This window comes from Lampris incognitus, chromosome 12, assembly GCF_029633865.1.
Source record: "Lampris incognitus isolate fLamInc1 chromosome 12, fLamInc1.hap2, whole genome shotgun sequence".
Classification (NCBI taxonomy): domain Eukaryota; kingdom Metazoa; phylum Chordata; class Actinopteri; order Lampriformes; family Lampridae; genus Lampris; species Lampris incognitus.
In genome coordinates this window covers 46,158,191-46,230,279 of record NC_079222.1, presented here as the reverse complement: position 1 = coordinate 46,230,279, position 72,089 = coordinate 46,158,191, and positions in this window count along the sequence as shown.

The window sequence follows — 72,089 nt, the reverse complement described above, 5'->3', positions numbered from 1 at the left end:
TTATATAGGAGGACGAAGAGCAGTCAAACTGAATTATAATCGGATGAAGAGCAGTCAAACTGATTTATAAACGGACGAAGAGCAGTCAATAATCGGACGAAGAGCAGCCAAACTGTTCTATAGGAGGATGAAGCGCAGTCAAACTGTTTTACACGAGGATGTAGAGCAGTCAGACTGGTTTACAAGAGGATGAAGAGCAGTCAACCTGTTTTACTAGAGGTTGAAGAGCAGTCAAACTGTTTTATAAGAGGATGAAGAGCAGTTAAACTGATTTATAAGAGGATGAAGAGCAGTCAAACTGCTTTATAAAAGGATGAAGAGCAGTCAAACTGTTTTATAAGCAGACGAAGAGCAGTCAAACTGATTTATAATCGGACGAAGAGCAGTCAAACTGATTTATAAAAGGATGAAGAGCAGTCAAACTGTTATATAAGCGGACGAAGAGCAGTCAACCTGATTTATTATCGGACGAAGAGCAGTCAAACTGATTTATAAGAGGATGAAGAGCAGTCAAACTGCTTTATAAGAGTATGAAGAGCAGTCAAACTGTTCTATAGGAGGATGAAGAGCAGTCAAACTGCTTTATAAAACGATGAAGAGCAGTCAAACTGTTTTATAAGAGGACGAAGAGCAGTCAAACTGTTTTATAAGCGGACGAACAGCAGTCAAACTGATTTATAAGAGGACGAAGAGCAGTCAAACTGTTTTATAAGAGGACGAAGAGCAGTCAAACTGTTATATAGGAGGACGAAGAGCAGTCAAACTGAATTATAATCGGATGAAGAGCAGTCAAACTGATTTATAAACGGACGAAGAGCAGTCAATAATCGGACGAAGAGCAGCCAAACTGTTCTATAGGAGGATGAAGCGCAGTCAAACTGTTTTACACGAGGATGTAGAGCAGTCAGACTGGTTTACAAGAGGATGAAGAGCAGTCAACCTGTTTTACTAGAGGTTGAAGAGCAGTCAAACTGTTTTATAAGAGGATGAAGAGCAGTTAAACTGATTTATAAGAGGATGAAGAGCAGTCAAACTGCTTTATAAAAGGATGAAGAGCAGTCAAACTGTTTTATAAGCAGACGAAGAGCAGTCAAACTGATTTATAATCGGACGAAGAGCAGTCAAACTGATTTATAAAAGGATGAAGAGCAGTCAAACTGTTATATAAGCGGACGAAGAGCAGTCAACCTGATTTATTATCGGACGAAGAGCAGTCAAACTGATTTATAAGAGGATGAAGAGCAGTCAAACTGCTTTATAAGAGTATGAAGAGCAGTCAAACTGTTCTATAGGAGGATGAAGAGCAGTCAAACTGCTTTATAAAACGATGAAGAGCAGTCAAACTGTTTTATAAGAGGACGAAGAGCAGTCAAACTGTTTTATAAGCGGACGAACAGCAGTCAAACTGATTTATAAAACGATGAAGAGCAGTCAAACTGTTTTATAAGAGGACGAAGAGCAGTCAAACTGTTTTATAAGAGGATGAAGAGCAGTCAAACTGTTCTATAGGAGGATGAAGCGCAGTCAAACTGTTTTATAAGAGGACGAAGAGCAGTCAAACTGTTTTATAAGAGGACGAAGAGCAGTCAAACTGTTCTATAGGAGGATGAAGCGCAGTCAAACTGTTTTACACGAGGATGTAGAGCAGTCAGACTGGTTTACAAGAGGATGAAGAGCAGTCAACCTGTTTTACTAGAGGTTGAAGAGCAGTCAAACTGCTTTATAAAACGATGAAGAGCAGTCAAACTGTTTTATAAGAGGACGAAGAGCAGTCAAACTGTTTTATAAGCGGACGAACAGCAGTCAAACTGATTTATAATCGGACGAAGAGCAGTCAAACTGATTTATAATCGGACGAAGAGCAGTCAAACGGTTTTATAAGAGGATGAAGAGCAGTCAAATTGATTTATAAGAGGATGAAGAGCACTCAAACGGTTTTATAAGAGGATGAAGAGCAGTCAAATTGATTTATAAGAGAATGAAGAGCAGTCAAACTGATTTATAATCGGACGAAGAGCAGTCAAACTGATTTATAATCGGACGAAGAGCAGTCAAACGGTTTTATAAGAGGATGAAGAGCAGTCAAATTGATTTATAAGAGGATGAAGAGCAGTCAAACTGATTTATAAGACGATGAAGAGCAGTCAAACTGCTTTATAAAAGGATGAAGAGCAGTCAAACTGTTTTATAAGCAGACGAAGAGCAGTCAAACTGATTTATAATCGGACGAAGAGCAGTCAAACTGATTTATAAAAGGATGAAGAGCAGTCAAACTGTTTTATAAGCGGATGAACCGCAGTCAAACTGATTTATAATCGGACGAAGAGCAGTCAAACTGATTTATAAGAGGATGAAGAGCAGTCAAACTGCTTTATAAGAGGATGAAGAGCAGTCAAACTGTTCTATAGGAGGATGAAGCGCAGTCAAACTGGTTTATATGAGGATGAAGAGCAGTCAATCTGCTTTATAAGAGGATGAAGAGCAGTCAAACTGCTTTATAAAACGACGAAGAGCAGTCAAACTGTTTTATAAGAGGACGAAGAGCAGTCAAACTGATTTATAAGAGGATGAAGAGCAGTCAAAGTGATTTAAAAGAGGATGAAGAGCAGTCAAACTGCTTTATAAAAGGATGAAGAGCAGTCAAACTGATTTATAATAGGATGAACAGCAGTCAATAATCGGACGAAGAGCAGTCAAACTGTTATATAGGAGGACGAAGAGCAGTCAAACTGAATTATAAACGGATGAAGAGCAGTCAAACTGATTTATAAACGGACGAAGAGCAGTCAATAATCGGACGAAGAGCAGCCAAACTGTTCTATAGGAGGATGAAGCGCAGTCAAACTGTTTTACACGAGGATGTAGAGCAGTCAGACTGGTTTACAAGAGGATGAAGAGCAGTCAACCTGTTTTACAAGAGGTTGAAGAGCAGTCAAACTGTTTTATAAGAGGATGAAGAGCAGTCAAACTGATTTATAAGAGGATGAAGAGCAGTCAAACTGCTTTATAAAAGGATGAAGAGCAGTCAAACTGTTTTATAAGCAGACGAAGAGCAGTCAAACTGATTTATAATCGGACGAAGAGCAGTCAAACGGATTTATAAAAGGATGAAGAGCAGTCAAACTGTTATATAAGCGGACGAAGAGCAGTCAACCTGATTTATTGTCGGACGAAGAGCAGTCAAACTGATTTATAAGAGGATGAAGAGCAGTCAAACTGTTTTATAAGAGGACGAAGAGCAGTCAAACTGTTTTATAAGAGGATGAAGAGCAGTCAAACTGATTTATAAAAGGATGAAGAGCAGTCAAACTGATTTATAATCGGATGAACAGCAGTCAATAATCGGACGAAGAGCAGTCAAACTGTTATATAGGAGGACGATGGGCAGTCAAACTGAATTATAATCGGATGAAGAGCAGTCAAACTGATTTATAAGAGGATGAAGAGCAGTCAAACTGCTTTATAAAAGGATGAAGAGCAGTCAAACTGTTTAATAAGAGGACGAAGAGCAGTCAAACTGATTTATAATTGGACGAAGAGCAGTCAAACTGATTTATAATCGGACGAAGAGCAGTCAAACGGTTTTATAAGAGGATGAAGAGCAGTCAAATTGATTTATAAGAGGATGAAGAGCAGTCAAACGGTTTTATAAGAGGATGAAGAGCAGTCAAATTGATTTATAAGAGAATGAAGAGCAGTCAAACTGATTTATAATCGGACGAAGAGCAGTCAAACTGATTTATAATCGGACGAAGAGCAGTCAAACGGTTTTATAAGAGGATGAAGAGCAGTCAAATTGATTTATAAGAGGATGAAGAGCAGTCAAACTGATTTATAAGAGGATGAAGAGCAGTCAAACTGCTTTATAAAAGGATGAAGAGCAGTCAAACTGTTTTATAAGCAGACGAAGAGCAGTCAAACTGTTATATAGGAGGATGAAGCGCAGTCAAACTGTTTTATAAAACGATGAAGAGCAGTCAAACTGTTTTATAAGAGGACGAAGAGCAGTCAAACTGATTTGTAAGAGGATGAAGAGCAGTCAAACTGATTTAAAAGAGGATGAAGAGCAGTCAAACTGATTTAAAAGAGGATGAAGAGCAGTCAAACTGCTTTATAAAAGGATGAAGAGCAGTCAAACTGATTTATAATCGGATGAACAGCAGTCAATAATCGGACGAAGAGCAGTCAAACTGTTATATAGGAGGACGAAGAGCAGTCAAACTGAATTATAATCGGATGAAGAGCAGTCAAACTGATTTATAATCGGACGAAGAGCAGTCAAACGGATTTATAAAAGGATGAAGAGCAGTCAAACTGTTATATAAGCGGACGAAGAGCAGTCAACCTGATTTATTGTCGGACGAAGAGCAGTCAAACTGATTTATAAGAGTATGAAGAGCAGTCAAACTGTTTTATAAGAGGACGAAGAGCAGTCAAACTGTTTTATAAGAGGATGAAGAGCAGTCAAACTGATTTATAAAAGGATGAAGAGCAGTCAAACTGATTTATAATCGGATGAACAGCAGTCAATAATCGGACGAAGAGCAGTCAAACTGTTATATAGGAGGACGATGGGCAGTCAAACTGAATTATAATCGGATGAAGAGCAGTCAAACTGATTTATAAGAGGATGAAGAGCAGTCAAACTGCTTTATAAAAGGATGAAGAGCAGTCAAACTGTTTAATAAGAGGACGAAGAGCAGTCAAACTGATTTATAATTGGACGAAGAGCAGTCAAACTGATTTATAATCGGACGAAGAGCAGTCAAACGGTTTTATAAGAGGATGAAGAGCAGTCAAATTGATTTATAAGAGGATGAAGAGCAGTCAAACGGTTTTATAAGAGGATGAAGAGCAGTCAAATTGATTTATAAGAGAATGAAGAGCAGTCAAACTGATTTATAATCGGACGAAGAGCAGTCAAACTGATTTATAATCGGACGAAGAGCAGTCAAACGGTTTTATAAGAGGATGAAGAGCAGTCAAATTGATTTATAAGAGGATGAAGAGCAGTCAAACTGATTTATAAGAGGATGAAGAGCAGTCAAACTGCTTTATAAAAGGATGAAGAGCAGTCAAACTGTTTTATAAGCAGACGAAGAGCAGTCAAACTGTTATATAGGAGGATGAAGCGCAGTCAAACTGTTTTATAAAACGATGAAGAGCAGTCAAACTGTTTTATAAGAGGACGAAGAGCAGTCAAACTGATTTGTAAGAGGATGAAGAGCAGTCAAACTGATTTAAAAGAGGATGAAGAGCAGTCAAACTGATTTAAAAGAGGATGAAGAGCAGTCAAACTGCTTTATAAAAGGATGAAGAGCAGTCAAACTGATTTATAATCGGATGAACAGCAGTCAATAATCGGACGAAGAGCAGTCAAACTGTTATATAGGAGGACGAAGAGCAGTCAAACTGAATTATAATCGGATGAAGAGCAGTCAAACTGATTTATAATCGGACGAAGAGCAGTCAAACTGTTATATAGGAGGATGAAGCGCAGTCAAACTGTTTTATAAAACGATGAAGAGCAGTCAAACTGTTTTATAAGAGGACGAAGAGCAGTCAAACTGATTTGTAAGAGGATGAAGAGCAGTCAAACTGATTTAAAAGAGGATGAAGAGCAGTCAAACTGATTTAAAAGAGGATGAAGAGCAGTCAAACTGCTTTATAAAAGGATGAAGAGCAGTCAAACTGATTTATAATCGGATGAACAGCAGTCAATAATCGGACGAAGAGCAGTCAAACTGTTATATAGGAGGACGAAGAGCAGTCAAACTGAATTATAATCGGATGAAGAGCAGTCAAACTGATTTATAAACGGACGAAGAGCAGTCAATAATCGGACGAAGAGCAGCCAAACTGTTCTATAGGAGGATGAAGCGCAGTCAAACTGTTTTACACGAGGATGTAGAGCAGTCAGACTGGTTTACAAGAGGATGAAGAGCAGTCAACCTGTTTTACAAGAGGTTGAAGAGCAGTCAAACTGTTTTATAAGAGGATGAAGAGCAGTCAAACTGATTTATAAGAGGATGAAGAGCAGTCAAACTGCTTTATAAAAGGATGAAGAGCAGTCAAACTGTTTTATAAGCAGACGAAGAGCAGTCAAACTGATTTATAATCGGACGAAGAGCAGTCAAACTGTTATATAGGAGGATGAAGCGCAGTCAAACTGTTTTATAAAACGATGAAGAGCAGTCAAACTGTTTTATAAGAGGACGAAGAGCAGTCAAACTGATTTATAAGAGGATGAAGAGCAGTCAAACTGATTTAAAAGAGGATGAAGAGCAGTCAAACTGATTTAAAAGAGGATGAAGAGCAGTCAAACTGCTTTATAAAAGGATGAAGAGCAGTCAAACTGATTTATAATCGGATGAACAGCAGTCAATAATCGGACGAAGAGCAGTCAAACTGTTATATAGGAGGACGAAGAGCAGTCAAACTGAATTATAATCGGATGAAGAGCAGTCAAACTGATTTATAAACGGACGAAGAGCAGTCAATAATCGGACGAAGAGCAGCCAAACTGTTCTATAGGAGGATGAAGCGCAGTCAAACTGTTTTACACGAGGATGTAGAGCAGTCAGACTGGTTTACAAGAGGATGAAGAGCAGTCAACCTGTTTTACAAGAGGTTGAAGAGCAGTCAAACTGTTTTATAAGAGGATGAAGAGCAGTCAAACTGATTTATAAGAGGATGAAGAGCAGTCAAACTGCTTTATAAAAGGATGAAGAGCAGTCAAACTGTTTTATAAGCAGACGAAGAGCAGTCAAACTGATTTATAATCGGACGAAGAGCAGTCAAACTGATTTATAAAAGGATGAAGAGCAGTCAAACTGTTATATAAGCGGACGAAGAGCAGTCAACCTGATTTATTATCGGACGAAGAGCAGTCAAACTGATTTATAAGAGGATGAAGAGCAGTCAAACTGCTTTATAAGAGGATGAAGAGCAGTCAAACTGTTCTATAGGAGGATGAAGAGCAGTCAAACTGCTTTATAAAACGATGAAGAGCAGTCAAACTGTTTTATAAGAGGACGAAGAGAAGTCAAACTGTTTTATAAGCGGACGAACAGCAGTCAAACTGATTTATAATCGGACGAAGAGCAGTCAAACTGATTTATAATCGGACGAAGAGCAGTCAAACGGTTTTATAAGAGGATGAAGAGCAGTCAAATTGATTTATAAGAGGATGAAGAGCAGTCAAACGGTTTTATAAGAGGATGAAGAGCAGTCAAATTGATTTATAAGAGAATGAAGAGCAGTCAAACTGATTCATAATCGGACGAAGAGCAGTCAAACTGATTTATAATCGGACGAAGAGCAGTCAAACGGTTTTATAAGAGGATGAAGAGCAGTCAAATTGATTTTTAAGAGGATGAAGAGCAGTCAAACTGATTTATAAGAGGATTAAGAGCAGTCAAACTGCTTTATAAAAGGATGAAGAGCAGTCAAACTGTTTTATAAGATGACGAAGAGCAGTCAAACTGATTTATAATCGGACGAAGAGCAGTCAAACTGATTTATAAAAGGATGAAGAGCAGTCAAACTGTTTTATAAGCGGATGAACCGCAGTCAAACTGATTTATAATCGGACGAAGAGCAGTCAAACTGATTTACAAGAGGATGAAGAGCAGTCAAACTGCTTTATAAGAGGATGAAGAGCAGTCAAACTGTTCTATAGGAGGATGAAGCGCAGTCAAACTGATTTATAAGAGGATGAAGAGCAGTCAAAGTGATTTAAAAGAGGATGAAGAGCAGTCAAACTGCTTTATAAGAGGATGAAGAGCAGTCAAACTGTTCTATAGGAGGAAGAAGTGCAGTCAAACTGCTTTATAAAACGATGAAGAGCAGTCAAACTGTTTTATAAGAGGACGAAGAGCAGTCAAACTGATTTATAAGAGGATGAAGAGCAGTCAAACTGATTTAAAAGAGGATGAAGAGCAGTCAAACTGCTTTATAAAAGGATGAAGAGCAGTCAAACTAATTTATAATCGGATGAACAGCAGTCAATAATCGGACGAAGAGCAGTCAAACTGTTATATAGGAGGACGAAGAGCAGTCAAACTGAATTATAATCGGATGAAGAGCAGTCAAACTGATTTATAAACGGACGAAGAGCAGTCAATAATCGGACGAAGAGCAGCCAAACTGTTCTATAGGAGGATGAAGCGCAGTCAAACTGTTTTACACGAGGATGTAGAGCAGTCAGACTGGTTTACAAGAGGATGAAGAGCAGTCAACCTGTTTTACTAGAGGTTGAAGAGCAGTCAAACTGATTTATAATCGGACGAAGAGCAGTCAAACGGTTTTATAAGAGGATGAAGAGCAGTCAAATTGATTTTTAAGAGGATGAAGAGCAGTCAAACTGATTTATAAGAGGATGAAGAGCAGTCAAACTGCTTTATAAAAGGATGAAGAGCAGTCAAACTGTTTTATAAGCAGACGAAGAGCAGTCAAACTGATTTATAATCGGACGAAGAGCAGTCAAACTGATTTATAAAAGGATGAAGAGCAGTCAAACTGTTTTATAAGCGGATGAACCGCAGTCAAACTGATTTATAATCGGACGAAGAGCAGTCAAACTGATTTACAAGAGGATGAAGAGCAGTCAAACTGCTTTATAAGAGGATGAAGAGCAGTCAAACTGTTCTATAGGAGGATGAAGCGCAGTCAAACTGGTTTATATGAGGATGAAGAGCAGTCAATCTGCTTTATAAGAGGACGAAGAGCAGTCAAACTGATTTATAAAAGGATGAAGAGCAGTCAAACTGTTTTATAAGCGGATGAACCGCAGTCAAACTGATTTATAATAGGACGAAGAGCAGTCAAACTGATTTATAAGAGGATGAAGAGCAGTCAAACTGCTTTATAAGAGGATGAAGAGCAGTCAAACTGTTCTATAGGAGGATGAAGCGCAGTCAAACTGGTTTATATGAGGATGAAGAGCAGTCAAATTGATTTATAAGAGGATGAAGAGCAGTCAAACTGATTTATAAGAGGATGAAGAGCAGTCAAACTGCTTTATAAAATGATGACGAGCAGTCAAACTGTTTTATAAGCAGAAGAAGAGCAGTCAAACTGATTTATAATCGGACGAAGAGCAGTCAAACTGATTTATAAAAGGATGAAGAGCAGTCAAACTGTTATATAGGAGGATGAAGCGCAGTCACACTGTTTTATAAAACGATGAAGAGCAGTCAAACTGTTTTATAAGAGGACGAAGAGCAGTCAAACTGATTTATAAGAGGATGAAGAGCAGTCAAACTGATTTAAAAGAGGATGAAGAGCAGTCAAACTGATTTAAAAGAGGATGAAGAGCAGTCAAACTGCTTTATAAAAGGATGAAGAGCAGTCAAACTGATTTATAATCGGATGAACAGCAGTCAATAATCGGACGAAGAGCAGTCAAACTGTTATATAGGAGGACGAAGAGCAGTCAAACTGAATTATAATCGGATGAAGAGCAGTCAAACTGATTTATAAACGGACGAAGAGCAGTCAATAATCGGACGAAGAGCAGCCAAACTGTTCTATAGGAGGATGAAGCGCAGTCAAACTGTTTTACACGAGGATGTAGAGCAGTCAGACTGGTTTACAAGAGGATGAAGAGCAGTCAACCTGTTTTACAAGAGGTTGAAGAGCAGTCAAACTGTTTTATAAGAGGATGAAGAGCAGTCAAACTGATTTATAAGAGGATGAAGAGCAGTCAAACTGCTTTATAAAAGGATGAAGAGCAGTCAAACTGTTTTATAAGCAGACGAAGAGCAGTCAAACTGATTTATAATCGGACGAAGAGCAGTCAAACTGATTTATAAAAGGATGAAGAGCAGTCAAACTGTTATATAAGCGGACGAAGAGCAGTCAACCTGATTTATTATCGGACGAAGAGCAGTCAAACTGATTTATAAGAGGATGAAGAGCAGTCAAACTGCTTTATAAGAGGATGAAGAGCAGTCAAACTGTTCTATAGGAGGATGAAGAGCAGTCAAACTGCTTTATAAAACGATGAAGAGTAGTCAAACTGTTTTATAAGAGGACGAAGAGCAGTCAAACTGTTTTATAAGCGGACGAACAGCAGTCAAACTGATTTATAATCGGACGAAGAGCAGTCAAACTGATTTATAATCGGACGAAGAGCAGTCAAACGTTTTTATAAGAGGATGAAGAGCAGTCAAATTGATTTATAAGAGGATGAAGAGCAGTCAAACGGTTTTATAAGAGGATGAAGAGCAGTCAAATTGATTTATAAGAGAATGAAGAGCAGTCAAACTGATTTATAATCGGACGAAGAGCAGTCAAACTGATTTATAATCGGACGAAGAGCAGTCAAACGGTTTTATGAGAGGATGAAGAGCAGTCAAATTGATTTTTAAGAGGATGAAGAGCAGTCAAACGGATTTATAAGAGGATGAAGAGCAGTCAAACTGCTTTATAAAAGGATGAAGAGCAGTCAAACTGTTTTATAAGCAGACGAAGAGCAGTCAAACTGATTTTTAATCGGACGAAGAGCAGTCAAACTGATTTATAAAAGGATGAAGAGCAGTCAAACTGTTTTATAAGCGGATGAACCGCAGTCAAACTGATTTATAATCGGACGAAGAGCAGTCAAACTGATTTACAAGAGGATGAAGAGCAGTCAAACTGCTTTATAAGAGGATGAAGAGCAGTCAAACTGTTCTATAGGAGGATGAAGCGCAGTCAAACTGGTTTATATGAGGATGAAGAGCAGTCAATCTGCTTTATAAGAGGACGAAGAGCAGTCAAACTGATTTATAAGAGGATGAAGAGCAGTCAAAGTGATTTAAAAGAGGATGAAGAGCAGTCAAACTGCTTTATAAGAGGATGAAGAGCAGTCAAACTGTTCTATAGGAGGATGAAGCGCAGTCAAACTGCTTTATAAAACGATGAAGAGCAGTCAAACTGTTTTATAAGAGGACAAAGAGCAGTCAAACTGATTTATAAGAGGATGAAGAGCAGTCAAACTGATTTAAAAGAGGATGAAGAGCAGTCAAACTGCTTTATAAAAGGATGAAGAGCAGTCAAACTGATTTATAATCGGATGAACAGCAGTCAATAATCGGACGAAGAGCAGTCAAACTGTTATATAGGAGGACGAAGAGCAGTCAAACTGAATTATAATCGGATGAAGAGCAGTCAAACTGATTTATAAACGGACGAAGAGCAGTCAATAATCGGACGAAGAGCAGCCAAACTGTTCTATAGGAGGATGAAGCGCAGTCAAACTGTTTTACACGAGGATGTAGAGCAGTCAGACTGGTTTACAAGAGGATGAAGAGCAGTCAACCTGTTTTACTAGAGGTTGAAGAGCAGTCAAACTGTTTTATAAGAGGATGAAGAGCAGTTAAACTGATTTATAAGAGGATGAAGAGCAGTCAAACTGCTTTATAAAAGGATGAAGAGCAGTCAAACTGTTTTATAAGCAGACGAAGAGCAGTCAAACTGATTTATAATCGGACGAAGAGCAGTCAAACTGATTTATAAAAGGATGAAGAGCAGTCAAACTGTTATATAAGCGGACGAAGAGCAGTCAACCTGATTTATTATCGGACGAAGAGCAGTCAAACTGATTTATAAGAGGATGAAGAGCAGTCAAACTGCTTTATAAGAGTATGAAGAGCAGTCAAACTGTTCTATAGGAGGATGAAGAGCAGTCAAACTGCTTTATAAAACGATGAAGAGCAGTCAAACTGTTTTATAAGAGGACGAAGAGCAGTCAAACTGTTTTATAAGCGGACGAACAGCAGTCAAACTGATTTATAAAACGATGAAGAGCAGTCAAACTGTTTTATAAGAGGACGAAGAGCAGTCAAACTGTTTTATAAGAGGATGAAGAGCAGTCAAACTGTTCTATAGGAGGATGAAGCGCAGTCAAACTGTTTTATAAGAGGACGAAGAGCAGTCAAACTGTTTTATAAGAGGACGAAGAGCAGTCAAACTGTTCTATAGGAGGATGAAGCGCAGTCAAACTGTTTTACACGAGGATATAGAGCAGTCAGACTGGTTTACAAGAGGATGAAGAGCAGTCAACCTGTTTTACTAGAGGTTGAAGAGCAGTCAAACTGCTTTATAAAACGATGAAGAGCAGTCAAACTGTTTTATAAGAGGACGAAGAGCAGTCAAACTGTTTTATAAGCGGACGAACAGCAGTCAAACTGATTTATAATCGGACGAAGAGCAGTCAAACTGATTTATAATCGGACGAAGAGCAGTCAAACGGTTTTATAAGAGGATGAAGAGCAGTCAAATTGATTTATAAGAGGATGAAGAGCACTCAAACGGTTTTATAAGAGGATGAAGAGCAGTCAAATTGATTTATAAGAGAATGAAGAGCAGTCAAACTGATTTATAATCGGACGAAGAGCAGTCAAACTGATTTATAATCGGACGAAGAGCAGTCAAACGGTTTTATAAGAGGATGAAGAGCAGTCAAATTGATTTATAAGAGGATGAAGAGCAGTCAAACTGATTTATAAGACGATGAAGAGCAGTCAAACTGCTTTATAAAAGGATGAAGAGCAGTCAAACTGTTTTATAAGCAGACGAAGAGCAGTCAAACTGATTTATAATCGGACGAAGAGCAGTCAAACTGATTTATAAAAGGATGAAGAGCAGTCAAACTGTTTTATAAGCGGATGAACCGCAGTCAAACTGATTTATAATCGGACGAAGAGCAGTCAAACTGATTTATAAGAGGATGAAGAGCAGTCAAACTGCTTTATAAGAGGATGAAGAGCAGTCAAACTGTTCTATAGGAGGATGAAGCGCAGTCAAACTGGTTTATATGAGGATGAAGAGCAGTCAATCTGCTTTATAAGAGGATGAAGAGCAGTCAAACTGCTTTATAAAACGACGAAGAGCAGTCAAACTGTTTTATAAGAGGACGAAGAGCAGTCAAACTGATTTATAAGAGGATGAAGAGCAGTCAAAGTGATTTAAAAGAGGATGAAGAGCAGTCAAACTGCTTTATAAAAGGATGAAGAGCAGTCAAACTGATTTATAATCGGATGAACAGCAGTCAATAATCGGACGAAGAGCAGTCAAACTGTTATATAGGAGGACGAAGAGCAGTCAAACTGAATTATAAACGGATGAAGAGCAGTCAAACTGATTTATAAACGGACGAAGAGCAGTCAATAATCGGACGAAGAGCAGCCAAACTGTTCTATAGGAGGATGAAGCGCAGTCAAACTGTTTTACACGAGGATGTAGAGCAGTCAGACTGGTTTACAAGAGGATGAAGAGCAGTCAACCTGTTTTACAAGAGGTTGAAGAGCAGTCAAACTGTTTTATAAGAGGATGAAGAGCAGTCAAACTGATTTATAAGAGGATGAAGAGCAGTCAAACTGCTTTATAAAAGGATGAAGAGCAGTCAAACTGTTTTATAAGCAGACGAAGAGCAGTCAAACTGATTTATAATCGGACGAAGAGCAGTCAAACTGATTTATAAAAGGATGAAGAGCAGTCAAACTGTTATAGAAGCGGACGAAGAGCAGTCAACCTGATTTATTGTCGGACGAAGAGCAGTCAAACTGATTTATAAGAGGATGAAGAGCAGTCAAACTGCTTTATAAGAGGATGAAGAGCAGTCAAACTGTTCTATAGGAGGATGAAGAGCAGTCAAACTGCTTTATAAAACGATGAAGAGCAGTCAAACTGTTTTATAAGAGGACGAAGAGCAGTCAAACTGTTTTATAAGAGGATGAAGAGCAGTCAAACTGATTTATAAAATGATGAAGAGCAGTCAAACTGATTTATAATCGGATGAACAGCAGTCAATAATCGGACGAAGAGCAGTCAAACTGTTATATAGGAGGACGATGGGCAGTCAAACTGAATTATAATCGGATGAAGAGCAGTCAAACTGATTTATAAGAGGATGAAGAGCAGTCAAACTGCTTTATAAAAGGATGAAGAGCAGTCAAACTGTTTAATAAGAGGACGAAGAGCAGTCAAACTGATTTATAATCGGACGAAGAGCAGTCAAACTGATTTATAATCGGACGAAGAGCAGTCAAACGGTTTTATAAGAGGATGAAGAGCAGTCAAATTGATTTATAAGAGGATGAAGAGCAGTCAAACGGTTTTATAAGAGGATGAAGAGCAGTCAAATTGATTTATAAGAGAATGAAGAGCAGTCAAACTGATTTATAATCGGACGAAGAGCAGTCAAACTGATTTATAATCGGACGAAGAGCAGTCAAACGGTTTTATAAGAGGATGAAGAGCAGTCAAATTGATTTATAAGAGGATGAAGAGCAGTCAAACTGATTTATAAGAGGATGAAGAGCAGTCAAACTGCTTTATAAAAGGATGAAGAGCAGTCAAACTGTTTTATAAGCAGACGAAGAGCAGTCAAACTGTTATATAGGAGGATGAAGCGCAGTCAAACTGTTATATAAAACGATGAAGAGCAGTCAAACTGTTTTATAAGAGGACGAAGAGCAGTCAAACTGATTTGTAAGAGGATGAAGAGCAGTCAAACTGATTTAAAAGAGGATGAAGAGCAGTCAAACTGATTTAAAAGAGGATGAAGAGCAGTCAAACTGCTTTATAAAAGGATGAAGAGCAGTCAAACTGATTTATAATCGGATGAACAGCAGTCAATAATCGGACGAAGAGCAGTCAAACTGTTATATAGGAGGACGAAGAGCAGTCAAACTGAATTATAATCGGATGAAGAGCAGTCAAACTGATTTATAAACGGACGAAGAGCAGTCAATAATCGGACGAAGAGCAGCCAAACTGTTCTATAGGAGGATGAAGCGCAGTCAAACTGTTTTACACGAGGATGTAGAGCAGTCAGACTGGTTTACAAGAGGATGAAGAGCAGTCAACCTGTTTTACAAGAGGTTGAAGAGCAGTCAAACTGTTTTATAAGAGGATGAAGAGCAGTCAAACTGATTTATAAGAGGATGAAGAGCAGTCAAACTGCTTTATAAAAGGATGAAGAGCAGTCAAACTGTTTTATAAGCAGACGAAGAGCAGTCAAACTGATTTATAATCGGACGAAGAGCAGTCAAACTGTTATATAGGAGGATGAAGCGCAGTCAAACTGTTTTATAAAACGATGAAGAGCAGTCAAACTGTTTTATAAGAGGACGAAGAGCAGTCAAACTGATTTATAAGAGGATGAAGAGCAGTCAAACTGATTTAAAAGAGGATGAAGAGCAGTCAAACTGATTTAAAAGAGGATGAAGAGCAGTCAAACTGCTTTATAAAAGGATGAAGAGCAGTCAAACTGATTTATAATCGGATGAACAGCAGTCAATAATCGGACGAAGAGCAGTCAAACTGTTATATAGGAGGACGAAGAGCAGTCAAACTGAATTATAATCGGATGAAGAGCAGTCAAACTGATTTATAAACGGACGAAGAGCAGTCAATAATCGGACGAAGAGCAGCCAAACTGTTCTATAGGAGGATGAAGCGCAGTCAAACTGTTTTACACGAGGATGTAGAGCAGTCAGACTGGTTTACAAGAGGATGAAGAGCAGTCAACCTGTTTTACAAGAGGTTGAAGAGCAGTCAAACTGTTTTATAAGAGGATGAAGAGCAGTCAAACTGATTTATAAGAGGATGAAGAGCAGTCAAACTGCTTTATAAAAGGATGAAGAGCAGTCAAACTGTTTTATAAGCAGACGAAGAGCAGTCAAACTGATTTATAATCGGACGAAGAGCAGTCAAACTGATTTATAAAAGGATGAAGAGCAGTCAAACTGTTATATAAGCGGACGAAGAGCAGTCAACCTGATTTATTATCGGACGAAGAGCAGTCAAACTGATTTATAAGAGGATGAAGAGCAGTCAAACTGCTTTATAAGAGGATGAAGAGCAGTCAAACTGTTCTATAGGAGGATGAAGAGCAGTCAAACTGCTTTATAAAACGATGAAGAGCAGTCAAACTGTTTTATAAGAGGACGAAGAGAAGTCAAACTGTTTTATAAGCGGACGAACAGCAGTCAAACTGATTTATAATCGGACGAAGAGCAGTCAAACTGATTTATAATCGGACGAAGAGCAGTCAAACGGTTTTATAAGAGGATGAAGAGCAGTCAAATTGATTTATAAGAGGATGAAGAGCAGTCAAACGGTTTTATAAGAGGATGAAGAGCAGTCAAATTGATTTATAAGAGAATGAAGAGCAGTCAAACTGATTTATAATCGGACGAAGAGCAGTCAAACTGATTTATAATCGGACGAAGAGCAGTCAAACGGTTTTATAAGAGGATGAAGAGCAGTCAAATTGATTTTTAAGAGGATGAAGAGCAGTCAAACTGATTTATAAGAGGATGAAGAGCAGTCAAACTGCTTTATAAAAGGATGAAGAGCAGTCAAACTGTTTTATAAGCAGACGAAGAGCAGTCAAACTGATTTATAATCGGACGAAGAGCAGTCAAACTGATTTATAAAAGGATGAAGAGCAGTCAAACTGTTTTATAAGCGGATGAACCGCAGTCAAACTGATTTATAATCGGACGAAGAGCAGTCAAACTGATTTACAAGAGGATGAAGAGCAGTCAAACTGCTTTATAAGAGGATGAAGAGCAGTCAAACTGTTCTATAGGAGGATGAAGCGCAGTCAAACTGGTTTATATGAGGATGAAGAGCAGTCAATCTGCTTTATAAGAGGACGAAGAGCAGTCAAACTGATTTATAAGAGGATGAAGAGCAGTCAAAGTGATTTAAAAGAGGATGAAGAGCAGTCAAACTGCTTTATAAGAGGATGAAGAGCAGTCAAACTGTTCTATAGGAGGAAGAAGTGCAGTCAAACTGCTTTATAAAACGATGAAGAGCAGTCAAACTGTTTTATAAGAGGACGAAGAGCAGTCAAACTGATTTATAAGAGGATGAAGAGCAGTCAAACTGATTTAAAAGAGGATGAAGAGCAGTCAAACTGCTTTATAAAAGGATGAAGAGCAGTCAAACTAATTTATAATCGGATGAACAGCAGTCAATAATCGGACGAAGAGCAGTCAAACTGTTATATAGGAGGACGAAGAGCAGTCAAACTGAATTATAATCGGATGAAGAGCAGTCAAACTGATTTATAAACGGACGAAGAGCAGTCAATAATCGGACGAAGAGCAGCCAAACTGTTCTATAGGAGGATGAAGCGCAGTCAAACTGTTTTACACGAGGATGTAGAGCAGTCAGACTGGTTTACAAGAGGATGAAGAGCAGTCAACCTGTTTTACTAGAGGTTGAAGAGCAGTCAAACTGTTTTATAAGAGGATGAAGAGCAGTTAAACTGATTTATAAGAGGATGAAGAGCAGTCAAACTGCTTTATAAAAGGATGAAGAGCAGTCAAACTGTTTTATAAGCAGACGAAGAGCAGTCAAACTGATTTATAATCGGACGAAGAGCAGTCAAACTGATTTATAAAAGGATGAAGAGCAGTCAAACTGTTATATAAGCGGACGAAGAGCAGTCAACCTGATTTATTATCGGACGAAGAGCAGTCAAACTGATTTATAAGAGGATGAAGAGCAGTCAAACTGCTTTATAAGAGTATGAAGAGCAGTCAAACTGTTCTATAGGAGGATGAAGAGCAGTCAAACTGCTTTATAAAACGATGAAGAGCAGTCAAACTGTTTTATAAGAGGACGAAGAGCAGTCAAACTGTTTTATAAGCGGACGAACAGCAGTCAAACTGATTTATAAAACGATGAAGAGCAGTCAAACTGTTTTATAAGAGGACGAAGAGCAGTCAAACTGTTTTATAAGAGGATGAAGAGCAGTCAAACTGTTCTATAGGAGGATGAAGCGCAGTCAAACTGTTTTATAAGAGGACGAAGAGCAGTCAAACTGTTTTATAAGAGGACGAAGAGCAGTCAAACTGTTCTATAGGAGGATGAAGCGCAGTCAAACTGTTTTACACGAGGATGTAGAGCAGTCAGACTGGTTTACAAGAGGATGAAGAGCAGTCAACCTGTTTTACTAGAGGTTGAAGAGCAGTCAAACTGCTTTATAAAACGATGAAGAGCAGTCAAACTGTTTTATAAGAGGACGAAGAGCAGTCAAACGGTTTTATAAGAGGATGAAGAGCAGTCAAATTGATTTATAAGAGGATGAAGAGCACTCAAACGGTTTTATAAGAGGATGAAGAGCAGTCAAATTGATTTATAAGAGAATGAAGAGCAGTCAAACTGATTTATAATCGGACGAAGAGCAGTCAAACTGATTTATAATCGGACGAAGAGCAGTCAAACGGTTTTATAAGAGGATGAAGAGCAGTCAAATTGATTTATAAGAGGATGAAGAGCAGTCAAACTGATTTATAAGACGATGAAGAGCAGTCAAACTGCTTTATAAAAGGATGAAGAGCAGTCAAACTGTTTTATAAGCAGACGAAGAGCAGTCAAACTGATTTATAATCGGACGAAGAGCAGTCAAACTGATTTATAAAAGGATGAAGAGCAGTCAAACTGTTTTATAAGCGGATGAACCGCAGTCAAACTGATTTATAATCGGACGAAGAGCAGTCAAACTGATTTATAAGAGGATGAAGAGCAGTCAAACTGCTTTATAAGAGGATGAAGAGCAGTCAAACTGTTCTATAGGAGGATGAAGCGCAGTCAAACTGGTTTATATGAGGATGAAGAGCAGTCAATCTGCTTTATAAGAGGATGAAGAGCAGTCAAACTGCTTTATAAAACGACGAAGAGCAGTCAAACTGTTTTATAAGAGGACGAAGAGCAGTCAAACTGATTTATAAGAGGATGAAGAGCAGTCAAAGTGATTTAAAAGAGGATGAAGAGCAGTCAAACTGCTTTATAAAAGGATGAAGAGCAGTCAAACTGATTTATAATCGGATGAACAGCAGTCAATAATCGGACGAAGAGCAGTCAAACTGTTATATAGGAGGACGAAGAGCAGTCAAACTGAATTAGAATCGGATGAAGAGCAGTCAAACTGATTTATAAACGGACGAAGAGCAGTCAATAATCGGACGAAGAGCAGCCAAAATGTTCTATAGGAGGATGAAGCGCAGTCAAACTGTTTTACACGAGGATGTAGAGCAATCAGACTGGTTTACAAGAGGATGAAGAGCAGTCAACCTGTTTTACAAGAGGTTGAAGAGCAGTCAAACTGTTTTATAAGAGGATGAAGAGCAGTCAAACTGATTTATAAGAGGATGAAGAGCAGTCAAACTGCTTTATAAAAGGATGAAGAGCAGTCAAACTGTTTTATAAGCAGACGAAGAGCAGTCAAACTGATTTATAATCGGACGAAGAGCAGTCAAACGGATTTATAAAAGGATGAAGAGCAGTCAAACTGTTATATAAGCGGACGAAGAGCAGTCAACCTGATTTATTGTCGGACGAAGAGCAGTCAAACTGATTTATAAGAGGATGAAGAGCAGTCAAACTGCTTTATAAGAGGATGAAGAGCAGTCAAACTGTTCTATAGGAGGATGAAGAGCAGTCAAACTGCTTTATAAAACGATGAAGAGCAGTCAAACTGTTTTATAAGAGGACGAAGAGCAGTCAAACTGTTTTATAAGAGGATGAAGAGCAGTCAAACTGATTTATAAAAGGATGAAGAGCAGTCAAACTGATTTATAATCGGATGAACAGCAGTCAATAATCGGACGAAGAGCAGTCAAACTGTTATATAGGAGGACGATGGGCAGTCAAACTGAATTATAATCGGATGAAGAGCAGTCAAACTGATTTATAAGAGGATGAAGAGCAGTCAAACTGCTTTATAAAAGGATGAAGAGCAGTCAAACTGTTTAATAAGAGGACGAAGAGCAGTCAAACTGATTTATAATCGGACGAAGAGCAGTCAAACTGATTTATAATCGGACGAAGAGCAGTCAAACGGTTTTATAAGAGGATGAAGAGCAGTCAAATTGATTTATAAGAGGATGAAGAGCAGTCAAACGGTTTTATAAGAGGATGAAGAGCAGTCAAATTGATTTATAAGAGAATGAAGAGCAGTCAAACTGATTTATAATCGGACGAAGAGCAGTCAAACTGATTTATAATCGGACGAAGAGCAGTCAAACGGTTTTATAAGAGGATGAAGAGCAGTCAAATTGATTTATAAGAGGATGAAGAGCAGTCAAACTGATTTATAAGAGGATGAAGAGCAGTCAAACTGCTTTATAAAAGGATGAAGAGCAGTCAAACTGTTTTATAAGCAGACGAAGAGCAGTAAAACTGATTTATAATCGGACGAAGAGCAGTCAAACTGATTTATAAAAGGATGAAGAGCAGTCAAACTGTTTTATAAGCAGATGACCCGCAGTCAAACTGATTTATAATCGGACGAAGAGCAGTCAAACTGATTTATAAGAGGATGAAGAGCAGTCAAACTGCTTTATAAGAGGATGAAGAGCAGTTAAACTGTTCTATAGGAGGATGAAGCGCAGTCAAACTGGTTTATATGAGGATGAAGAGCAGTCAATCTGCTTTATAAGAGGATGAAGAGCAGTCAAACTGCTTTATAAAACGACGAAGAGCAGTCAAACTGTTTTATAAGAGGACGAAGAGCAGTCAAACTGATTTATAAGAGGATGAAGAGCAGTCAAAGTGATTTAAAAGAGGATGAAGAGCAGTCAAACTGCTTTATAAAAGGATGAAGAGCAGTCAAACTGATTTATAATCGGATGAACAGCAGTCAATAATCGGACGAAGAGATGTCAAACTGTTATATAGGAAGACGAAGAGCAGTCAAACTGAATTATAATCGGATGAAGAGCAGTCAAACTGATTCATAAACGGACGAAGAGCAGTCAATAATCGGACGAAGAGCAGCCAAACTGTTCTATAGGAGGATGAAACGCAGTCAAACTGTTTTACACGAGGATGTAGAGCAGTCAGACTGTTCTATAGGAGGATGAAGCGCAGTCAAACTGTTTTATAAGAGGACGAAGAGCAGTCAAACTGTTTTATAAGAGGACGAAGAGCAGTCAAACTGTTCTATAGGAGGATGAAGCGCAGTCAAACTGTTTTACACGAGGATGTAGAGCAGTCAGACTGGTTTACAAGAGGATGAAGAGCAGTCAACCTGTTTTACTAGAGGTTGAAGAGCAGTCAAACTGCTTTATAAAACGATGAAGAGCAGTCAAACTGTTTTATAAGAGGACGAAGAGCAGTCAAACTGTTTTATAAGCGGACGAACAGCAGTCAAACTGATTTATAATCGGACGAAGAGCAGTCAAACTGATTTATAATCGGACGAAGAGCAGTCAAACGGTTTTATAAGAGGATGAAGAGCAGTCAAATTGATTTATAAGAGGATGAAGAGCACTCAAACGGTTTTATAAGAGGATGAAGAGCAGTCAAACTGATTTATAAGACGATGAAGAGCAGTCAAACTGCTTTATAAAAGGATGAAGAGCAGTCAAACTGTTTTATAAGCAGACGAAGAGCAGTCAAACTGATTTATAATCGGACGAAGAGCAGTCAAACTGATTTATAAAAGGATGAAGAGCAGTCAAACTGTTTTATAAGCGGATGAACCGCAGTCAAACTGATTTATAATCGGACGAAGAGCAGTCAAACTGATTTATAAGAGGATGAAGAGCAGTCAAACTGCTTTATAAGAGGATGAAGAGCAGTCAAACTGTTCTATAGGAGGATGAAGCGCAGTCAAACTGGTTTATATGAGGATGAAGAGCAGTCAATCTGCTTTATAAGAGGATGAAGAGCAGTCAAACTGCTTTATAAAACGACGAAGAGCAGTCAAACTGTTTTATAAGAGGACGAAGAGCAGTCAAACTGATTTATAAGAGGATGAAGAGCAGTCAAAGTGATTTAAAAGAGGATCAAGAGCAGTCAAACTGCTTTATAAAAGGATGAAGAGCAGTCAAACTGATTTATAATCGGATGAACAGCAGTCAATAATCGGACGAAGAGCAGTCAAACTGTTATATAGGAGGACGAAGAGCAGTCAAACTGAATTATAATCGGATGAAGAGCAGTCAAACTGATTTATAAACGGACGAAGAGCAGTCAATAATCGGACGAAGAGCAGCCAAAATGTTCTATAGGAGGATGAAGCGCAGTCAAACTGTTTTACACGAGGATGTAGAGCAGTCAGACTGGTTTACAAGAGGATGAAGAGCAGTCAACCTGTTTTACAAGAGGTTGAAGAGCAGTCAAACTGTTTTATAAGAGGATGAAGAGCAGTCAAACTGATTTATAAGAGGATGAAGAGCAGTCAAACTGCTTTATAAAAGGATGAAGAGCAGTCAAACTGTTTTATAAGCAGACGAAGAGCAGTCAAACTGATTTATAATCGGACGAAGAGCAGTCAAACGGATTTATAAAAGGATGAAGAGCAGTCAAACTGTTATATAAGCGGACGAAGAGCAGTCAACCTGATTTATTGTCGGACGAAGAGCAGTCAAACTGATTTATAAGAGGATGAAGAGCAGTCAAACTGCTTTATAAGAGGATGAAGAGCAGTCAAACTGTTCTATAGGAGGATGAAGAGCAGTCAAACTGCTTTATAAAACGATGAAGAGCAGTCAAACTGTTTTATAAGAGGACGAAGAGCAGTCAAACTGTTTTATAAGAGGATGAAGAGCAGTCAAACTGATTTATAAAAGGATGAAGAGCAGTCAAACTGATTTATAAAAGGATGAAGAGCAGTCAAACTGTTTAATAAGAGGACGAAGAGCAGTCAAACTGATTTATAATCGGACGAAGAGCAGTCAAACTGATTTATAATCGGACGAAGAGCAGTCAAACGGTTTTATAAGAGGATGAAGAGCAGTCAAATTGATTTATAAGAGGATGAAGAGCAGTCAAACGGTTTTATAAGAGGATGAAGAGCAGTCAAATTGATTTATAAGAGAATGAAGAGCAGTCAAACTGATTTATAATCGGACGAAGAGCAGTCAAACTGATTTATAATCGGACGAAGAGCAGTCAAACGGTTTTATAAGAGGATGAAGAGCAGTCAAATTGATTTATAAGAGGATGAAGAGCAGTCAAACTGATTTATAAGAGGATGAAGAGCAGTCAAACTGCTTTATAAAAGGATGAAGAGCAGTCAAACTGTTTTATAAGCAGACGAAGAGCAGTAAAACTGATTTATAATCGGACGAAGAGCAGTCAAACTGATTTATAAAAGGATGAAGAGCAGTCAAACTGTTTTATAAGCAGATGACCCGCAGTCAAACTGATTTATAATCGGACGAAGAGCAGTCAAACTGATTTATAAGAGGATGAAGAGCAGTCAAACTGCTTTATAAGAGGATGAAGAGCAGTTAAACTGTTCTATAGGAGGATGAAGCGCAGTCAAACTGGTTTATATGAGGATGAAGAGCAGTCAATCTGCTTTATAAGAGGATGAAGAGCAGTCAAACTGCTTTATAAAACGACGAAGAGCAGTCAAACTGTTTTATAAGAGGACGAAGAGCAGTCAAACTGATTTATAAGAGGATGAAGAGCAGTCAAAGTGATTTAAAAGAGGATGAAGAGCAGTCAAACTGCTTTATAAAAGGATGAAGAGCAGTCAAACTGATTTATAATCGGATGAACAGCAGTCAATAATCGGACGAAGAGATGTCAAACTGTTATATAGGAAGACGAAGAGCAGTCAAACTGAATTATAATCGGATGAAGAGCAGTCAAACTGATTCATAAACGGACGAAGAGCAGTCAATAATCGGACGAAGAGCAGCCAAACTGTTCTATAGGAGGATGAAACGCAGTCAAACTGTTTTACACGAGGATGTAGAGCAGTCAGACTGTTCTATAGGAGGATGAAGCGCAGTCAAACTGTTTTATAAGAGGACGAAGAGCAGTCAAACTGTTTTATAAGAGGACGAAGAGCAGTCAAACTGTTCTATAGGAGGATGAAGCGCAGTCAAACTGTTTTACACGAGGATGTAGAGCAGTCAGACTGGTTTACAAGAGGATGAAGAGCAGTCAACCTGTTTTACTAGAGGTTGAAGAGCAGTCAAACTGCTTTATAAAACGATGAAGAGCAGTCAAACTGTTTTATAAGAGGACGAAGAGCAGTCAAACTGTTTTATAAGCGGACGAACAGCAGTCAAACTGATTTATAATCGGACGAAGAGCAGTCAAACTGATTTATAATCGGACGAAGAGCAGTCAAACGGTTTTATAAGAGGATGAAGAGCAGTCAAATTGATTTATAAGAGGATGAAGAGCACTCAAACGGTTTTATAAGAGGATGAAGAGCAGTCAAACTGATTTATAAGACGATGAAGAGCAGTCAAACTGCTTTATAAAAGGATGAAGAGCAGTCAAACTGTTTTATAAGCAGACGAAGAGCAGTCAAACTGATTTATAATCGGACGAAGAGCAGTCAAACTGATTTATAAAAGGATGAAGAGCAGTCAAACTGTTTTATAAGCGGATGAACCGCAGTCAAACTGATTTATAATCGGACGAAGAGCAGTCAAACTGATTTATAAGAGGATGAAGAGCAGTCAAACTGCTTTATAAGAGGATGAAGAGCAGTCAAACTGTTCTATAGGAGGATGAAGCGCAGTCAAACTGGTTTATATGAGGATGAAGAGCAGTCAATCTGCTTTATAAGAGGATGAAGAGCAGTCAAACTGCTTTATAAAACGACGAAGAGCAGTCAAACTGTTTTATAAGAGGACGAAGAGCAGTCAAACTGATTTATAAGAGGATGAAGAGCAGTCAAAGTGATTTAAAAGAGGATCAAGAGCAGTCAAACTGCTTTATAAAAGGATGAAGAGCAGTCAAACTGATTTATAATCGGATGAACAGCAGTCAATAATCGGACGAAGAGCAGTCAAACTGTTATATAGGAGGACGAAGAGCAGTCAAACTGAATTATAATCGGATGAAGAGCAGTCAAACTGATTTATAAACGGACGAAGAGCAGTCAATAATCGGACGAAGAGCAGCCAAAATGTTCTATAGGAGGATGAAGCGCAGTCAAACTGTTTTACACGAGGATGTAGAGCAGTCAGACTGGTTTACAAGAGGATGAAGAGCAGTCAACCTGTTTTACAAGAGGTTGAAGAGCAGTCAAACTGTTTTATAAGAGGATGAAGAGCAGTCAAACTGATTTATAAGAGGATGAAGAGCAGTCAAACTGCTTTATAAAAGGATGAAGAGCAGTCAAACTGTTTTATAAGCAGACGAAGAGCAGTCAAACTGATTTATAATCGGACGAAGAGCAGTCAAACGGATTTATAAAAGGATGAAGAGCAGTCAAACTGTTATATAAGCGGACGAAGAGCAGTCAACCTGATTTATTGTCGGACGAAGAGCAGTCAAACTGATTTATAAGAGGATGAAGAGCAGTCAAACTGCTTTATAAGAGGATGAAGAGCAGTCAAACTGTTCTATAGGAGGATGAAGAGCAGTCAAACTGCTTTATAAAACGATGAAGAGCAGTCAAACTGTTTTATAAGAGGACGAAGAGCAGTCAAACTGTTTTATAAGAGGATGAAGAGCAGTCAAACTGATTTATAAAAGGATGAAGAGCAGTCAAACTGATTTATAATCGGATGAACAGCAGTCAATAATCGGACGAAGAGCAGTCAAACTGTTATATAGGAGGACGATGGGCAGTCAAACTGAATTATAATCGGATGAAGAGCAGTCAAACTGATTTATAAGAGGACGAAGAGCAGTCAAACTGATTTATAATCGGACGAAGAGCAGTCAAACTGATTTATAATCGGATGAAGAGCAGTCAAACGGTTTTATAAGAGGATGAAGAGCAGTCAAATTGATTTATAAGAGGATGAAGAGCAGTCAAACGGTTTTATAAGAGGATGAAGAGCAGTCAAATTGATTTATAAGAGAATGAAGAGCAGTCAAACTGATTTATAATCGGACGAAGAGCAGTCAAACTGATTTATAATCGGACGAAGAGCAGTCAAACGGTTTTATAAGAGGATGAAGAGCAGTCAAATTGATTTATAAGAGGATGAAGAGCAGTCAAACTGATTTATAAGAGGATGAAGAGCAGTCAAACTGCTTTATAAAAGGATGAAGAGCAGTCAAACTGTTTTATAAGCAGACGAAGAGCAGTAAAACTGATTTATAATCGGACGAAGAGCAGTCAAACTGATTTATAAAAGGATGAAGAGCAGTCAAACAGTGTTATAAGCGGATGAACCGCAGTCAAACTGATTTATAATCGGACGAAGAGCAGTCAAACTGATTTATAAGAGGATGAAGAGCAGTCAAACTGCTTTATAAGAGGATGAAGAGCAGTCAAACTGTTCTATAGGAGGATGAAGCGCAGTCAAACTGGTTTATATGAGGATGAAGAGCAGTCAATCTGCTTTATAAGAGGATGAAGAGCAGTCAAACTGCTTTATAAAACGACGAAGAGCAGTCAAACTGTTTTATAAGAGGACGAAGAGCAGTCAAACTGATTTATAAGAGGATGAAGAGCAGTCAAAGTGATTTAAAAGAGGATGAAGAGCAGTCAAACTGCTTTATAAAAGGATGAAGAGCAGTCAAACTGATTTATAATCGGAAGAACAGCAGTCAATAATCGGACGAAGAGCAGTCAAACTGTTATATAGGAAGACGAAGAGCAGTCAAACTGAATTATAATCGGATGAAGAGCAGTCAAACTGATTTATAAACGGACGAAGAGCAGTCAATAATCGGACGAAGAGCAGCCAAACTGTTCTATAGGAGGATGAAACGCAGTCAAACTGTTTTACACGAGGATGTAGAGCAGTCAGACTGTTCTATAGGAGGATGAAGCGCAGTCAAACTGTTTTATAAGAGGACGAAGAGCAGTCAAACTGTTTTATAAGAGGACGAAGAGCAGCCAAACTGTTCTATAGGAGGATGAAGCGCAGTCAAACTGTTTTACACGAGGATGTAGAGCAGTCAGACTGGTTTACAAGAGGATGAAGAGCAGTCAACCTGTTTTACTAGAGGTTGAAGAGCAGTCAAACTGCTTTATAAAACGATGAAGAGCAGTCAAACTGTTTTATAAGAGGACGAAGAGCAGTCAAACTGTTTTATAAGCGGACGAACAGCAGTCAAACTGATTTATAATCGGACGAAGAGCAGTCAAACTGATTTATAATCGGACGAAGAGCAGTCAAACGGTTTTATAAGAGGATGAAGAGCAGTCAAATTGATTTATAAGAGGATGAAGAGCACTCAAACGGTTTTATAAGAGGGTGAAGAGCAGTCAAATTGATTTATAAGAGAATGAAGAGCAGTCAAACTGATTTATAATCGGACGAAGAGCAGTCAAACTGATTTATAATCGGACGAAGAGCAGTCAAACGGTTTTATAAGAGGATGAAGAGCAGTCAAATTGATTTATAAGAGGATGAAGAGCAGTCAAACTGATTTATAAGACGATGAAGAGCAGTCAAACTGCTTTATAAAAGGATGAAGAGCAGTCAAACTGTTTTATAAGCAGACGAAGAGCAGTCAAACTGATTTATAATCGGACGAAGAGCAGTCAAACTGATTTATAAAAGGATGAAGAGCAGTCAAACTGTTTTATAAGCGGATGAACCGCAGTCAAACTGATTTATAATCGGACGAAGAGCAGTCAAACTGATTTATAAGAGGATGAAGAGCAGTCAAACTGCTTTATAAGAGGATGAAGAGCAGTCAAACTGCTTTATAAAACGACGAAGAGCAGTCAAACTGTTTTATAAGAGGACGAAGAGCAGTCAAACTGATTTATAAGAGGATGAAGAGCAGTCAAAGTGATTTAAAAGAGGATCAAGAGCAGTCAAACTGCTTTATAAAAGGATGAAGAGCAGTCAAACTGATTTATAATCGGATGAACAGCAGTCAATAATCGGACGAAGAGCAGTCAAACTGTTATATAGGAGGACGAAGAGCAGTCAAACTGAATTATAATCGGATGAAGAGCAGTCAAACTGATTTATAAACGGACGAAGAGCAGTCAATAATCGGACGAAGAGCAGCCAAAATGTTCTATAGGAGGATGAAGCGCAGTCAAACTGTTTTACACGAGGATGTAGAGCAGTCAGACTGGTTTACAAGAGGATGAAGAGCAGTCAACCTGTTTTACAAGAGGTTGAAGAGCAGTCAAACTGTTTTATAAGAGGATGAAGAGCAGTCAAACTGATTTATAAGAGGATGAAGAGCAGTCAAACTGCTTTATAAAAGGATGAAGAGCAGTCAAACTGTTTTATAAGCAGACGAAGAGCAGTCAAACTGATTTATAATCGGACGAAGAGCAGTCAAACGGATTTATAAAAGGATGAAGAGCAGTCAAACTGTTATATAAGCGGACGAAGAGCAGTCAACCTGATTTATTGTCGGACGAAGAGCAGTCAAACTGATTTATAAGAGGATGAAGAGCAGTCAAACTGCTTTATAAGAGGATGAAGAGCAGTCAAACTGATCTATAGGAGGATGAAGAGCAGTCAAACTGCTTTATAAAACGATGAAGAGCAGTCAAACTGTTTTATAAGAGGACGAAGAGCAGTCAAACTGTTTTATAAGAGGATGAAGAGCAGTCAAACTGATTTATAAAAGGATGAAGAGCAGTCAAACTGATTTATAATCGGATGAACAGCAGTCAATAATCGGACGAAGAGCAGTCAAACTGTTATATAGGAGGACGATGGGCAGTCAAACTGAATTATAATCGGATGAAGAGCAGTCAAACTGATTTATAAGAGGATGAAGAGCAGTCAAACTGCTTTATAAAAGGATGAAGAGCAGTCAAACTGTTTAATAAGAGGACGAAGAGCAGTCAAACTGATTTATAATCGGACGAAGAGCAGTCAAACTGATTTATAATCGGATGAAGAGCAGTCAAACGGTTTTATAAGAGGATGAAGAGCAGTCAAATTGATTTATAAGAGGATGAAGAGCAGTCAAACGGTTTTATAAGAGGATGAAGAGCAGTCAAATTGATTTATAAGAGAATGAAGAGCAGTCAAACTGATTTATAATCGGACGAAGAGCAGTCAAACTGATTTATAATCGGACGAAGAGCAGTCAAACGGTTTTATAAGAGGATGAAGAGCAGTCAAATTGATTTATAAGAGGATGAAGAGCAGTCAAACTGATTTATAAGAGGATGAAGAGCAGTCAAACTGCTTTATAAAAGGATGAAGAGCAGTCAAACTGTTTTATAAGCAGACGAAGAGCAGTAAAACTGATTTATAATCGGACGAAGAGCAGTCAAACTGATTTATAAAAGGATGAAGAGCAGTCAAACAGTGTTATAAGCGGATGAACCGCAGTCAAACTGATTTATAATCGGACGAAGAGCAGTCAAACTGATTTATAAGAGGATGAAGAGCAGTCAAACTGCTTTATAAGAGGATGAAGAGCAGTCAAACTGTTCTATAGGAGGATGAAGCGCAGTCAAACTGGTTTATATGAGGATGAAGAGCAGTCAATCTGCTTTATAAGAGGATGAAGAGCAGTCAAACTGCTTTATAAAACGACGAAGAGCAGTCAAACTGTTTTATAAGAGGACGAAGAGCAGTCAAACTGATTTATAAGAGGATGAAGAGCAGTCAAAGTGATTTAAAAGAGGATGAAGAGCAGTCAAACTGCTTTATAAAAGGATGAAGAGCAGTCAAACTGATTTATAATCGGATGAACAGCAGTCAATAATCGGACGAAGAGCAGTCAAACTGTTATATAGGAAGACGAAGAGCAGTCAAACTGAATTATAATCGGATGAAGAGCAGTCAAACTGATTTATAAACGGACGAAGAGCAGTCAATAATCGGACGAAGAGCAGCCAAACTGTTCTATAGGAGGATGAAACGCAGTCAAACTGTTTTACACGAGGATGTAGAGCAGTCAGACTGTTCTATAGGAGGATGAAGCGCAGTCAAACTGTTTTATAAGAGGACGAAGAGCAGTCAAACTGTTTTATAAGAGGACGAAGAGCAGCCAAACTGTTCTATAGGAGGATGAAGCGCAGTCAAACTGTTTTACACGAGGATGTAGAGCAGTCAGACTGGTTTACAAGAGGATGAAGAGCAGTCAACCTGTTTTACTAGAGGTTGAAGAGCAGTCAAACTGCTTTATAAAACGATGAAGAGCAGTCAAACTGTTTTATAAGAGGACGAAGAGCAGTCAAACTGTTTTATAAGCGGACGAACAGCAGTCAAACTGATTTATAATCGGACGAAGAGCAGTCAAACTGATTTATAATCGGACGAAGAGCAGTCAAACGGTTTTATAAGAGGATGAAGAGCAGTCAAATTGATTTATAAGAAGATGAAGAGCACTCAAACGGTTTTATAAGAGGGTGAAGAGCAGTCAAATTGATTTATAAGAGAATGAAGAGCAGTCAAACTGATTTATAATCGGACGAAGAGCAGTCAAACTGATTTATAATCGGACGAAGAGCAGTCAAACGGTTTTATAAGAGGATGAAGAGCAGTCAAATTGATTTATAAGAGGATGAAGAGCAGTCAAACTGATTTATAAGACGATGAAGAGCAGTCAAACTGCTTTATAAAAGGATGAAGAGCAGTCAAACTGTTTTATAAGCAGACGAAGAGCAGTCAAACTGATTTATAATCGGACGAAGAGCAGTCAAACTGATTTATAAAAGGATGAAGAGCAGTCAAACTGTTTTATAAGCGGATGAACCGCAGTCAAACTGATTTATAATCGGACGAAGAGCAGTCAAACTGATTTATAAGAGGATGAAGAGCAGTCAAACTGCTTTATAAGAGGATGAAGAGCAGTCAAACTGTTCTATAGGAGGATGAAGCGCAGTCAAACTGGTTTATATGAGGATGAAGAGCAGTCAATCTGCTTTATAAGAAGATGAAGAGCAGTCAAACTGCTTTATAAAACGACGAAGAGCAGTCAAACTGTTTTATAAGAGGACGAAGAGCAGTCAAACTGATTTATAAGAGGATGAAGAGCAGTCAAAGTGATTTAAAAGAGGATCAAGAGCAGTCAAACTGCTTTATAAAAGGATGAAGAGCAGTCAAACTGATTTATAATCGGATGAACAGCAGTCAATAATCGGACGAAGAGCAGTCAAACTGTTATATAGGAGGACGAAGAGCAGTCAAACTGAATTATAATCGGATGAAGAGCAGTCAAACTGATTTATAAACGGACGAAGAGCAGTCAATAATCGGACGAAGAGCAGCCAAAATGTTCTATAGGAGGATGAAGCGCAGTCAAACTGTTTTACACGAGGATGTAGAGCAGTCAGACTGGTTTACAAGAGGATGAAGAGCAGTCAACCTGTTTTACAAGAGGTTGAAGAGCAGTCAAACTGTTTTATAAGAGGATGAAGAGCAGTCAAACTGATTTATAAGAGGATGAAGAGCAGTCAAACTGCTTTATAAAAGGATGAAGAGCAGTCAAACTGTTTTATAAGCAGACGAAGAGCAGTCAAACTGATTTATAATCGGACGAAGAGCAGTCAAACGGATTTATAAAAGGATGAAGAGCAGTCAAACTGTTATATAAGCGGACGAAGAGCAGTCAACCTGATTTATTGTCGGACGAAGAGCAGTCAAACTGATTTATAAGAGGATGAAGAGCAGTCAAACTGCTTTATAAGAGGATGAAGAGCAGTCAAACTGTTCTATAGGAGGATGAAGAGCAGTCAAACTGCTTTATAAAACGATGAAGAGCAGTCAAACTGTTTTATAAGAGGACGAAGAGCAGTCAAACTGTTTTATAAGAGGATGAAGAGCAGTCAAACTGATTTATAAAAGGATGAAGAGCAGTCAAACTGATTTATAATCGGATGAACAGCAGTCAATAATCGGACGAAGAGCAGTCAAACTGTTATATAGGAGGACGATGGGCAGTCAAACTGAATTATAATCGGATGAAGAGCAGTCAAACTGATTTATAAGAGGATGAAGAGCAGTCAAACTGCTTTATAAAAGGATGAAGAGCAGTCAAACTGTTTAATAAGAGGACGAAGAGCAGTCAAACTGATTTATAATCGGACGAAGAGCAGTCAAACTGATTTATAATCGGACGAAGAGCAGTCAAACTGATTTATAAGAGGATGAAGAGCAGTCAAATTGATTTATAAGAGGATGAAGAGCAGTCAAACGGTTTTATAAGAGGATGAAGAGCAGTCAAATTGATTTATAAGAGAATGAAGAGCAGTCAAACTGATTTATAATCGGACGAAGAGCAGTCAAACTGATTTATAATCGGACGAAGAGCAGTCAAACGGTTTTATAAGAGGATGAAGAGCAGTCAAATTGATTTATAAGAGGATGAAGAGCAGTCAAACTGATTTATAAGAGGATGAAGAGCAGTCAAACTGCTTTATAAAAGGATGAAGAGCAGTCAAACTGTTTTATAAGCAGACGAAGAGCAGTAAAACTGATTTATAATCGGACGAAGAGCAGTCAAACTGATTTATAAAAGGATGAAGAGCAGTCAAACTGTTTTATAAGCGGATGAACCGCAGTCAAACTGATTTATAATCGGACGAAGAGCAGTCAAACTGATTTATAAGAGGATGAAGAGCAGTCAAACTGCTTTATAAGAGGATGAAGAGCAGTCAAACTGTTCTATAGGAGGATGAAGCGCAGTCAAACTGGTTTATATGAGGATGAAGAGCAGTCAATCTGCTTTATAAGAGGATGAAGAGCAGTCAAACTGCTTTATAAAACGACGAAGAGCAGTCAAACTGTTTTATAAGAGGACGAAGAGCAGTCAAACTGATTTATAAGAGGATGAAGAGCAGTCAAAGTGATTTAAAAGAGGATGAAGAGCAGTCAAACTGCTTTATAAAAGGATGAAGAGCAGTCAAACTGATTTATAATCGGATGAACAGCAGTCAATAATCGGACGAAGAGCAGTCAAACTGTTATATAGGAGGACGAAGAGCAGTCAAACTGAATTATAATCGGATGAAGAGCAGTCAAACTGATTTATAAACGGACGAAGAGCAGTCAATAATCGGACGAAGAGCAGCCAAACTGTTCTATAGGAGGATGAAACGCAGTCAAACTGTTTTACACGAGGATGTAGAGCAGTCAGACTGGTTTACAAGAGGATGAAGAGCAGTCAACCTGTTTTACAAGAGGTTGAAGAGCAGTCAAACTGTTTTATAAGAGGATGAAGAGCAGTCAAACTGATTTATAAGAGGATGAAGAGCAGTCAAACTGCTTTATAAAAGGATGAAGAGCAGTCAAAATGTTTTATAAGCAGACGAAGAGCAGTCAAACTGATTTATAATCGGACGAAGAGCAGTCAAACGGATTTATAAAAGGATGAAGAGCAGTCAAACTGTTATATAAGCGGACGAAGAGCAGTCAACCTGATTTATTGTCGGACGAAGAGCAGCCAAACTGTTCTATAGGAGGATGAAGCGCAGTCAAACTGTTTTACACGAGGATGTAGAGCAGTCAGACTGGTTTACAAGAGGATGAAGAGCAGTCAACCTGTTTTACTAGAGGTTGAAGAGCAGTCAAACTGCTTTATAAAACGATGAAGAGCAGTCAAACTGTTTTATAAGAGGACGAAGAGCAGTCAAACTGTTTTATAAGCGGACGAACAGCAGTCAAACTGATTTATAATCGGACGAAGAGCAGTCAAACTGATTTATAATCGGACGAAGAGCAGTCAAACGGTTTTATAAGAGGATGAAGAGCAGTCAAATTGATTTATAAGAGGATGAAGAGCAGTCAAACGGTTTTATAAGAGGATGAAGAGCAGTCAAATTGATTTATAAGAGAATGAAGAGCAGTCAAACTGATTTATAATCGGACGAAGAGCAGTCAAACTGATTTATAATCGGACGAAGAGCAGTCAAACGGTTTTATAAGAGGATGAAGAGCAGTCAAATTGATTTATAAGAGGATGAAGAGCAGTCAAACTGATTTATAAGACGATGAAGAGCAGTCAAACTGCTTTATAAAAGGATGAAGAGCAGTCAAACTGTTTTATAAGCAGACGAAGAGCAGTCAAACTGATTTATAATCGGACGAAGAGCAGTCAAACTGATTTATAAAAGGATGAAGAGCAGTCAAACTGTTTTATAAGCGGATGAACCGCAGTCAAACTGATTTATAATCGGACGAAGAGCAGTCAAACTGATTTATAAGAGGATGAAGAGCAGTCAAACTGCTTTATAAGAGGATGAAGAGCAGTCAAACTGTTCTATAGGAGGATGAAGCGCAGTCAAACTGGTTTATATGAGGATGAAGAGCAGTCAATCTGCTTTATAAGAGGATGAAGAGCAGTCAAACTGCTTTATAAAACGACGAAGAGCAGTCAAACTGTTTTATAAGAGGACGAAGAGCAGTCAAACTGATTTATAAGAGGATGAAGAGCAGTCAAAGTGATTTAAAAGAGGATGAAGAGCAGTCAAACTGCTTTATAAAAGGATGAAGAGCAGTCAAACTGATTTATAATCGGATGAACAGCAGTCAATAATCGGACGAAGAGCAGTCAAACTGTTATATAGGAGGACGAAGAGCAGTCAAACTGAATTATAATCGGATGAAGAGCAGTCAAACTGATTTATAAACGGACGAAGAGCAGTCAATAATCGGACGAAGAGCAGCCAAACTGTTCTATAGGAGGATGAAGCGCAGTCAAACTGTTTTACACGAGGATGTAGAGCAGTCAGACTGGTTTACAAGAGGATGAAGAGCAGTCAACCTGTTTTACAAGAGGTTGAAGAGCAGTCAAACTGTTTTATAAGAGGATGAAGAGCAGTAAAACTGATTTATAAGAGGATGAAGAGCAGTCAAACTGCTTTATAAAAGGATGAAGAGCAGTCAAACTGTTTTATAAGCAGACGAAGAGCAGTCAAACTGATTTATAATCGGACGAAGAGCAGTCAAACGGATTTATAAAAGGATGAAGAGCAGTCAAACTGTTATATAAGCGGACGAAGAGCAGTCAACCTGATTTATTGTCGGACGAAGAGCAGTCAAACTGATTTATAAGAGGATGAAGAGCAGTCAAACTGCTTTATAAGAGGATGAAGAGCAGTAAAACTGTTCTATAGGAGGATGAAGAGCAGTCAAACTGCTTTATAAAACGATGAAGAGCAGTCGAACTGTTTTATAAGAGGACGAAGAGCAGTCAAACTGTTTTATAAGAGGATGAAGAGCAGTCAAACTGATTTATAAAAGGATGAAGAGCAGTCAAACTGATTTATAATCGGATGAACAGCAGTCAATAATCGGACGAAGAGCAGTCAAACTGTTATATAGGAGGACGATGGGCAGTCAAACTGAATTATAATCGGATGAAGAGCAGTCAAACTGATTTATAAGAGGATGAAGAGCAGTCAAACTGCTTTATAAAAGGATGAAGAGCAGTCAAACTGTTTAATAAGAGGACGAAGAGCAGTCAAACTGTTTTATAAGCGGACGAACAGCAGTCAAACTGATTTATAATCCGACGAAGAGCAGTCAAACTGATTTATAATCGGACGAAGAGCAGTCAAACGGTTTTATAAGAGGATGAAGAGCAGTCAAATTGATTTATAAGAGGATGAAGAGCAGTCAAACGGTTTTATAAGAGGATGAAGAGCAGTCAAATTGATTTATAAGAGGATGAAAAGCAGTCAAACTGATTTATAATCGGACGAAGAGCAGTCAAACTGATTTATAATCGGACGAAGAGCAGTCAAACGGTTTTATAAGAGGATGAAGAGCAGTCAAATTGATTTATAAGAGGATGAAGAGCAGTCAAACTGATTTATAAGAGGATGAAGAGCAGTCAAACTGCTTTATAAAATGATGAAGAGCAGTCAAACTGTTTTATAAGCAGACGAAGAGCAGTCAAACTGATTTATAATCGGACGAAGAGCAGTCAAACTGATTTATAAAAGGATGAAGAGCAGTCAAACTGTTTTATAAGCGGATGAACCGCAGTCAAACTGATTTATAATAGGACGAAGAGCAGTCAAACTGATTTATAAGAGGATGAAGAGCAGTCAAACTGCTTTATAAGAGGATGAAGAGCAGTCAAACTGTTCTATAGGAGGATGAAGCGCAGTCAAACTGGTTTATATGAGGATGAAGAGCAGTCAAATTGATTTATAAGAGGATGAAGAGCAGTCAAACTGATTTATAAGAGGATGAAGAGCAGTCAAACTGCTTTATAAAAGGATGAAGAGCAGTCAAACTGTTTTATAAGCAGACGAAGAGCAGTCAAACTGATTTATAATCGGACGAAGAGCAGTCAAACTGATTTATAAAAGGATGAAGAGCAGTCAAACTGTTTTATAAGCGGATGAACCGCAGTCAAACTGATTTATAATAGGACGAAGAGCAGTCAAACTGATTTATAAGAGGATGAAGAGCAGTCAAACTGCTTTATAAGAGGATGAAGAGCAGTCAATCTGTTCTATAGGAGGATGAAGCGCAGTCAAACTGTTTTATAAAACGATGAAGAGCAGTCAAACTGTTTTATAAGAGGACGAAGAGCAGTCAAACTGATTTATAAGAGGATGAAGAGCAGTCAAACTGATTTAAAAGAGGATGAAGAGCAGTCAAACTGCTTTATAAAAGGATGAAGAGCAGTCAAACTGATTTATAATCGGATGAACAGCAGTCAATAATCGGACGAAGAGCAGTCAAACTGAATTATAATCGGATGAAGAGCAGGCAAACTGATTTATAAACGGACGAAGAGCAGTCAATAATCGGACGAAGAGCAGCCAAACTGTTCTATAGGAGGATAAAGCGCAGTCAAACTGTTTTACACGAGGATGTAGAGCAGTCAGACTGGTTTACAAGAGGATGAAGAGCAGTCAACCTGTTTTACAAGAGGTTGAAGAGCAGTCAAACTGTTTTATAAGAGGATGAAGAGCAGTCAAACTGTTCTATAGGAGGATGAAGAGCAGTCAAACTGCTTTATAAAACGATGAAGAGCAGTCAAACTGTTTTATAAGAGGACGAAGAGCAGTCAAACTGTTTTATAAGCGGACGAACAGCAGTCAAACTGATTTATAATTGGACGAAGAGCAGTCAAACTGATTTATAATCGGACGAAGAGCAGTCAAACGGTTTTATAAGAGGATGAAGAGCAGTCAAATTGATTTATAAGAGGATGAAGAGCAGTCAAACGGTTTTATAAGAGGATGAAGAGCAGTCAAATTGATTTATAAGAGAATGAAGAGCAGTCAAACTGATTTATAATCGGACGAAGAGCAGTCAAACTGATTTATAATCGGACGAAGAGCAGTCAAACGGTTTTATAAGAGGATGAAGAGCAGTCAAATTGATTTTTAAGAGGATGAAGAGCAGTCAAACTGATTTATAAGAGGATGAAGAGCAGTCAAACTGCTTTATAAAAGGATGAAGAGCAGTCAAACTGTTTTATAAGCAGACAAAGAGCAGTCAAACTGATTTATAATCGGACGAAGAGCAGTCAAACTGATTTATAAAAGGATGAAGAGCAGTCAAACTGTTTTATAAGCGGATGAACCGCAGTCAAACTGATTTATAATCGGACGAAGAGCAGTCAAACTGATTTACAAGAGGATGAAGAGCAGTCAAACTGCTTTATAAGAGGATGAAGAGCAGTCAAACTGTTCTATAGGAGGATGAAGCGCAGTCAAACTGGTTTATATGAGGATGAAGAGCAGTCAATCTGCTTTATAAGAGGACGAAGAGCAGTCAAACTGATTTATAAGAGGATGAAGAGCAGTCAAAGTGATTTAAAAGAGGATGAAGAGCAGTCAAACTGCTTTATAAGAGGATGAAGAGCAGTCAAACTGTTCTATAGGAGGATGAAGCGCAGTCAAACTGCTTTATAAAACGATGAAGAGCAGTCAAACTGTTTTATAAGAGGACGAAGAGCAGTCAAACTGATTTATAAGAGGATGAAGAGCAGTCAAACTGATTTAAAAGATGATGAAGAGCAGTCAAACTGCTTTATAAAAGGATGAAGAGCAGTCAAACTGATTTATAATCGGATGAACAGCAGTCAATAATCGGACGAAGAGCAGTCAAACTGTTATATAGGAGGACGAAGAGCAGTCAAACTGAATTATAATCGGATGAAGAGCAGTCAAACTGATTTATAAACGGACGAAGAGCAGTCAATAATCGGACGAAGAGCAGCCTAACTGTTCTATAGGAGGATGAAGCGCAGTCAAACTGTTTTACACGAGGATGTAGAGCAGTCAGACTGGTTTACAAGAGGATGAAGAGCAGTCAACCTGTTTTACTAGAGGTTGAAGAGCAGTCAAACTGTTTTATAAGAGGATGAAGAGCAGTTAAACTGATTTATAAGAGGATGAAGAGCAGTCAAACTGCTTTATAAAAGGATGAAGAGCAGTCAAACTGTTTTATAAGCAGACGAAGAGCAGTCAAACTGATTTATAATCGGACGAAGAGCAGTCAAACTGATTTATAAAAGGATGAAGAGCAGTCAAACTGTTATATAAGCGGACGAAGAGCAGTCAACCTGATTTATTATCGGACGAAGAGCAGTCAAACTGATTTATAAGAGGATGAAGAGCAGTCAAACTGCTTTATAAGAGTATGAAGAGCAGTCAAACTGTTCTATAGGAGGATGAAGAGCAGTCAAACTGCTTTATAAAACGATGAAGAGCAGTCAAACTGTTTTATAAGAGGACGAAGAGCAGTCAAACTGTTTTATAAGCGGACGAACAGCAGTCAAACTGATTTATAAAACGATGAAGAGCAGTCAAACTGTTTTATAAGAGGACGAAGAGCAGTCAAACTGTTTTATAAGCGGATGAACCGCAGTCAAACTGATTTATAATCGGACGAAGAGCAGTCAAACTGATTTATAAGAGGATGAAGAGCAGTCAAACTGCTTTATAAGAGGATGAAGAGCAGTCAAACTGTTCTATAGGAGGATGAAGCGCAGTCAAACTGGTTTATATGAGGATGAAGAGCAGTCAATCTGCTTTATAAGAGGATGAAGAGCAGTCAAACTGCTTTATAAAACGACGAAGAGCAGTCAAACTGTTTTATAAGAGGACGAAGAGCAGTCAAACTGATTTATAAGAGGATGAAGAGCAGTCAAAGTGATTTAAAAGAGGATCAAGAGCAGTCAAACTGCTTTATAAAAGGATGAAGAGCAGTCAAACTGATTTATAATCGGATGAACAGCAGTCAATAATCGGACGAAGAGCAGTCAAACTGTTATATAGGAGGACGAAGAGCAGTCAAACTGAATTATAATCGGATGAAGAGCAGTCAAACTGATTTATAAACGGACGAAGAGCAGTCAATAATCGGACGAAGAGCAGCCAAAATGTTCTATAGGAGGATGAAGCGCAGTCAAACTGTTTTACACGAGGATGTAGAGCAGTCAGACTGGTTTACAAGAGGATGAAGAGCAGTCAACCTGTTTTACAAGAGGTTGAAGAGCAGTCAAACTGTTTTATAAGAGGATGAAGAGCAGTCAAACTGATTTATAAGAGGATGAAGAGCAGTCAAACTGCTTTATAAAAGGATGAAGAGCAGTCAAACTGTTTTATAAGCAGACGAAGAGCAGTCAAACTGATTTATAATCGGACGAAGAGCAGTCAAACGGATTTATAAAAGGATGAAGAGCAGTCAAACTGTTATATAAGCGGACGAAGAGCAGTCAACCTGATTTATTGTCGGACGAAGAGCAGTCAAACTGATTTATAAGAGGATGAAGAGCAGTCAAACTGCTTTATAAGAGGATGAAGAGCAGTCAAACTGTTCTATAGGAGGATGAAGAGCAGTCAAACTGCTTTATAAAACGATGAAGAGCAGTCAAACTGTTTTATAAGAGGACGAAGAGCAGTCAAACTGTTTTATAAGAGGATGAAGAGCAGTCAAACTGATTTATAAAAGGATGAAGAGCAGTCAAACTGATTTATAATCGGATGAACAGCAGTCAATAATCGGACGAAGAGCAGTCAAACTGTTATATAGGAGGACGATGGGCAGTCAAACTGAATTATAATCGGATGAAGAGCAGTCAAACTGATTTATAAGAGGATGAAGAGCAGTCAAACTGCTTTATAAAAGGATGAAGAGCAGTCAAACTGTTTAATAAGAGGACGAAGAGCAGTCAAACTGATTTATAATCGGACGAAGAGCAGTCAAACTGATTTATAATCGGACGAAGAGCAGTCAAACGGTTTTATAAGAGGATGAAGAGCAGTCAAATTGATTTATAAGAGGATGAAGAGCAGTCAAACGGTTTTATAAGAGGATGAAGAGCAGTCAAATTGATTTATAAGAGAATGAAGAGCAGTCAAACTGATTTATAATCGGACGAAGAGCAGTCAAACTGATTTATAATCGGACGAAGAGCAGTCAAACTGTTTTATAAGCAGACGAAGAGCAGTAAAACTGATTTATAATCGGACGAAGAGCAGTCAAACTGATTTATAAAAGGATGAAGAGCAGTCAAACTGTTTTATAAGCGGATGAACCGCAGTCAAACTGATTTATAATCGGACGAAGAGCAGTCAAACTGATTTATAAGAGGATGAAGAGCAGTCAAACTGCTTTATAAGAGGATGAAGAGCAGTCAAACTGTTCTATAGGAGGATGAAGCGCAGTCAAACTGGTTTATATGAGGATGAAGAGCAGTCAATCTGCTTTATAAGAGGATGAAGAGCAGTCAAACTGCTTTATAAAACGACGAAGAGCAGTCAAACTGTTTTATAAGAGGACGAAGAGCAGTCAAACTGATTTATAAGAGGATGAAGAGCAGTCAAAGTGATTTAAAAGAGGATGAAGAGCAGTCAAACTGCTTTATAAAAGGATGAAGAGCAGTCAAACTGATTTATAATCGGATGAACAGCAGTCAATAATCGGACGAAGAGCAGTCAAACTGTTATATAGGAGGACGAAGAGCAGTCAAACTGAATTATAATCGGATGAAGAGCAGTCAAACTGATTTATAAACGGACGAAGAGCAGTCAATAATCGGACGAAGAGCAGCCAAACTGTTCTATAGGAGGATGAAACGCAGTCAAACTGTTTTACACGAGGATGTAGAGCAGTCAGACTGGTTTACAAGAGGATGAAGAGCAGTCAACCTGTTTTACAAGAGGTTGAAGAGCAGTCAAACTGTTTTATAAGAGGATGAAGAGCAGTCAAACTGATTTATAAGAGGATGAAGAGCAGTCAAACTGCTTTATAAAAGGATGAAGAGCAGTCAAAATGTTTTATAAGCAGACGAAGAGCAGTCAAACTGATTTATAATCGGACGAAGAGCAGTCAAACGGATTTATAAAAGGATGAAGAGCAGTCAAACTGTTATATAAGCGGACGAAGAGCAGTCAACCTGATTTATTGTCGGACGAAGAGCAGCCAAACTGTTCTATAGGAGGATGAAGCGCAGTCAAACTGTTTTACACGAGGATGTAGAGCAGTCAGACTGGTTTACAAGAGGATGAAGAGCAGTCAACCTGTTTTACTAGAGGTTGAAGAGCAGTCAAACTGCTTTATAAAACGATGAAGAGCAGTCAAACTGTTTTATAAGAGGACGAAGAGCAGTCAAACTGTTTTATAAGCGGACGAACAGCAGTCAAACTGATTTATAATCGGACGAAGAGCAGTCAAACTGATTTATAATCGGACGAAGAGCAGTCAAACGGTTTTATAAGAGGATGAAGAGCAGTCAAATTGATTTAAAAGAGGATGAAGAGCAGTCAAACGGTTTTATAAGAGGATGAAGAGCAGTCAAATTGATTTATAAGAGAATGAAGAGCAGTCAAACTGATTTATAATCGGACGAAGAGCAGTCAAACTGATTTATAATCGGACGAAGAGCAGTCAAACGGTTTTATAAGAGGATGAAGAGCAGTCAAATTGATTTATAAGAGGATGAAGAGCAGTCAAACTGATTTATAAGACGATGAAGTGCAGTCAAACTGCTTTATAAAAGGATGAAGAGCAGTCAAACTGTTTTATAAGCAGACGAAGAGCAGTCAAACTGATTTATAATCGGACGAAGAGCAGTCAAACTGATTTATAAAAGGATGAAGAGCAGTCAAACTGTTTTATAAGCGGATGAACCGCAGTCAAACTGATTTATAATCGGACGAAGAGCAGTCAAACTGATTTATAAGAGGATGAAGAGCAGTCAAACTGCTTTATAAGAGGATGAAGAGCAGTCAAACTGTTCTATAGGAGGATGAAGCGCAGTCAAACTGGTTTATATGAGGATGAAGAGCAGTCAATCTGCTTTATAAGAGGATGAAGAGCAGTCAAACTGCTTTATAAAACGACGAAGAGCAGTAAAACTGTTTTATAAGAGGACGAAGAGCAGTCAAACTGATTTATAAGAGGATGAAGAGCAGTCAAAGTGATTTAAAAGAGGATGAAGAGCAGTCAAACTGCTTTATAAAAGGATGAAGAGCAGTCAAACTGATTTATAATCGGATGAACAGCAGTCAATAATCGGACGAAGAGCAGTCAAACTGTTATATAGGAGGACGAAGAGCAGTCAAACTGAATTATAATCGGATGAAGAGCAGTCAAACTGATTTATAAACGGACGAAGAGCAGTCAATAATCGGACGAAGAGCAGCCAAACTGTTCTATAGGAGGATGAAGCGCAGTCAAACTGTTTTACACGAGGATGTAGAGCAGTCAGACTGGTTTACAAGAGGATGAAGAGCAGTCAACCTGTTTTACAAGAGGTTGAAGAGCAGTCAAACTGTTTTATAAGAGGATGAAGAGCAGTCAAACTGATTTATAAGAGGATGAAGAGCAGTCAAACTGCTTTATAAAAGGATGAAGAGCAGTCAAACTGTTTTATAAGCAGACGAAGAGCAGTCAAACTGATTTATAATCGGACGAAGAGCAGTCAAACGGATTTATAAAAGGATGAAGAGCAGTCAAACTGTTATATAAGCGGACGAAGAGCAGTCAACCTGATTTATTGTCGGACGAAGAGCAGTCAAACTGATTTATAAGAGGATGAAGAGCAGTCAAACTGCTTTATAAGAGGATGAAGAGCAGTAAAACTGTTCTATAGGAGGATGAAGAGCAGTCAAACTGCTTTATAAAACGATGAAGAGCAGTCAAACTGTTTTATAAGAGGACGAAGAGCAGTCAAACTGTTTTATAAGAGGATGAAGAGCAGTCAAACTGATTTATAAAAGGATGAAGAGCAGTCAAACTGATTTATAATCGGATGAACAGCAGTCAAACTGAATTATAATCGGATGAAGAGCAGGCAAACTGATTTATAAACGGACGAAGAGCAGTCAATAATCGGACGAAGAGCAGCCAAACTGTTCTATAGGAGGATAAAGCGCAGTCAAACTGTTTTACACGAGGATGTAGAGCAGTCAGACTGGTTTACAAGAGGATGAAGAGCAGTCAACCTGTTTTACAAGAGGTTGAAGAGCAGTCAAACTGTTTTATAAGAGGATGAAGAGCAGTCAAACTGTTCTATAGGAGGATGAAGAGCAGTCAAACTGCTTTATAAAACGATGAAGAGCAGTCAAACTGTTTTATAAGAGGACGAAGAGCAGTCAAACTGTTTTATAAGCGGACGAACAGCAGTCAAACTGATTTATAATTGGACGAAGAGCAGTCAAACTGATTTATAATCGGACGAAGAGCAGTCAAACGGTTTTATAAGAGGATGAAGAGCAGTCAAATTGATTTATAAGAGGATGAAGAGCAGTCAAACGGTTTTATAAGAGGATGAAGAGCAGTCAAATTGATTTATAAGAGAATGAAGAGCAGTCAAACTGATTTATAATCGGACGAAGAGCAGTCAAACTGATTTATAATCGGACGAAGAGCAGTCAAACGGTTTTATAAGAGGATGAAGAGCAGTCAAATTGATTTTTAAGAGGATGAAGAGCAGTCAAACTGATTTATAAGAGGATGAAGAGCAGTCAAACTGCTTTATAAAAGGATGAAGAGCAGTCAAACTGTTTTATAAGCAGACAAAGAGCAGTCAAACTGATTTATAATCGGACGAAGAGCAGTCAAACTGATTTATAAAAGGATGAAGAGCAGTCAAACTGTTTTATAAGCGGATGAACCGCAGTCAAACTGATTTATAATCGGACGAAGAGCAGTCAAACTGATTTACAAGAGGATGAAGAGCAGTCAAACTGCTTTATAAGAGGATGAAGAGCAGTCAAACTGTTCTATAGGAGGATGAAGCGCAGTCAAACTGGTTTATATGAGGATGAAGAGCAGTCAATCTGCTTTATAAGAGGATGAAGAGCAGTCAAAGTGATTTAAAAGAGGATGAAGAGCAGTCAAACTGCTTTATAAGAGGATGAAGAGCAGTCAAACTGTTCTATAGGAGGATGAAGCGCAGTCAAACTGCTTTATAAAACGATGAAGAGCAGTCAAACTGTTTTATAAGAGGACGAAGAGCAGTCAAACTGATTTATAAGAGGATGAAGAGCAGTCAAACTGATTTAAAAGATGATGAAGAGCAGTCAAACTGCTTTATAAAAGGATGAAGAGCAGTCAAACTGATTTATAATCGGATGAACAGCAGTCAATAATCGGACGAAGAGCAGTCAAACTGTTATATAGGAGGACGAAGAGCAGTCAAACTGAATTATAATCGGATGAAGAGCAGTCAAACTGATTTATAAACGGACGAAGAGCAGTCAATAATCGGACGAAGAGCAGCCTAACTGTTCTATAGGAGGATGAAGCGCAGTCAAACTGTTTTACACGAGGATGTAGAGCAGTCAGACTGGTTTACAAGAGGATGAAGAGCAGTCAACCTGTTTTACTAGAGGTTGAAGAGCAGTCAAACTGTTTTATAAGAGGATGAAGAGCAGTTAAACTGATTTATAAGAGGATGAAGAGCAGTCAAACTGCTTTATAAAAGGATGAAGAGCAGTCAAACTGTTTTATAAGCAGACGAAGAGCAGTCAAACTGATTTATAATCGGACGAAGAGCAGTCAAACTGATTTATAAAAGGATGAAGAGCAGTCAAACTGTTATATAAGCGGACGAAGAGCAGTCAACCTGATTTATTATCGGACGAAGAGCAGTCAAACTGATTTATAAGAGGATGAAGAGCAGTCAAACTGCTTTATAAGAGTATGAAGAGCAGTCAAACTGTTCTATAGGAGGATGAAGAGCAGTCAAACTGCTTTATAAAACGATGAAGAGCAGTCAAACTGTTTTATAAGAGGACGAAGAGCAGTCAAACTGTTTTATAAGCGGACGAACAGCAGTCAAACTGATTTATAAAACGATGAAGAGCAGTCAAACTGTTTTATAAGAGGACGAAGAGCAGTCAAACTGTTTTATAAGCGGATGAACCGCAGTCAAACTGATTTATAATCGGACGAAGAGCAGTCAAACTGATTTATAAGAGGATGAAGAGCAGTCAAACTGCTTTATAAGAGGATGAAGAGCAGTCAAACTGTTCTATAGGAGGATGAAGCGCAGTCAAACTGGTTTATATGAGGATGAAGAGCAGTCAATCTGCTTTATAAGAGGATGAAGAGCAGTCAAACTGCTTTATAAAACGACGAAGAGCAGTCAAACTGTTTTATAAGAGGACGAAGAGCAGTCAAACTGATTTATAAGAGGATGAAGAGCAGTCAAAGTGATTTAAAAGAGGATCAAGAGCAGTCAAACTGCTTTATAAAAGGATGAAGAGCAGTCAAACTGATTTATAATCGGATGAACAGCAGTCAATAATCGGACGAAGAGCAGTCAAACTGTTATATAGGAGGACGAAGAGCAGTCAAACTGAATTATAATCGGATGAAGAGCAGTCAAACTGATTTATAAACGGACGAAGAGCAGTCAATAATCGGACGAAGAGCAGCCAAAATGTTCTATAGGAGGATGAAGCGCAGTCAAACTGTTTTACACGAGGATGTAGAGCAGTCAGACTGGTTTACAAGAGGATGAAGAGCAGTCAACCTGTTTTACAAGAGGTTGAAGAGCAGTCAAACTGTTTTATAAGAGGATGAAGAGCAGTCAAACTGATTTATAAGAGGATGAAGAGCAGTCAAACTGCTTTATAAAAGGATGAAGAGCAGTCAAACTGTTTTATAAGCAGACGAAGAGCAGTCAAACTGATTTATAATCGGACGAAGAGCAGTCAAACGGATTTATAAAATGATGAAGAGCAGTCAAACTGTTATATAAGCGGACGAAGAGCAGTCAACCTGATTTATTGTCGGACGAAGAGCAGTCAAACTGATTTATAAGAGGATGAAGAGCAGTCAAACTGCTTTATAAGAGGATGAAGAGCAGTCAAACTGTTCTATAGGAGGATGAAGAGCAGTCAAACTGCTTTATAAAACGATGAAGAGCAGTCAAACTGTTTTATAAGAGGACGAAGAGCAGTCAAACTGTTTTATAAGAGGATGAAGAGCAGTCAAACTGATTTATAAAAGGATGAAGAGCAGTCAAACTGATTTATAATCGGATGAACAGCAGTCAATAATCGGACGAAGAGCAGTCAAACTGTTATATAGGAGGACGATGGGCAGTCAAACTGAATTATAATCGGATGAAGAGCAGTCAAACTGATTTATAAGAGGATGAAGAGCAGTCAAACTGCTTTATAAAAGGATGAAGAGCAGTCAAACTGTTTAATAAGAGGACGAAGAGCAGTCAAACTGATTTATAATCGGACGAAGAGCAGTCAAACTGATTTATAATCGGACGAAGAGCAGTCAAACGGTTTTATAAGAGGATGAAGAGCAGTCAAATTGATTTATAAGAGGATGAAGAGCAGTCAAACGGTTTTATAAGAGGATGAAGAGCAGTCAAATTGATTTATAAGAGAATGAAGAGCAGTCAAACTGATTTATAATCGGACGAAGAGCAGTCAAACTGATTTATAATCGGACGAAGAGCAGTCAAACTGTTTTATAAGCAGACGAAGAGCAGTAAAACTGATTTATAATCGGACGAAGAGCAGTCAAACTGATTTATAAAAGGATGAAGAGCAGTCAAACTGTTTTATAAGCGGATGAACCGCAGTCAAACTGATTTATAATCGGACGAAGAGCAGTCAAACTGATTTATAAGAGGATGAAGAGCAGTCAAACTGCTTTATAAGAGGATGAAGAGCAGTCAAACTGTTCTATAGGAGGATGAAGCGCAGTCAAACTGGTTTATATGAGGATGAAGAGCAGTCAATCTGCTTTATAAGAGGATGAAGAGCAGTCAAACTGCTTTATAAAACGACGAAGAGCAGTCAAACTGTTTTATAAGAGGACGAAGAGCAGTCAAACTGATTTATAAGAGGATGAAGAGCAGTCAAAGTGATTTAAAAGAGGATGAAGAGCAGTCAAACTGCTTTATAAAAGGATGAAGAGCAGTCAAACTGATTTATAATCGGATGAACAGCAGTCAATAATCGGACGAAGAGCAGTCAAACTGTTATATAGGAGGACGAAGAGCAGTCAAACTGAATTATAATCGGATGAAGAGCAGTCAAACTGATTTATAAACGGACGAAGAGCAGTCAATAATCGGACGAAGAGCAGCCAAACTGTTCTATAGGAGGATGAAACGCAGTCAAACTGTTTTACACGAGGATGTAGAGCAGTCAGACTGGTTTACAAGAGGATGAAGAGCAGTCAACCTGTTTTACAAGAGGTTGAAGAGCAGTCAAACTGTTTTATAAGAGGATGAAGAGCAGTCAAACTGATTTATAAGAGGATGAAGAGCAGTCAAACTGCTTTATAAAAGGATGAAGAGCAGTCAAAATGTTTTATAAGCAGACGAAGAGCAGTCAAACTGATTTATAATCGGACGAAGAGCAGTCAAACGGATTTATAAAAGGATGAAGAGCAGTCAAACTGTTATATAAGCGGACGAAGAGCAGTCAACCTGATTTATTGTCGGACGAAGAGCAGCCAAACTGTTCTATAGGAGGATGAAGCGCAGTCAAACTGTTTTACACGAGGATGTAGAGCAGTCAGACTGGTTTACAAGAGGATGAAGAGCAGTCAACCTGTTTTACTAGAGGTTGAAGAGCAGTCAAACTGCTTTATAAAACGATGAAGAGCAGTCAAACTGTTTTATAAGAGGACGAAGAGCAGTCAAACTGTTTTATAAGCGGACGAACAGCAGTCAAACTGATTTATAATCGGACGAAGAGCAGTCAAACTGATTTATAATCGGACGAAGAGCAGTCAAACGGTTTTATAAGAGGATGAAGAGCAGTCAAATTGATTTAAAAGAGGATGAAGAGCAGTCAAACGGTTTTATAAGAGGATGAAGAGCAGTCAAATTGATTTATAAGAGAATGAAGAGCAGTCAAACTGATTTATAATCGGACGAAGAGCAGTCAAACTGATTTATAATCGGACGAAGAGCAGTCAAACGGTTTTATAAGAGGATGAAGAGCAGTCAAATTGATTTATAAGAGGATGAAGAGCAGTCAAACTGATTTATAAGACGATGAAGAGCAGTCAAACTGCTTTATAAAAGGATGAAGAGCAGTCAAACTGTTTTATAAGCAGACGAAGAGCAGTCAAACTGATTTATAATCGGACGAAGAGCAGTCAAACTGATTTATAAAAGGATGAAGAGCAGTCAAACTGTTTTATAAGCGGATGAACCGCAGTCAAACTGATTTATAATCGGACGAAGAGCAGTCAAACTGATTTATAAGAGGATGAAGAGCAGTCAAACTGCTTTATAAGAGGATGAAGAGCAGTCAAACTGTTCTATAGGAGGATGAAGCGCAGTCAAACTGGTTTATATGAGGATGAAGAGCAGTCAATCTGCTTTATAAGAGGATGAAGAGCAGTCAAACTGCTTTATAAAACGACGAAGAGCAGTAAAACTGTTTTATAAGAGGACGAAGAGCAGTCAAACTGATTTATAAGAGGATGAAGAGCAGTCAAAGTGATTTAAAAGAGGATGAAGAGCAGTCAAACTGCTTTATAAAAGGATGAAGAGCAGTCAAACTGATTTATAATCGGATGAACAGCAGTCAATAATCGGACGAAGAGCAGTCAAACTGTTATATAGGAGGACGAAGAGCAGTCAAACTGAATTATAATCGGATGAAGAGCAGTCAAACTGATTTATAAACGGACGAAGAGCAGTCAATAATCGGACGAAGAGCAGCCAAACTGTTCTATAGGAGGATGAAGCGCAGTCAAACTGTTTTACACGAGGATGTAGAGCAGTCAGACTGGTTTACAAGAGGATGAAGAGCAGTCAACCTGTTTTACAAGAGGTTGAAGAGCAGTCAAACTGTTTTATAAGAGGATGAAGAGCAGTAAAACTGATTTATAAGAGGATGAAGAGCAGTCAAACTGCTTTATAAAAGGATGAAGAGCAGTCAAACTGTTTTATAAGCAGACGAAGAGCAGTCAAACTGATTTATAATCGGACGAAGAGCAGTCAAACGGATTTATAAAAGGATGAAGAGCAGTCAAACTGTTATATAAGCGGACGAAGAGCAGTCAACCTGATTTATTGTCGGACGAAGAGCAGTCAAACTGATTTATAAGAGGATGAAGAGCAGTCAAACTGCTTTATAAGAGGATGAAGAGCAGTAAAACTGTTCTATAGGAGGATGAAGAGCAGTCAAACTGCTTTATAAAACGATGAAGAGCAGTCAAACTGTTTTATAAGAGGACGAAGAGCAGTCAAACTGTTTTATAAGAGGATGAAGAGCAGTCAAACTGATTTATAAAAGGATGAAGAGCAGTCAAACTGATTTATAATCGGATGAACAGCAGTCAATAATCGGACGAAGAGCAGTCAAACTGTTATATAGGAGGACGATGGGCAGTCAAACTGAATTATAATCGGATGAAGAGCAGTCAAACTGATTTATAAGAGGATGAAGAGCAGTCAAACTGCTTTATAAAAGGATGAAGAGCAGTCAAACTGTTTAATAAGAGGACGAAGAGCAGTCAAACTGTTTTATAAGCGGACGAACAGCAGTCAAACTGATTTATAATCGGACGAAGAGCAGTCAAACTGATTTATAATCGGACGAAGAGCAGTCAAACGGTTTTATAAGAGGATGAAGAGCAGTCAAATTGATTTATAAGAGGATGAAGAGCAGTCAAACTGATTTATAATCGGACGAAGAGCAGTCAAACTGATTTATAAAAGGATGAAGAGCAGTCAAACTGTTTTATAAGCGGATGAACCGCAGTCAAACTGATTTATAATAGGACGAAGAGCAGTCAAACTGATTTATAAGAGGATGAAGAGCAGTCAAACTGCTTTATAAGAGGATGAAGAGCAGTCAAACTGTTCTATAGGAGGATGAAGCGCAGTCAAACTGTTTTATAAAACGATGAAGAGCAGTCAAACTGTTTTATAAGAGGACGAAGAGCAGTCAAACTGATTTATAAGAGGATGAAGAGCAGTCAAACTGATTTAAAAGAGGATGAAGAGCAGTCAAACTGCTTTATAAAAGGATGAAGAGCAGTCAAACTGATTTATAATCGGATGAACAGCAGTCAATAATCGGACGAAGAGCAGTCAAACTGTTATATAGGAGGACGAAGAGCAGTCAAACTGAATTATAATCGGATGAAGAGCAGGCAAACTGATTTATAAACGGACGAAGAGCAGTCAATAATCGGACGAAGAGCAGCCAAACTGTTCTATAGGAGGATAAAGCGCAGTCAAACTGTTTTACACGAGGATGTAGAGCAGTCAGACTGGTTTACAAGAGGATGAAGAGCAGTCAACCTGTTTTACAAGAGGTTGAAGAGCAGTCAAACTGTTTTATAAGAGGATGAAGAGCAGTCAAACTGTTCTATAGGAGGATGAAGAGCAGTCAAACTGCTTTATAAAACGATGAAGAGCAGTCAAACTGTTTTATAAGAGGACGAAGAGCAGTCAAACTGTTTTATAAGCGGACGAACAGCAGTCAAACTGATTTATAATTGGACGAAGAGCAGTCAAACTGATTTATAATCGGACGAAGAGCAGTCAAACGGTTTTATAAGAGGATGAAGAGCAGTCAAATTGATTTATAAGAGGATGAAGAGCAGTCAAACGGTTTTATAAGAGGATGAAGAGCAGTCAAATTGATTTATAAGAGAATGAAGAGCAGTCAAACTGATTTATAATCGGACGAAGAGCAGTCAAACTGATTTATAATCGGACGAAGAGCAGTCAAACGGTTTTATAAGAGGATGAAGAGCAGTCAAATTGATTTTTAAGAGGATGAAGAGCAGTCAAACTGATTTATAAGAGGATGAAGAGCAGTCAAACTGCTTTATAAAAGGATGAAGAGCAGTCAAACTGTTTTATAAGCAGACGAAGAGCAGTCAAACTGATTTATAATCGGACGAAGAGCAGTCAAACTGATTTATAAAAGGATGAAGAGCAGTCAAACTGTTTTATAAGCGGATGAACCGCAGTCAAACTGATTTATAATCGGACGAAGAGCAGTCAAACTGATTTACAAGAGGATGAAGAGCAGTCAAACTGCTTTATAAGAGGATGAAGAGCAGTCAAACTGTTCTATAGGAGGATGAAGCGCAGTCAAACTGGTTTATATGAGGATGAAGAGCAGTCAATCTGCTTTATAAGAGGACGAAGAGCAGTCAAACTGATTTATAAGAGGATGAAGAGCAGTCAAAGTGATTTAAAAGAGGATGAAGAGCAGTCAAACTGCTTTATAAGAGGATGAAGAGCAGTCAAACTGTTCTATAGGAGGATGAAGCGCAGTCAAACTGCTTTATAAAACGATGAAGAGCAGTCAAACTGTTTTATAAGAGGACGAAGAGCAGTCAAACTGATTTATAAGAGGATGAAGAGCAGTCAAACTGATTTAAAAGAGGATGAAGAGCAGTCAAACTGCTTTATAAAAGGATGAAGAGCAGTCAAACTGATTTATAATCGGATGAACAGCAGTCAATAATCGGACGAAGAGCAGTCAAACTGTTATATAGGAGGACGAAGAGCAGTCAAACTGAATTATAATCGGATGAAGAGCAGTCAAACTGATTTATAAACGGACGAAGAGCAGTCAATAATCGGACGAAGAGCAGCCTAACTGTTCTATAGGAGGATGAAGCGCAGTCAAACTGTTTTACACGAGGATGTAGAGCAGTCAGACTGGTTTACAAGAGGATGAAGAGCAGTCAACCTGTTTTACTAGAGGTTGAAGAGCAGTCAAACTGTTTTATAAGAGGATGAAGAGCAGTTAAACTGATTTATAAGAGGATGAAGAGCAGTCAAACTGCTTTATAAAAGGATGAAGAGCAGTCAAACTGTTTTATAAGCAGACGAAGAGCAGTCAAACTGATTTATAATCGGACGAAGAGCAGTCAAACTGATTTATAAAAGGATGAAGAGCAGTCAAACTGTTATATAAGCGGACGAAGAGCAGTCAACCTGATTTATTATCGGACGAAGAGCAGTCAAACTGATTTATAAGAGGATGAAGAGCAGTCAAACTGCTTTATAAGAGTATGAAGAGCAGTCAAACTGTTCTATAGGAGGATGAAGAGCAGTCAAACTGCTTTATAAAACGATGAAGAGCAGTCAAACTGTTTTATAAGAGGACGAAGAGCAGTCAAACTGTTTTATAAGCGGACGAACAGCAGTCAAACTGATTTATAAAACGATGAAGAGCAGTCAAACTGTTTTATAAGAGGACGAAGAGCAGTCAAACTGTTTTATAAGAGGATGAAGAGCAGTCAAACTGATTTATAAAAGGATGAAGAGCAGTCAAACTGATTTATAATCGGATGAACAGCAGTCAATAATCGGACGAAGAGCAGTCAAACTGTTATATAGGAGGACGATGGGCAGTCAAACTGAATTATAATCGGATGAAGAGCAGTCAAACTGATTTATAAGAGGATGAAGAGCAGTCAAACTGCTTTATAAAAGGATGAAGAGCAGTCAAACTGTTTAATAAGAGGACGAAGAGCAGTCAAACTGTTTTATAAGCGGACGAACAGCAGTCAAACTGATTTATAATCCGACGAAGAGCAGTCAAACTGATTTATAATCGGACGAAGAGCAGTCAAACGGTTTTATAAGAGGATGAAGAGCAGTCAAATTGATTTATAAGAGGATGAAGAGCAGTCAAACGGTTTTATAAGAGGATGAAGAGCAGTCAAATTGATTTATAAGAGGATGAAAAGCAGTCAAACTGATTTATAATCGGACGAAGAGCAGTCAAACTGATTTATAATCGGACGAAGAGCAGTCAAACGGTTTTATAAGAGGATGAAGAGCAGTCAAATTGATTTATAAGAGGATGAAGAGCAGTCAAACTGATTTATAAGAGGATGAAGAGCAGTCAAACTGCTTTATAAAATGATGAAGAGCAGTCAAACTGTTTTATAAGCAGACGAAGAGCAGTCAAACTGATTTATAATCGGACGAAGAGCAGTCAAACTGATTTATAATAGGACGAAGAGCAGTCAAACTGATTTATAAGAGGATGAAGAGCAGTCAAACTGCTTTATAAGAGGATGAAGAGCAGTCAAACTGTTCTATAGGAGGATGAAGCGCAGTCAAACTGGTTTATATGAGGATGAAGAGCAGTCAAATTGATTTATAAGAGGATGAAGAGCAGTCAAACTGATTTATAAGAGGATGAAGAGCAGTCAAACCGCATTATAAAAGGATGAAGAGCAGTCAAACTGTTTTATAAGCAGACGAAGAGCAGTCAAACTGATTTATAATCGGACGAAGAGCAGTCAAACTGATTTATAAAAGGATGAAGAGCAGTCAAACTGTTTTATAAGCGGATGAACCGCAGTCAAACTGATTTATAATAGGACGAAGAGCAGTCAAACTGATTTATAAGAGGATGAAGAGCAGTCAAACTGCTTTATAAGAGGATGAAGAGCAGTCAAACTGTTCTATAGGAGGATGAAGCGCAGTCAAACTGTTTTATAAAACGATGAAGAGCAGTCAAACTGTTTTATAAGAGGACGAAGAGCAGTCAAACTGATTTATAAGAGGATGAAGAGCAGTCAAACTGATTTAAAAGAGGATGAAGAGCAGTCAAACTGATTTATAAAAGGATGAAGAGCAGTCAAACTGATTTATAATCGGATGAACAGCAGTCAATAATCGGACGAAGAGCAGTCAAACTGTTATATAGGAGGACGATGGGCAGTCAAACTGAATTATAATCGGATGAAGAGCAGTCAAACTGATTTATAAGAGGATGAAGAGCAGTCAAACTGCTTTATAAAAGGATGAAGAGCAGTCAAACTGTTTAATAAGAGGACGAAGAGCAGTCAAACTGTTTTATAAGCGGACGAACAGCAGTCAAACTGATTTATAATCCGACGAAGAGCAGTCAAACTGATTTATAATCGGACGAAGAGCAGTCAAACGGTTTTATAAGAGGATGAAGAGCAGTCAAATTGATTTATAAGAGGATGAAGAGCAGTCAAACGGTTTTATAAGAGGATGAAGAGCAGTCAAATTGATTTATAAGAGGATGAAAAGCAGTCAAACTGATTTATAATCGGACGAAGAGCAGTCAAACTGATTTATAATCGGACGAAGAGCAGTCAAACGGTTTTATAAGAGGATGAAGAGCAGTCAAATTGATTTATAAGAGGATGAAGAGCAGTCAAACTGATTTATAAGAGGATGAAGAGCAGTCAAACTGCTTTATAAAATGATGAAGAGCAGTCAAACTGTTTTATAAGCAGACGAAGAGCAGTCAAACTGATTTATAATCGGACGAAGAGCAGTCAAACTGATTTATAAAAGGATGAAGAGCAGTCAAACTGTTTTATAAGCGGATGAACCGCAGTCAAACTGATTTATAATAGGACGAAGAGCAGTCAAACTGATTTATAAGAGGATGAAGAGCAGTCAAACTGCTTTATAAGAGGATGAAGAGCAGTCAAACTGTTCTATAGGAGGATGAAGCGCAGTCAAACTGGTTTATATGAGGATGAAGAGCAGTCAAATTGATTTATAAGAGGATGAAGAGCAGTCAAACTGATTTATAAGAGGATGAAGAGCAGTCAAACCGCATTATAAAATGATGAAGAGCAGTCAAACTGTTTTATAAGCAGACGAAGAGCAGTCAAACTGATTTATAATCGGACGAAGAGCAGTCAAACTGATTTATAAAAGGATGAAGAGCAGTCAAACTGTTTTATAAGCGGATGAACCGCAGTCAAACTGATTTATAATAGGACGAAGAGCAGTCAAACTGATTTATAAGAGGATGAAGAGCAGTCAAACTGCTTTATAAGAGGATGAAGAGCAGTCAAACTGTTCTATAGGAGGATGAAGCGCAGTCAAACTGTTTTATAAAACGATGAAGAGCAGTCAAACTGTTTTATAAGAGGACGAAGAGCAGTCAAACTGATTTATAAGAGGATGAAGAGCAGTCAAACTGATTTAAAAGAGGATGAAGAGCAGTCAAACTGCTTTATAAAAGGATGAAGAGCAGTCAAACTGATTTATAATCGGATGAACAGCAGTCAATAATCGGACGAAGAGCAGTCAAACTGTTATATAGGAGGACGAAGAGCAGTCAAACTGAATTATAATCGGATGAAGAGCAGTCAAACTGATTTATAAACGGACGAAGAGCAGTCAATAATCGGACGAAGAGCAGCCAAACTGTTCTATAGGAGGATGAAGCGCAGTCAAACTGTTTTACACGAGGATGTAGAGCAGTCAGACTGGTTTACAAGAGGATGAAGAGCAGTCAACCTGTTTTACAAGAGGTTGAAGAGCAGTCAAACTGTTTTATAAGAGGATGAAGAGCAGTCAAACTGATTTATAAGAGGATGAAGAGCAGTCAAACTGCTTTATAAAAGGATGAAGAGCAGTCAAACTGTTTTATAAGCAGACGAAGAGCAGTCAAACTGATTTATAATCGGACGAAGAGCAGTCAAACTGATTTATAAAAGGATGAAGAGCAGTCAAACTGTTATATAAGCGGACGAAGAGCAGTCAACCTGATTTATTATCGGACGAAGAGCAGTCAAACTGATTTATAAGAGGATGAAGAGCAGTCAAACTGCTTTATAAGAGGATGAAGAGCAGTCAAACTGTTCTATAGGAGGATGAAGAGCAGTCAAACTGCTTTATAAAACGATGAAGAGCAGTCAAACTGTTTTATAAGAGGACGAAGAGCAGTCAAACTGTTTTATAAGCGGACGAACAGCAGTCAAACTGATTTATAATCGGACGAAGAGCAGTCAAACTGATTTATAATCGGACGAAGAGCAGTCAAACGGTTTTATAAGAGGATGAAGAGCAGTCAAATTGATTTATAAGAGGATGAAGAGCAGTCAAACGGTTTTATAAGAGGATGAAGAGCAGTCAAATTGATTTATAAGAGAATGAAGAGCAGTCAAACTGATTTATAAAAGGACGAAGAGCAGTCAAACTGATTTATAATCGGACGAAGAGCAGTCAAACGGTTTTATAAGAGGATGAAGAGCAGTCAAACTGCTTTATAAGAGGATGAAGAGCAGTCAAACTGTTCTATAGGAGGATGAAGCGCAGTCAAACTGGTTTATATGAGGATGAAGAGCAGTCAATCTGCTTTATAAGAGGACGAAGAGCAGTCAAACTGATTTATAAGAGGATGAAGAGCAGTCAAAGTGATTTAAAAGAGGATGAAGAGCAGTCAAACTGCTTTATAAGAGGATGAAGAGCAGTCAAACTGTTCTATAGGAGGATGAAGCGCAGTCAAGCTGCTTTATAAAACGATGAAGAGCAGTCAAACTGTTTTATAAGAGGACGAAGAGCAGTCAAACTGATTTATAAGAGGATGAAGAGCAGTCAAACTGATTTAAAAGAGGATGAAGAGCAGTCAAACTGCTTTATAAAAGGATGAAGAGCAGTCAAACTGATTTATAATCGGATGAACAGCAGTCAATAATCGGACGAAGAGCAGTCAAACTGTTATATAGGAGGACGAAGAGCAGTCAAACTGAATTATAATCGGATGAAGAGCAGTCAAACTGATTTATAAACGGACGAAGAGCAGTCAATAATCGGACGAAGAGCAGCCAAACTGTTCTATAGGAGGATGAAGCGCAGTCAAACTGTTTTACACGAGGATGTAGAGCAGTCAGACTGGTTTACAAGAGGATGAAGAGCAGTCAACCTGTTTTACTAGAGGTTGAAGAGCAGTCAAACTGTTTTATAAGAGGATGAAGAGCAGTTAAACTGATTTATAAGAGGATGAAGAGCAGTCAAACTGCTTTATAAAAGGATGAAGAGCAGTCAAACTGTTTTATAAGCAGACGAAGAGCAGTCAAACTGATTTATAATCGGACGAAGAGCAGTCAAACTGATTTATAAAAGGATGAAGAGCAGTCAAACTGTTATATAAGCGGACGAAGAGCAGTCAACCTGATTTATTATCGGACGAAGAGCAGTCAAACTGATTTATAAGAGGATGAAGAGCAGTCAAACTGCTTTATAAGAGTATGAAGAGCAGTCAAACTGTTCTATAGGAGGATGAAGAGCAGTCAAACTGCTTTATAAAACGATGAAGAGCAGTCAAACTGTTTTATAAGAGGACGAAGAGCAGTCAAACTGTTTTATAAGCGGACGAACAGCAGTCAAACTGATTTATAAAACGATGAAGAGCAGTCAAACTGTTTTATAAGAGGACGAAGAGCAGTCAAACTGTTTTATAAGAGGATGAAGAGCAGTCAAACTGATTTATAAAAGGATGAAGAGCAGTCAAACTGATTTATAATCGGATGAACAGCAGTCAATAATCGGACGAAGAGCAGTCAAACTGTTATATAGGAGGACGATGGGCAGTCAAACTGAATTATAATCGGATGAAGAGCAGTCAAACTGATTTATAAGAGGATGAAGAGCAGTCAAACTGCTTTATAAAAGGATGAAGAGCAGTCAAACTGTTTAATAAGAGGACGAAGAGCAGTCAAACGGTTTTATAAGAGGATGAAGAGCAGTCAAATTGATTTATAAGAGGATGAAGAGCAGTCAAACGGTTTTATAAGAGGATGAAGAGCAGTCAAATTGATTTATAAGAGGATGAAAAGCAGTCAAACTGATTTATAATCGGACGAAGAGCAGTCAAACTGATTTATAATCGGACGAAGAGCAGTCAAACGGTTTTATAAGAGGATGAAGAGCAGTCAAATTGATTTATAAGAGGATGAAGAGCAGTCAAACTGATTTATAAGAGGATGAAGAGCAGTCAAACTGCTTTATAAAATGATGAAGAGCAGTCAAACTGTTTTATAAGCAGACGAAGAGCAGTCAAACTGATTTATAATCGGACGAAGAGCAGTCAAACTGATTTATAAAAGGATGAAGAGCAGTCAAACTGTTTTATAAGCGGATGAACCGCAGTCAAACTGATTTATAATAAGACGAAGAGCAGTCAAACTGATTTATAAGAGGATGAAGAGCAGTCAAACTGCTTTATAAGAGGATGAAGAGCAGTCAAACTGTTCTATAGGAGGATGAAGCGCAGTCAAACTGGTTTATATGAGGATGAAGAGCAGTCAAATTGATTTATAAGAGGATGAAGAGCAGTCAAACTGATTTATAAGAGGATGAAGAGCAGTCAAACCGCATTATAAAAGGATGAAGAGCAGTCAAACTGTTTTATAAGCAGACGAAGAGCAGTCAAACTGATTTATAATCGGACGAAGAGCAGTCAAACTGATTTATAAAAGGATGAAGAGCAGTCAAACTGTTTTATAAGCGGATGAACCGCAGTCAAACTGATTTATAATAGGACGAAGAGCAGTCAAACTGATTTATAAGAGGATGAAGAGCAGTCAAACTGCTTTATAAGAGGATGAAGAGCAGTCAAACTGTTCTATAGGAGGATGAAGCGCAGTCAAACTGTTTTATAAAACGATGAAGAGCAGTCAAACTGTTTTATAAGAGGACGAAGAGCAGTCAAACTGATTTATAAGAGGATGAAGAGCAGTCAAACTGATTTAAAAGAGGATGAAGAGCAGTCAAACTGCTTTATAAAAGGATGAAGAGCAGTCAAACTGATTTATAATCGGATGAACAGCAGTCAATAATCGGACGAAGAGCAGTCAAACTGTTATATAGGAGGACGAAGAGCAGTCACACTGAATTATAATCGGATGAAGAGCAGTCAAACTGATTTATAAACGGACGAAGAGCAGTCAATAATCGGACGAAGAGCAGCCAAACTGTTCTATAGGAGGATGAAGCGCAGTCAAACTGTTTTACACGAGGATGTAGAGCAGTCAGACTGGTTTACAAGAGGATGAAGAGCAGTCAACCTGTTTTACAAGAGGTTGAAGAGCAGTCAAACTGTTTTATAAGAGGATGAAGAGCAGTCAAACTGATTTATAAGAGGATGAAGAGCAGTCAAACTGCTTTATAAAAGGATGAAGAGCAGTCAAACTGTTTTATAAGCAGACGAAGAGCAGTCAAACTGATTTATAATCGGACGAAGAGCAGTCAAACTGATTTATAAAAGGATGAAGAGCAGTCAAACTGTTTTATAAGCGGATGAACCGCAGTCAAACTGATTTATAATAAGACGAAGAGCAGTCAAACTGATTTATAAGAGGATGAAGAGCAGTCAAACTGCTTTATAAGAGGATGAAGAGCAGTCAAACTGTTCTATAGGAGGATGAAGCGCAGTCAAACTGGTTTATATGAGGATGAAGAGCAGTCAAATTGATTTATAAGAGGATGAAGAGCAGTCAAACTGATTTATAAGAGGATGAAGAGCAGTCAAACCGCATTATAAAAGGATGAAGAGCAGTCAAACTGTTTTATAAGCAGACGAAGAGCAGTCAAACTGATTTATAATCGGACGAAGAGCAGTCAAACTGATTTATAAAAGGATGAAGAGCAGTCAAACTGTTTTATAAGCGGATGAACCGCAGTCAAACTGATTTATAATAGGACGAAGAGCAGTCAAACTGATTTATAAGAGGATGAAGAGCAGTCAAACTGCTTTATAAGAGGATGAAGAGCAGTCAAACTGTTCTATAGGAGGATGAAGCGCAGTCAAACTGTTTTATAAAACGATGAAGAGCAGTCAAACTGTTTTATAAGAGGACGAAGAGCAGTCAAACTGATTTATAAGAGGATGAAGAGCAGTCAAACTGATTTAAAAGAGGATGAAGAGCAGTCAAACTGCTTTATAAAAGGATGAAGAGCAGTCAAACTGATTTATAATCGGATGAACAGCAGTCAATAATCGGACGAAGAGCAGTCAAACTGTTATATAGGAGGACGAAGAGCAGTCAAACTGAATTATAATCGGATGAAGAGCAGTCAAACTGATTTATAAACGGACGAAGAGCAGTCAATAATCGGACGAAGAGCAGCCAAACTGTTCTATAGGAGGATGAAGCGCAGTCAAACTGTTTTACACGAGGATGTAGAGCAGTCAGACTGGTTTACAAGAGGATGAAGAGCAGTCAACCTGTTTTACAAGAGGTTGAAGAGCAGTCAAACTGTTTTATAAGAGGATGAAGAGCAGTCAAACTGATTTATAAGAGGATGAAGAGCAGTCAAACTGCTTTATAAAAGGATGAAGAGCAGTCAAACTGTTTTATAAGCAGACGAAGAGCAGTCAAACTGATTTATAATCGGACGAAGAGCAGTCAAACTGATTTATAAAAGGATGAAGAGCAGTCAAACTGTTATATAAGCGGACGAAGAGCAGTCAACCTGATTTATTATCGGACGAAGAGCAGTCAAACTGATTTATAAGAGGATGAAGAGCAGTCAAACTGCTTTATAAGAGGATGAAGAGCAGTCAAACTGTTCTATAGGAGGATGAAGAGCAGTCAAACTGCTTTATAAAACGATGAAGAGCAGTCAAACTGTTTTATAAGAGGACGAAGAGCAGTCAAACTGTTTTATAAGCGGACGAACAGCAGTCAAACTGATTTATAATCGGACGAAGAGCAGTCAAACTGATTTATAATCGGACGAAGAGCAGTCAAACGGTTTTATAAGAGGATGAAGAGCAGTCAAATTGATTTATAAGAGGATGAAGAGCAGTCAAACGGTTTTATAAGAGGATGAAGAGCAGTCAAATTGATTTATAAGAGAATGAAGAGCAGTCAAACTGATTTATAATCGGACGAAGAGCAGTCAAACTGATTTATAATCGGACGAAGAGCAGTCAAACGGTTTTATAAGAGGATGAAGAGCAGTCAAATTGATTTTTAAGAGGATGAAGAGCAGTCAAACTGATTTATAAGAGGATGAAGAGCAGTCAAACTGCTTTATAAAAGGATGAAGAGCAGTCAAACTGTTTTATAAGCAGACGAAGAGCAGTCAAACTGATTTATAATCGGACGAAGAGCAGTCAAACTGATTTACAAGAGGATGAAGAGCAGTCAAACTGCTTTATAAGAGGATGAAGAGCAGTCAAACTGTTCTATAGGAGGATGAAGCGCAGTCAAACTGGTTTATATGAGGATGAAGAGCAGTCAATCTGCTTTATAAGAGGACGAAGAGCAGTCAAACTGATTTATAAGAGGATGAAGAGCAGTCAAAGTGATTTAAAAGAGGATGAAGAGCAGTCAAACTGCTTTATAAGAGGATGAAGAGCAGTCAAACTGTTCTATAGGAGGATGAAGCGCAGTCAAACTGCTTTATAAAACGATGAAGAGCAGTCAAACTGTTTTATAAGAGGACGAAGAGCAGTCAAACTGATTTATAAGAGGATGAAGAGCAGTCAAACTGATTTAAAAGAGGATGAAGAGCAGTCAAACTGCTTTATAAAAGGATGAAGAGCAGTCAAACTGATTTATAATCGGATGAACAGCAGTCAATAATCGGACGAAGAGCAGTCAAACTGTTATATAGGAGGACGAAGAGCAGTCAAACTGAATTATAATCGGACGAAGAGCAGTCAAACTGATTTATAAGAGGATGAAGAGCAGTCAAACTGCTTTATAAGAGCATGAAGAGCAGTCAAACTGTTCTATAGGAGGATGAAGAGCAGTCAAACTGCTTTATAAAACGATGAAGAGCAGTCAAACTGTTTTATAAGAGGACGAAGAGCAGTCAAACTGTTTTATAAGCGGACGAACAGCAGTCAAACTGATTTATAATCGGACGAAGAGCAGTCAAACTGATTTATAATCGGACGAAGAGCAGTCAAACGGTTTTATAAGAGGATGAAGAGCAGTCAAATTGATTTATAAGAGGATGAAGAGCAGTCAAACGGTTTTATAAGAGGATGAAGAGCAGTCAAATTGATTTATAAGAGAATGAAGAGCAGTCAAACTGATTTATAATCGGACGAAGAGCAGTCAAACTGATTTATAATCGGACGAAGAGCAGTCAAACGGTTTTATAAGAGGATGAAGAGCAGTCAAATTGATTTTTAAGAGGATGAAGAGCAGTCAAACTGATTTATAAGAGGATGAAGAGCAGTCAAACTGCTTTATAAAAGGATGAAGAGCAGTCAAACTGTTTTATAAGCAGACGAAGAGCAGTCAAATTGATTTATAATCGGACGAAGAGCAGTCAAACTGATTTATAAAAGGATGAAGAGCAGTCAAACTGTTTTATAAGCGGATGAACCGCAGTCAAACTGATTTATAATCGGACGAAGAGCAGTCAAACTGATTTACAAGAGGATGAAGAGCAGTCAAACTGCTTTATAAGAGGATGAAGAGCAGTCAAACTGTTCTATAGGAGGATGAAGCGCAGTCAAACTGGTTTATATGAGGATGAAGAGCAGTCAATCTGCTTTATAAGAGGACGAAGAGCAGTCAAACTGATTTATAAGAGGATGAAGAGCAGTCAAAGTGATTTAAAAGAGGATGAAGAGCAGTCAAACTGCTTTATAAGAGGATGAAGAGCAGTCAAACTGTTCTATAGGAGGATGAAGCGCAGTCAAACTGCTTTATAAAACGATGAAGAGCAGTCAAACTGTTTTATAAGAGGACGAAGAGCAGTCAAACTGATTTATAAGAGGATGAAGAGCAGTCAAACTGATTTAAAAGAGGATGAAGAGCAGTCAAACTGCTTTATAAAAGGATGAAGAGCAGTCAAACTGATTTATAATCGGATGAACAGCAGTCAATAATCGGACGAAGAGCAGTCAAACTGTTATATAGGAGGACGAAGAGCAGTCAAACTGAATTATAATCGGATGAAGAGCAGTCAAACTGATTTATAAACGGACGAGGAGCAGTCAATAATCGGACGAAGAGCAGCCAAACTGTTCTATAGGAGGATGAAGCGCAGTCAAACTGTTTTACACGAGGATGTAGAGCAGTCAGACTGGTTTACAAGAGGATGAAGAGCAGTTAAACTGATTTATAAGAGGATGAAGAGCAGTCAAACTGCTTTATAAAAGGATGAAGAGCAGTCAAACTGTTTTATAAGCAGACGAAGAGCAGTCAAACTGATTTATAATCGGACGAAGAGCAGTCAAACTGATTTATAAAAGGATGAAGAGCAGTCAAACTGTTATATAAGCGGACGAAGAGCAGTCAACCTGATTTATTATCGGACGAAGAGCAGTCAAACTGATTTATAAGAGGATGAAGAGCAGTCAAACTGCTTTATAAGAGGATGAAGAGCAGTCAAACTGTTCTATAGGAGGATGAAGAGCAGTCAAACTGCTTTATAAAACGATGAAGAGCAGTCAAACTGTTTTATAAGAGGACGAAGAGCAGTCAAACTGTTTTATAAGCGGACGAACAGCAGTCAAACTGATTTATAATCGGACGAAGAGCAGTCAAACTGATTTATAATCGGACGAAGAGCAGTCAAACGGTTTTATAAGAGGATGAAGAGCAGTCAAATTGATTTATAAGAGGATGAAGAGCAGTCAAACGGTTTTATAAGAGGATGAAGAGCAGTCAAATTGATTTATAAGAGAATGAAGAGCAGTCAAACTGATTTATAATCGGACGAAGAGCAGTCAAACTGATTTATAATCGGACGAAGAGCAGTCAAACGGTTTTATAAGAGGATGAAGAGCAGTCAAAATAATTTATAAGAGGATGAAGAGCAGTCAAACTGATTTATAAGAGGATGAAGAGCAGTCAAACTGCTTTATAAAAGGATGAAGAGCAGTCAAACTGTTTTATAAGCAGACGAAGAGCAGTCAAACTGATTTATAATCGGACGAAGAGCAGTCAAACTGATTTATAAAAGGATGAAGAGCAGTCAAACTGTTTTATAAGCGGATGAACCGCAGTCAAACTGATTTATAATCGGACGAAGAGCAGTCAAACTGATTTATAAGAGGATGAAGAGCAGTCAAACTGCTTTATAAGAGGATGAAGAGCAGTCAAACTGTTCTATAGGAGGATGAAGCGCAGTCAAACTGGTTTATATGAGGATGAAGAGCAGTCAATCTGCTTTATAAGAGGATGAAGAGCAGTCAAACTGCTTTATAAAACGACGAAGAGCAGTCAAACTGTTTTATAAGAGGACGAAGAGCAGTCAAACTGATTTATAAGAGGATGAAGAGCAGTCAAAGTGATTTAAAAGAGGATGAAGATCAGTCAAACTGCTTTATAAACGGACGAAGAGCAGTCAATAATCGGACGAAGAGCAGCCAAACTGTTCTATAGGAGGATGAAGCGCAGTCAAACTGTTTTACACGAGGATGTAGAGCAGTCAGACTGGTTTACAAGAGGATGAAGAGCAGTCAACCTGTTTTACAAGAGGTTGAAGAGCAGTCAAACTGTTTTATAAGAGGATGAAGAGCAGTCAAACTGATTTATAAGAGGATGAAGAGCAGTCAAACTGCTTTATAAAAGGATGAAGAGCAGTCAAACTGTTTTATAAGCAGACGAAGAGCAGTCAAACTGATTTATAATCGGACGAAGAGCAGTCAAACTGATTTATAAAAGGATGAAGAGCAGTCAAACTGTTATATAAGCGGACGAAGAGCAGTCAACCTGATTTATTATCGGACGAAGAGCAGTCAAACTGATTTATAAGAGGATGAAGAGCAGTCAAACTGCTTTATAAGAGGATGAAGAGCAGTCAAACTGTTCTATAGGAGGATGAAGAGCAGTCAAACTGCTTTATAAAACGATGAAGAGCAGTCAAACTGTTTTATAAGAGGACGAAGAGCAGTCAAACTGTTTTATAAGCGGACGAACAGCAGTCAAACTGATTTATAATCGGACGAAGAGCAGTCAAACTGATTTATAATCGGACGAAGAGCAGTCAAACGGTTTTATAAGAGGATGAAGAGCAGTCAAATTGATTTATAAGAGGATGAAGAGCAGTCAAACGGTTTTATAAGAGGATGAAGAGCAGTCAAATTGATTTATAAGAGAATGAAGAGCAGTCAAACTGATTTATAATCGGACGAAGAGCAGTCAAACTGATTTATAATCGGACGAAGAGCAGTCAAACGGTTTTATAAGAGGATGAAGAGCAGTCAAATTGATTTTTAAGAGGATGAAGAGCAGTCAAACTGATTTATAAGAGGATGAAGAGCAGTCAAACTGCTTTATAAAAGGATGAAGAGCAGTCAAACTGTTTTATAAGCAGACGAAGAGCAGTCAAACTGATTTATAATCGGACGAAGAGCAGACAAACTGATTTACAAGAGGATGAAGAGCAGTCAAACTGCTTTATAAGAGGATGAAGAGCAGTCAAACTGTTCTATAGGAGGATGAAGCGCAGTCAAACTGGTTTATATGAGGATGAAGAGCAGTCAATCTGCTTTATAAGAGGACGAAGAGCAGTCAAACTGATTTATAAGAGGATGAAGAGCAGTCAAAGTGATTTAAAAGAGGATGAAGAGCAGTCAAACTGCTTTATAAGAGGATGAAGAGCAGTCAAACTGTTCTATAGGAGGATGAAGCGCAGTCAAACTGCTTTATAAAACGATGAAGAGCAGTCAAACTGTTTTATAAGAGGACGAAGAGCAGTCAAACTGATTTATAAGAGGATGAAGAGCAGTCAAACTGATTTAAAAGAGGATGAAGAGCAGTCAAACTGCTTTATAAAAGGATGAAGAGCAGTCAAACTGATTTATAATCGGATGAACAGCAGTCAATAATCGGACGAAGAGCAGTCAAACTGTTATATAGGAGGACGAAGAGCAGTCAAACTGAATTATAATCGGACGAAGAGCAGTCAAACTGATTTATAAGAGGATGAAGAGCAGTCAAACTGCTTTATAAGAGGATGAAGAGCAGTCAAACTGTTCTATAGGAGGATGAAGAGCAGTCAAACTGCTTTATAAAACGATGAAGAGCAGTCAAACTGTTTTATAAGAGGACGAAGAGCAGTCAAACTGTTTTATAAGCGGACGAACAGCAGTCAAACTGATTTATAATCGGACGAAGAGCAGTCAAACTGATTTATAATCGGACGAAGAGCAGTCAAACGGTTTTATAAGAGGATGAAGAGCAGTCAAATTGATTTATAAGAGGATGAAGAGCAGTCAAACGGTTTTATAAGAGGATGAAGAGCAGTCAAATTGATTTATAAGAGAATGAAGAGCAGTCAAACTGATTTATAATCGGACGAAGTGCAGTCAAACTGATTTATAATCGGACGAAGAGCAGTCAAACGGTTTTATAAGAGGATGAAGAGCAGTCAAATTGATTTTTAAGAGGATGAAGAGCAGTCAAACTGATTTATAAGAGGATGAAGAGCAGTCAAACTGCTTTATAAAAGGATGAAGAGCAGTCAAACTGTTTTATAAGCAGACGAAGAGCAGTCAAACTGATTTATAATCGGACGAAGAGCAGTCAAACTGATTTATAAAAGGATGAAGAGCAGTCAAACTGTTTTATAAGCGGATGAACCGCAGTCAAACTGATTTATAATCGGACGAAGAGCAGTCAAACTGATTTACAAGAGGATGAAGAGCAGTCAAACTGCTTTATAAGAGGATGAAGAGCAGTCAAACTGTTCTATAGGAGGATGAAGCGCAGTCAAACTGGTTTATATGAGGATGAAGAGCAGTCAATCTGCTTTATAAGAGGACGAAGAGCAGTCAAACTGATTTATAAGAGGATGAAGAGCAGTCAAAGTGATTTAAAAGAGGATGAAGAGCAGTCAAACTGCTTTATAAGAGGATGAAGAGCAGTCAAACTGTTCTATAGGAGGATGAAGCGCAGTCAAACTGCTTTATAAAACGATGAAGAGCAGTCAAACTGTTTTATAAGAGGACGAAGAGCAGTCAAACTGATTTATAAGAGGATGAAGAGCAGTCAAACTGATTTAAAAGAGGATGAAGAGCAGTCAAACTGCTTTATAAAAGGATGAAGAGCAGTCAAACTGATTTATAATCGGATGAACAGCAGTCAATAATCGGACGAAGAGCAGTCAAACTGTTATATAGGAGGACGAAGAGCAGTCAAACTGAATTATAATCGGATGAAGAGCAGTCAAACTGATTTATAAACGGACGAGGAGCAGTCAATAATCGGACGAAGAGCAGCCAAACTGTTCTATAGGAGGATGAAGCGCAGTCAAACTGTTTTACACGAGGATGTAGAGCAGTCAGACTGGTTTACAAGAGGATGAAGAGCAGTTAAACTGATTTATAAGAGGATGAAGAGCAGTCAAACTGCTTTATAAAAGGATGAAGAGCAGTCAAACTGTTTTATAAGCAGACGAAGAGCAGTCAAACTGATTTATAATCGGACGAAGAGCAGTCAAACTGATTTATAAAAGGATGAAGAGCAGTCAAACTGTTATATAAGCGGACGAAGAGCAGTCAACCTGATTTATTATCGGACGAAGAGCAGTCAAACTGATTTATAAGAGGATGAAGAGCAGTCAAACTGCTTTATAAGAGGATGAAGAGCAGTCAAACTGTTCTATAGGAGGATGAAGAGCAGTCAAACTGCTTTATAAAACGATGAAGAGCAGTCAAACTGTTTTATAAGAGGACGAAGAGCAGTCAAACTGTTTTATAAGCGGACGAACAGCAGTCAAACTGATTTATAATCGGACGAAGAGCAGTCAAACTGATTTATAATCGGACGAAGAGCATTCAAACGGTTTTATAAGAGGATGAAGAGCAGTCAAATTGATTTATAAGAGGATGAAGAGCAGTCAAACGGTTTTATAAGAGGATGAAGAGCAGTCAAATTGATTTATAAGAGAATGAAGAGCAGTCAAACTGATTTATAATCGGACGAAGAGCAGTCAAACTGATTTATAATCGGACGAAGAGCAGTCAAACGGTTTTATAAGAGGATGAAGAGCAGTCAAAATAATTTATAAGAGGATGAAGAGCAGTCAAACTGATTTATAAGAGGATGAAGAGCAGTCAAACTGCTTTATAAAAGGATGAAGAGCAGTCAAACTGTTTTATAAGCAGACGAAGAGCAGTCAAACTGATTTATAATCGGACGAAGAGCAGTCAAACTGATTTATAAAAGGATGAAGAGCAGTCAAACTGTTTTATAAGCGGATGAACCGCAGTCAAACTGATTTATAATCGGACGAAGAGCAGTCAAACTGATTTATAAGAGGATGAAGAGCAGTCAAACTGCTTTATAAGAGGATGAAGAGCAGTCAAACTGTTCTATAGGAGGATGAAGCGCAGTCAAACTGGTTTATATGAGGATGAAGAGCAGTCAATCTGCTTTATAAGAGGATGAGGAGCAGTCAAACTGCTTTATAAAACGACGAAGAGCAGTCAAACTGTTTTATAAGAGGACGAAGAGCAGTCAAACTGATTTATAAGAGGATGAAGAGCAGTCAAAGTGATTTAAAAGAGGATGAAGATCAGTCAAACTGCTTTATAAAAGGATGAAGTACAGTCAAACTGATTTATAATCGGATGAACAGCAGTCAATAATCGGACGAAGAGCAGTCAAACTGTTATATAGGAGGACGAAGAGCAGTCAAACTGAATTATAATCGGATGAAGAGCAGTCAAACTGATTTAAAAACGGACGAAGAGCAGTCAATAATCGGACGAAGAGCAGCCAAACTGTTCTATAGGAGGATGAAGCGCAGTCAAACTGTTTTACACGAGGATGTAGAGCAGTCAGACTGGTTTACAAGAGGATGAAGAGCAGTCAACCTGTTTTACAAGAGGTTGAAGAGCAGTCAAACTGTTTTATAAGAGGATGAAGAGCAGTCAAACTGATTTATAAGAGGATGAAGAGCAGTCAAACTGCTTTATAAAAGGATGAAGAGCAGTCAAACTGTTTTATAAGCAGACGAAGAGCAGTCAAACTGATTTATAATCGGACGAAGAGCAGTCAAACGGATTTATAAAAGGATGAAGAGCAGTCAAACTGTTATATAAGCGGACGAAGAGCAGTCAACCTGATTTATTGTCGGACGAAGAGCAGCCAAACTGTTCTATAGGAGGATGAAGCGCAGTCAAACTGTTTTACACGAGGATGTAGAGCAGTCAGACTGGTTTACAAGAGGATGAAGAGCAGTCAACCTGTTTTACTAGAGGTTGAAGAGCAGTCAAACTGTTTTATAAGAGGATGAAGAGCAGTTAAACTGATTTATAAGAGGATGAAGAGCAGTCAAACTGCTTTATAAAAGGATGAAGAGCAGTCAAACTGTTTTATAAGCAGACGAAGAGCAGTCAAACTGTTATATAAGCGGACGAAGAGCAGTCAACCTGATTTATTATCGGACGAAGAGCAGTCAAACTGATTTATAAGAGGATGAAGAGCAGTCAAACTGCTTTATAAGAGGATGAAGAGCAGTCAAACTGTTCTATAGGAGGATGAAGAGCAGTCAAACTGCTTTATAAAACGATGAAGAGCAGTCAAACTGTTTTATATGAGGACGAAGAGCAGTCAAACTGTTTTATAAGCGGACGAACAGCAGTCAAACTGATTTATAATCGGACGAAGAGCAGTCAAACTGATTTATAATCGGACGAAGAGCAGTCAAACGGTTTTATAAGAGGATGAAGAGCAGTCAAATTGATTTATAAGAGGATGAAGAGCAGTCAAACGGTTTTATAAGAGGATGAAGAGCAGTCAAATTGATTTATAGGAGAATGAAGAGCAGTCAAACTGATTTATAAGAGGATGAAGAGCAGTCAAACTGCTTTATAAGAGGATGAAGAGCAGTCAAACTGTTCTATAGGAGGATGAAGAGCAGTCAAACTGCTTTATAAAACGATGAAGAGCAGTCAAACTGTTTTATAAGAGGACGAAGAGCAGTAAACCGGTTTTATAAGAGGATGAAGAGCAGTCAAACTGATTTATAAAAGGATGAAGAGCAGTCAAACTGATTTATAATCGGATGAACAGCAGTCAATAATCGGACGAAGAGCAGTCAAACTGTTATATAGGAGGACGATGGGCAGTCAAACTGAATTATAATCGGATGAAGAGCAGTCAAACTGATTTATAAGAGGATGAAGAGCAGTCAAACTGCTTTATAAAAGGATGAAGAGCAGTCAAACTGTTTAATAAGAGGACGAAGAGCAGTCAAACTGTTTTATAAGCGGACGAACAGCAGTCAAACTGATTTATAATCGGACGAAGAGAAGTCAAACTGATTTATAATCGGACGAAGAGCAGTCAAACGGTTTTATAAGAGGATGAAGAGCAGTCAAATTGATTTATAAGAGGATGAAGAGCAGTCAAACGGTTTTATAAGAGGATGAAGAGCAGTCAAATTGATTTATAAGAGGATGAAAAGCAGTCAAACTGATTTATAATCGGACGAAGAGCAGTCAAACTGATTTATAATCGGACGAAGAGCAGTCAAACGGTTTTATAAGAGGATGAAGAGCAGTCAAATTGATTTATAAGAGGATGAAGAGCAGTCAAACTGATTTATAAGAGGATGAAGAGCAGTCAAACTGCTTTATAAAATGATGAAGAGCAGTCAAACTGTTTTATAAGCAGACGAAGAGCAGTCAAACTGATTTATAATCGGACGAAGAGCAGTCAAACTGATTTATAAAAGGATGAAGAGCAGTCAAACTGTTTTATAAGCGGATGAACCGCAGTCAAACTGATTTATAATAGGACGAAGAGCAGTCAAACTGATTTATAAGAGGATGAAGAGCAGTCAAACTGCTTTATAAGAGGACGAAGAGCAGTCAAACTGTTCTATAGGAGGATGAAGCGCAGTCAAACTGGTTTATATGAGGATGAAGAGCAGTCAAACTGCTTTATAAGAGGATGAAGAGCAGTCAAACTGCTTTATAAAACGATGAAGAGCAGTCAAACTGTTTTATAAGAGGACGAAGAGCAGTCAAACTGTTCTATAGGAGGATGAAGAGCAGTCAAACTGATTTATAAGAGGATGAAGAGCAGTCAAACTGCTTTATAAAACGATGAAGAGCAGTCAAACTGTTTTATAAGAGGACGAAGAGCAGTCAAACTGTTTTATAAGCGGACGAACAGCAGTCAAACTGATTTATAATCGGACGAAGAGCAGTCAAACTGATTTATAATCGGACGAAGAGCAGTCAAACGGTTTTATAAGAGGATGAAGAGCAGTCAAATTGATTTATAAGAGGATGAAGAGCAGTCAAACGGTTTTATAAGAGGATGAAGAGCAGTCAAATTGATTTATAAGAGAATGAAGAGCAGTCAAACTGATTTATAATCGGACGAAGAGCAGTCAAACTGATTTATAATCGGACGAAGAGCAGTCAAACGGTTTTATAAGAGGATGAAGAGCAGTCAAAATAATTTATAAGAGGATGAAGAGCAGTCAAACTGATTTATAAGAGGATGAAGAGCAGTCAAACTGCTTTATAAAAGGATGAAGAGCAGTCAAACTGTTTTATAAGCAGACGAAGAGCAGTCAAACTGATTTATAATCGGACGAAGAGCAGTCAAACTGATTTATAAAAGGATGAAGAGCAGTCAAACTGTTTTATAAGCGGATGAACCGCAGTCAAACTGATTTATAATCGGACGAAGAGCAGTCAAACTGATTTATAAGAGGATGAAGAGCAGTCAAACTGCTTTATAAGAGGATGAAGAGCAGTCAAACTGTTCTATAGGAGGATGAAGCGCAGTCAAACTGGTTTATATGAGGATGAAGAGCAGTCAATCTGCTTTATAAGAGGATGAAGAGCAGTCAAACTGCTTTATAAAACGATGAAGAGCAGTCAAACTGTTTTATAAGAGGACGAAGAGCAGTCAAACTGTTCTATAGGAGGATGAAGAGCAGTCAAACTGATTTATAAGAGGATGAAGAGCAGTCAAACTGCTTTATAAAACGATGAAGAGCAGTCAAACTGTTTTATAAGAGGACGAAGAGCAGTCAAACTGTTTTATAAGCGGACGAACAGCAGTCAAACTGATTTATAATCGGACGAAGAGCAGTCAAACTGATTTATAATCGGACGAAGAGCAGTCAAACGGTTTTATAAGAGGATGAAGAGCAGT